At 41.2% G+C, this 72,089-nt stretch overlaps 1 protein-coding gene, 1 long non-coding RNA gene and 1 other non-coding gene across 6 annotated transcripts in view; 2 read left to right on the plus strand and 1 right to left on the minus strand.

Annotated features, from left to right (window-relative positions):
* Positions 1-5,244, plus strand: part of LOC134486636 (uncharacterized) — a 13,281-nt gene extending 8,037 nt beyond the window's left edge. Inside the window, exons 2-3 of the long non-coding RNA XR_010065921.1 lie at positions 3,613-3,717; positions 4,731-5,244. This is a non-coding gene — a long non-coding RNA (uncharacterized LOC134486636). The remainder of the gene's footprint in view (positions 1-3,612; positions 3,718-4,730) is intronic.
* A 13,310-nt stretch (positions 5,245-18,554) lies between these two features.
* On the minus strand, positions 18,555-18,682 carry LOC120102684 (small nucleolar RNA SNORA17). Its single transcript, XR_005504304.1, has one exon. It is a non-coding gene; the product is annotated as a small nucleolar RNA SNORA17 (small nucleolar RNA).
* Positions 18,683-18,868: 186 nt separating this feature from the next.
* Cd163 (CD163 molecule) lies at positions 18,869-52,264 on the plus strand. 4 transcript variants are annotated; one of them, XM_006237352.5, is made up of 17 exons: positions 18,869-19,034; positions 20,046-20,129; positions 21,260-21,580; positions 23,207-23,530; positions 25,617-25,937; positions 26,683-27,009; positions 30,553-30,867; positions 30,965-31,279; positions 31,922-32,017; positions 32,100-32,414; positions 33,817-34,137; positions 45,258-45,569; positions 46,138-46,167; positions 46,544-46,651; positions 47,732-47,821; positions 48,820-48,928; positions 51,464-51,672. In XM_006237352.5, exons 1-17 carry the CDS (start codon positions 18,989-18,991, stop codon positions 51,483-51,485), a joined length of 3,456 nt encoding a protein of 1,151 aa, XP_006237414.1. In that variant the 5' UTR covers positions 18,869-18,988; the 3' UTR covers positions 51,486-51,672.
* Positions 52,265-72,089: the final 19,825 nt, after the last annotated feature.

The raw sequence follows: 72,089 nt of genomic DNA on the forward strand, positions 1-72,089 counted from the left end.
TTTTTGACAAAGGAGCCAAAACCATCCAATGGAAAAAAGATAGCATTTTCAGCAAATGGTGCTGGTTCAACTGGAGGGCAACATGTAGAAGAATGCAGATCGATCCATCCTTATCACCCTGGACAAAGCTTAAGTCCAAGTGGATCAAGGACCTCCACATCAAACCAGACACACTCAAACTAATAGAAGGAAAACTAGGGAAGCATCTGGAACACATGGGCACTGGAAAAAATTTCCTGAACAAAACACCAATGGCTTATGCTCTAAGATCAAGAATCGACAAATGGGATCTCATAAAACTGCAAAGCTTCTGTAAGGCAAAGGACACTGTGGTTAGGACAAAACGGCAACCAACCGATTGGGAAAAGATCTTTACCAATCCTACAACAGATAGAGGCCTTTTATCCAAAATATACAAAGAACTCAAGAAGTTAGACCGCAGGGAAACAAATAACCCTATTAAAAAATGGGGTTCAGAGCTAAACAAAGAATTCTCAGCTGAAGAATGCCGAATGGCTGAGAAACACCTAAAGAAATGTTCAACATCTTTAGTCATAAGGGAAATGCAAATCAAAACAACCCTGAGATTTCACCTCACACCAGTGAGAATGGCTAAGATCAAAAACTCAGGTGACAGCAGATGCTGGCGAGGATGTGGAGAAAGAGGAACACTCCTCCATTGTTGGTGGGATTGCAAACTGGTACAACCATTCTGGAAATCAGTCTGGAGGTTCCTCAGAAAATTGGACATTGAACTGCCTGAGGATCCAGCTATACCTCTCTTGGGCATATACCCAAAAGATGCCTCAACATATAAAAGAGACACGTGCTCCACTATGTTCATTGCAGCCTTATTTATAATAGCCAGAAACTGGAAAGAACCCAGATGCCCTTCAACAGAGGAATGGATACAGAAAATGTGGTACATCTACACAATGGAATATTACTCAGCTATCAAAAACAACGAGTTTATGAAATTCATAGGCAAATGGTTGGAACTGGAAAATATCATCCTGAGTGAGCTAACCCAATCACAGAAAGACATACATGGTATGCACTCATTGATAAGTGGCTATTAGCCCAAATGCTTGAATTACCCTAGATCCCTAGAACAAACGAAACTCAAGACGGATGCTCAAAGGATGAATGCTTCACTCCTTCTTTAAATGACGAAAAAGAATACCCTTGGCAGGGAAGGGAGAGGCAAAGATTAAAACAGAGACTGAAGGAACACCCATTCAGAGCCTGCCCCACATGTGGCCCATACATATACAGCCACCCAATTAGACAAAATGGATGAAGCAAAGAAGTGCAGACCGACAGGAGCCGGATGTAGATGGCTCCTGAGAGACACAGCCAGAATACAGCAAATACAGAGGCGAATGCCAGCAGCAAACCACTGAACTGAGAATAGGACCCCCATTGAAGGAATCAGAGAAAGAACTGGAAGAGCTTGAAGGGGCTCGAGACCCCATATGTACAACAATGCCAAGCAACCAGAGCTTCCAGGGACTAAGCCACTACCTAAAGACTATACATGGACTGACCCTGGACTCTGACCCCATAGCAATGAATATCCTCGTAAGAGCACCAGTGGAAGGGGAAGCCCTGGGTCCTGCTAAGACTGAACCCCCAGTGAACTAGACTATGGGGGGAGGGGGGCAATGGGGGGAGGGTTGGGAGAGGAACACCCATAAGGAAGGGGAGGGGGGAGGGGGATGTTTGCCCAGAAACCGGGAAAGGGAATAACACTTGAAATGTATATAAGAAATACTCAAGTTAATAAAAAAAAAAAAGAAAGAAAGAAAGGAAGAGAGACAGAGTCAGAGACAGAGACAGACAGACAAGACTGAGAGACAGAGACAGACTGATAAAGAGACAGACAGAGAGACAGAAAGAAACAGACAGGGAGAAACAGAGAGAACAGAGAGACACAGAGCACGTCTGCTATTCTTTTTGTTTTGTTTTGTTTTTGTTTTTGCTTTTTTGTTTTGTTTTTTTAGATAAGTTATTTATTTACATTTCAAATATTATACCCTTTCCCAGGTTTTCCCTCTGAAAACCCCCTATATCGTCCTCCCTCTCCTTGCTTCTATGAGGGTGCTCCCCAACTCACCCACCCACTCCTGCCTCCCCACCCTGGCATTTCTCTACACTGGGGCATGGAACCTTTCCAGGACCAAGGGCCTCTCCTTCCATTGATGTCCAACAAGGTCATCCTCTGCTACATATGCAGCATATGTGTACTCTATGCTTGGTGGTTTAGTCCCTGGGAGCTCTGGGAGGTCTGGTTGGTTGGTATTGTTATTTTTCCTATGGGTTGCAAACTCCTTCAGCTCCTTCAGTCCTTTCTTTGATTCCTCCACTGGGGACCCCGTGCAAGCATCCACCTCTTTATTTGTCAGACTCTGGTAGAGCCTCTAAGGAGACAGATATATCAGGCTCCTGTCAGCGTGCACTTCTTGGCATCCACAATATTGTCTGGTTTTGGTGTCTGCCTATGGGATGTATCCCCAGGTGGGGCAGTCTCTGGATGGCCTTTCCTTCAGTCTCTGCTCCACATTTTGTCTCCATATCTCCTCCTATGAATATTTTAGTTCTCCCTTCTAAGAAGGACTGAAGCATCCACACTTTGAGCTTCATCCTTCTTCTTGAGCTTCATGTGGTCTGTGGCTTGTATCTTGTGGATAATTCGAGCTTTTGGGCTAATATCCACTTATCAGTGACTGTATAACATGTGTGTTCTTTTGTGACTGGGTTTCCTCACTCAGGATATTTTCTAGTTCCATCCAATTGCCTAAGAATTTCATGAAGTCATTGTTTTTGATAGCTGAATAGTACTCTGTTGTGTAAATGTACCACATTTTCTGTATCCATTCCTCTGTTGGAGGACATCTGGGTTCTTTCCAGTTTCTGGCTATAATAAATAAGACTGCTATGAACATAGTGGAGCATGTGTCCTTGTTATATGTTGGAGCATCTTTTGGGAATATACCCAGGAGTTGTATAGCTGGATCAAATTATCTGAGGAACCTCCAGACTGATTTCTAGAGTGGTTGTATTAGCTTGCAGTCCCACCAACAATGGAGGAACATTCCTATTTCTCTACATCCTTGCCAGCATCTGCTGTCACCTGAATTTTTTATATTAGTCATTCTGACTGGTGTGAGGTGGAATCTCAGGGTTATTTTGATTTGCATTTCCCTAATGACTAAGGATGTTGAACATTTCTTTAGGTTCTTCTCACCATATGGTATTCCTCAGCTGAGAATTCTTTGTTTAGCTCTGTACCCCACTTTTAATAAGGTTATTTGGCTCTCTGGAGTCTATAACTTCCTGAGCTCTTCGTATAGGTTGGATATTAGCCCTCTATCAGATATGGTATTAGTAAAGATCTTTTCCCAATCTGTTGGTTGTTGTTTTGTCCTATTGTCAGCTCTCTTCTTCTTTCAACTTAAATCTTCAGTTCCTAAATTTAAAATAGACTGAATAGAAATGGACCATTGGCATATATTGCAATCCCAGCATCCAGGGAGCTGGTGGAAGAGGGTGGTGAGTTGAGACCAGCCTGGATTGCCACAAATAAACAGATTGAAAATTGAGTGTTTCCAGTGTGCAGGTTGGACCAAGGGACGACATGCTAAAGCCAACATGTAGATCAGAAAACTCTTTAGAAAAGTGTTCCGAGTCCACCACTTCAGAGGACTGACTATCAGGGTAATTCAAAATATCTTTAGTTTAAACATTTCTAAGATTTTAAAAATTATATAACTTATTTGTTTCCGGAATTGTTTAAATGGGATTCTATAGCATTATTGATCTAGAATTGGTTTTGAATTCTGAGGAGAATATCAATATCATATATTATTTTGATCATCCAAGTTCCAGGTGAGACATTCAACCTTTGGGGTGCTGGGGTCCTACATTTTATGTTTCTCATAGATGTTAACATGAATTAGCTAACCCATCTGAACTAATCTGAGGGATGAATAGATGAAGATGTCTATAAAGGAATGTGGTCCTTTTGTACACATTTGGACACTATCTTAGAGCAAGATTCGAAGGAGAGAATAGACATAAAATACCTTTAAAATAAAGGTTTGGAAATTCACATGCAGTCTTTTCTTGAAAATTTATTCAGAACCTAGTGTTAATTATCAGCCTTAAAATGATTGCTACATTGAATGAGCAGTATTTTGTATGAATTTAATTTTCACAATTCTATAAAACTTCTGGGGTTTATATCTATATTTACCTGCTTATTTGTGTTGACATCGAGTGTGGTTCTCCTTAGGAATTTTCATGGCAGAGTCTTAGCTATATACTTTATCCCTTTTTCCTTTTTTAAAATATTCTGTGCCTTTTTGCTTAACTTCTGAATATTTCATGGACTTTACTTATTTAATAAATATCTGTCAATTATTAATATATTGATGATATTGCATGTTAGTGTCTATAAAATATTTATATCTTAACTTCAGAATTGGAATATTAGTTTTTTCTATAATATTTCATAATTCAAACAGTTCTAAATTTATAGAAAATTGTCATCTCAAGATATTTTATTCTTATATACAAAGGGTAATATTTGAAATATATTTAAAACGTCAACTACAGTGTAAGTATATTCAGATGTTAATATATTTTAATATTTTAAACTCAGCTTTAGGTGAAAGTTTGGGTACTTAAAAGTAATTCCACTCAAAATTATTAAAATTGTGTGTTCACAGAAATAAAGTAAGGTTCATGCCTAGAACCTCAGCATTTCAGTTTTGGAGGCAAGAGGATCTCAAGAATTCAAGGTCATCCTTGGCTCTACAGATAGTTCAAGGCCAGCCTGGACTATATGCCTGCCCTCAAAAAAAAAACCACAAAAGCAAGGCTTTGCTGATGGCTCAGCAGATAAGAGTGCACAAGCATGAGGATGGGAGTTCAAGTCCCCAGCACCCATAAACTTGCTGCTGCTATGATAACCTGCACAAGGTCAGGGTAGCATGCTTGATCAACATTCTAATAGAGGGTACTAGTTAGACTCAGTGGCATGGGGGGGGGAGAGAGAGAGAGAGAGAGAGAGAGAGAGAGAGAGAGAGAGAGAAGAAGGAGGAGGAGGAGGAGGAGAAGCAGCGGCAGCAGCAAGTGATAGGGGGGGTCTTGGCAACAATGGGAGGAGCTCAGGAGGAGATATGATTACATTTGTTGGTTACACTTATCAAAGAATAAATAAAAAGATGTTTTAAGAAACAATTATTTTTCTTTGCTTAAATGTCTAATTTGGAACAAGCTAATAGTTAACATTCTTTAAGACACATCCTTCTTCCTTCCTGGAAACATGGGCTTTCCCTTTATGTGGGCACTTCACTCTTTACTCAGGCTCTATTCCCAGAAATTGCAGTGGTGAGTACAACTTGCCATCTACAACATTCCTGTTATAGTATTTATGAAAGAATAAGACGCCTGCATATAGGAGCCACAGCTAAAAAGCGTATTGGTGGGGTAGAAAATAGGAACTAGCCATTTCTCGTCAAGATTGCGGTATAATTGGAATTAGTAAGAATGGTGAAGTGCTGTTCACTGAGGGGGAAGTTGTGTGTGTCTGAGAATCTTACAGGACTACTCTACCCTCCCCCTTGCTCCTCTTTCTTGGATAATGATCACTACTGGGGCAAAGGATGCAACTAAGCAGATAGAAATTTGTGAAAAGGCAAAAGCCACTTACCATAGTTAATGAAAACTCAGTTTTTCATTCTAAATTTTTGAATTCTCTCAGCTCTTCATCAATAATGATGAATGATGATAGATGCATTTATACTATCAAGATATATTTGAATTATCTACACATTCCATTCCTATACTTCAAGTACATATAATTGAGTCAGGTATAAGTTTGAGGTGTGACATATTGGTCATTACTGACATGTGCATATATTTTATTTATTTAATAATTTCTTTCCTATAATAATTAACATTGGTGAAACCATCAAGTATATACCCTCATCTCTAGCACATTTCATTCCTCACTAAACTCTATATGAGTTTATTGACATTGTTTTTCTTTATTGAGAAGTTTGTTATTTAAACAGTGGTATTATGTCTACTTTTGAACATTTGCACTTTACCATACTATAGCCACAGTCCCCTATTGAAAGAATTTTGAGCAGATCATGTTGTATTTATTTTCAGTATCCCCCTTGTCATTTTATGTTCTTTAGGTACAAGAAATTGTTGGAAGGAAGGGTCTGCAATCTGGAAGCAGGCATTAATACACAAAATCAATCAAGTCAGCAAGTGAAATGTAAGCAGATCATATGGTAGAACAATTCCTGGAACTGGTACTTGACAAAGACTTTGTCATAAGGCACATGAATAAAGCAGAACCACGTTACTAGAATAAGGCAAAATCTATCATCAAGTTCCGAAATCAAAGCCAGCTTTCTGTCAGGAAGCAAGCAATAACCAAAATTTTGTATGTAATAAGCATATATTTATATATGTCAGTGTTCACAGTTTATAGATTCTTGGTAAACAGCTAAATTTGCAAATACATAACCTAAACTTAAATTCAACATGCTAGAATAGTAAAGAGAAATAGCTTGAGATACAAGGTCAACATTAAATTAACCGGGGCTGAAGGCATTGTTCTGGGGTATTTTCTATGGAGAAATTAGATACAGGGATGAAGAAATTTTAAAATGATGAAGAAATAAGAATTGATAAAGTTGAAACAAAGGGCTCTCAGACCGCAAACTTAATGGCAGAGAGCTGGTCTGCCAATAGGGCTCTCCCTCCTAAGCCCACAGCTCACAGGAAGGACCCCATGTTCTCTCCACTGACTATAAAAAGAGAGACCTGCCAGAAGTACAGAAAGCTCAGGGACCATTGGGTGGCTGTGGACAGGATCCTTTTGGTCTGCATTTGTACCCAGAGCTACAGCTGTCCCACAGCCCCTGGAAACAAAAACTGCCTGCAGAGAGCTGGTCTGCCAGGAGCCTCTCACTCCTAAGATACCGAGCTCACAGGCACACTGGAGGGACAAGCTCCAGTTAGAGACATCAAGAACAACTAACATCAGAGATAACCAAATAATGAGAGGCAAGCTGCAAACCACTGAACTGAGAATAGGACCCCCGTTGAAGGAATCAGAGAAAGAACTGGAAGAGCTTGAAGGGGCTCGAGACCCCATATGTACAACAATGCCAAGCAACCAGAGCTTCCAGGGACTAAGCCACTACCTAAAGACTATACATGGACTGACCCTGGACTCTGACCCCATAGGTAGCAATGAATATCCTAGTAAGAGCACCAGTGGAAGGGGAAGCCCTGGGTCCTGCTAAGACTGAACCCCCAGTGAACTAGACTGTTGGGGGGAGGGCGGCAATGGGGGGAGGGTTGGGAGGGGAACGCCCATAAGGAAGGGGAGGGGGGAGGGGGATGTTTGCCCGGAAACCGGGAAAGGGAATAACACTCGAAATGTATATAAGAAATACTCAAGTTAATAAAAAAAAGAAAAGAAAAGAAATACAGGACAACACAGATAAACAAGTAGAAGACATTAAAAAGAAAATGCAAAAATCTCCTAAGGAATTATGGGAAAACACAACCAAACAGGTGAAGGAATTAATCAAAACCATCAATGAAATAAAAATGGAAATAGAAACAATAGAGGATTCACAAAGAGAGACAACCCTGGGGATAGAAATCCTAAAAAAGAAATCAGGAGTCATAGAGGCAAGTATCACCAACAGAATACAAGAGATTGAAGAGAGAATCCCAGGGGCAGAAGATACCATATAAAACATTGACATAATAATCAAAGAATATTCAAAAAGCAGAAAGCCCCTAACCCAAAACATCCAAAAACTCCATGATGCAATGAGAAGATCAAACCTAAGAATAATAGGTATAGAAGAGAACAAAGATTTCCAACTTAAAAGGCCAGTAAACATCTTCAACAAAATTATAGAAGAAAACTTCCCTAACCTAAAGATAGAGTTGCCCACGAACAAAGAAAAAGCCTACAATACTGCAATTAAATTGCACCAGAAAAGAAATGCATCCAGTCACATGGTAGTCAAAACACCAAATGCACAAAAATAGAAAGAATATTAAAATTAATAAGGGTTAAAGGTCAAGTAACATGTAAAGGCAGACCTATCAGAATTACACCAGACTTCTCAACAGAGACTATGAAAGCTAGAAGATCCTAGACAGATGTCATACAGACCCTAAGAGAACACAAATGCCAGCCCAGGCTACTATATCCAGCAAAACTCTCAATTAACATAGATGGAGAAACCAAGATATTCCATGACAAAACCAAATTTATACAATATCGTTCCACTAATCCAGCCCCACAGAGGATGTAAATAGAACACTCCAACACAAGGAGGAAAGCTACACCCAAGGAAAAGCAAGAAAGTAATCTTCCTGCAACAAACCCATAAGAAGAGACACACAAACATAATTTCATCTCTAACAACAAAAGTAACTGGAAACAACCACTATTACTTAATATCTCTTGACATCAATGGACTCAATTTCCCAATAAAAAGACATAAACTAAGAGACTGAATAGGTAAACAGGACCCAGCATTTTGCTGCATACAGGAAACACACCCCAGTGACAAAGACACTAGCTAAGAGTAAAAGGATGGGGAAATTTTTCCAAGCAAATGGTCCCAAGAAGCAAGCTGGAGTAGTCATTCTAATATCAAATAAAATTGGCATTCAACCAAAAGTTTTCAAAAATGATAAGGAAGGATATTCCATGCTCATTGAAGGAAAAATCCACCAAGATGAACTCTCAAATTCTGAACATCTATGCTCCAAATGCAAGGGCACCCACATTCACAAAAGAAACTACTAAAGCTAAAAGCACACATTGCAACACACACAATAATAGTGGGAGACCTCAGCACCTGCTCTCAGCAATGGACAGGTCATGGAAACAGAAATTAAACAGAGGCACAGTGACACTAACAGAAGTTATGAACAAAATGGATTTAACAGACATCTATAGAAGATTTCATCCTAAAACAAAAGAATATAACATCTTCTCAGCACCTCAAGGTACCTTCTCCAAAACTGACCATAGAATCAGTCACAAAATAGGCCTCAACAGATATAGGAAGATTGAAATTATTCCATGCATTCTATTAGATGACCACAGACTGGTCTTCAATAACAACAAAAACAGCAGAAAGCCCACATACATGTGAAAGTTGAACAATGCTCTACTCAATTATGACTTGGTCAAGGAAGAAATAAAGAAAAAAATTAAAAAGACTTTTTAGAATTTAATGAAAATGAAGGCACAACATACCCAAAATTATAAGAAATTGGATTATTTCAGCCCTGAGTTAAGTATTTCCTACCATGTGCTCCTCTTGTGTGTATTTGCTTCTTTTTGTTCTAGAACTTTTAGGTGTGCTATCAAGATGCTAATGTATGCTCTCACCGATTTCTTTTTGCAGGCACTCAGAGCTATGAGTATTACTCTTAGCACTGCCTTCATTGTGTCCCATAAGTTTGGGTATATTGTGCCTTCATTTTCTTTAAATTCCATTTCGTTCATAACTTCTGTTAGTTTCTCTGTGTCTCTGTTTAGTTTCTGTTTCCATGATCTGTCCATTGATGAGAGTGGATATTGGAATCTCCCACTATTATTGTGTGTGTTGCAATGTGTGCTCTGAGCTTTAGTAAGGTTTCTTTTATGAGTGTAGGTGCCCTTGCATTTGGAGCATAGATATTCAGGATTGAGAATTCTTCTTAGTAGACTTTTCCTCTGATGAATATGAAGTGTCTTATCTTTTTTGATAACCTGTGGTTGAAAGTCGATTTTATTTAATATTAGAATTGCTACTCCAGATTTTTTCTTGGGACCATTTGCTTGGAAAATTGTTTTCTAGCCTTTTACTCTGAGCTGGTGTCTGTCTTTGTCACTGAAGTGTGTTTCCTGTATGCAGCAAAATGCTAGGTCCTGTTTACGTATCCTATCTGTTACTCTATGTCTTTTTATTGGGCAATTGAGTCCACTGATGTTGACAGATATTAGGGACTAATGATTGTTGTTTCCTGTTACTTTTGCTGTTAGAGGTGGAATTATGTTTGTGTGGCTCTCTTCTTTTGGGTTTGTTGCATCAATATTACTGTCTTACTTTTCCCAGGGTGTAGTTTCCTTCCTTGTGTTGGAGTTTTCCATCTATTAGCCTTTGTAGGGCTGGATTAGTGGAAAGATATTGTATAAATTTGGTTTTGTCATGGAATTTCTTGTTTTCTCCATCTATGTTGAGATTTTTGCTGGGTATAGTAGCCTGGGCTGGCATTTTTGTTCTCTTAGGTTCTATATGACATCTGTCCAGGATCTTCTGGCTTCATAATCTCTGTTTGGAAGCCTGGTGTAATTCTGATATGTCTTTCTTTATATGTTGCTTGACCTTCTTCTCTTACTGCTTTTATTTATTTTGTGCATTTGGTGTTTTGATTTTTATGTGACAGGAAGAATTTTTTCTGCCCCAATCTATTTGGAATTCTGTAGGCTTCTTGTACGGTAATGGGCATCTCTTTCTTTAAGTTAGGGAAGTTATCTCCTACTATTTTGTTGAAGATATTTACTGGCCTGTTCTTCTCATTGTGTCCTGGATTTCCAGGATGTTTTGAGTTTGGAGCTTTTTGCATTTTGCATTTTCTTTGATGGTTATATCAATGTTTTCTATCATATCTTCTGCCCTGAGAATCTCTCTTCTATCTCTTCTATTCTGATGATAATGCTTGAGTCTATGACTCCTGATCTGTTTCCTATGTTTTCTAACTCCAAGGTTGTCTAGCTTTGTGATTTCTTTATTGTTTCTATTGCCATTTTTAGATTCTGGATGGTTTTGTTCAAATCTTTCACCTGTTTGGTTGTGTTTTCCTGTAATTCTTTGAGGGATTTTTGTGTTTCCCCTTTAAGGGCTTCTACCTGTTTACCTGTATTGTCCTGTATTTCTTGAAAGGAGTTATTTATGTCCTTCTTAAAGTCCTCTAACATTATCATGAGTTGTGATTTTAATCAAAATCTTGCTTTTCCAGCATGTTGGGGTTTCCAGGGCTTTCTGTGGTGGGGGAGCTGGGTTCTAATGATGCTAAGTGGCCTTGGTTTCTGTTGCTTAGGTTCTTGCCCTTGCCTTTAGCCATCTGCTTATCTCTGGTGTTAGCTGGTCTTGCTGTCTCTTAGTGGCTTGACCCTCCTTTAAGCCTTTGTGTCAGTACTCCTTGAAACTGGCTTTCTGCCAGCAGGATCTATGTAAAGAGAGCTGTGTCACAGGGTCAGCTCTGGGCACAGGCAGAAACCAGAATGATCGTGTCCCAGACTGCTTCTGGGTTCCTGTTCCAGGGGGCTCCAGGTGTGTTCCTCTTGGGCAAGAAATGTGAGCAGAAGTACTGATCTAACCTCTGCTCTCATGATTATCTGCACTTCTGAAAATCCAGCTCTCTAGCCACAGGATCTGGAAAAAATGATTTGTGTCACAGGGTCAACTCTGGGAACAGGCAGAAACTTCAAGGATCAAACTCAGAGCTGAAATCAATCAAGTAGAAACAAAAAGAACTATACAAAGAATCAACAAAACCAGGAGCTGGTTCTTTGAGAAAATCAACAAGATAAATAAACTAATGAGAGGGCACAGAGAGTACCCAAATAAACAAAGTCAGAAATGAAATAACAATATGAGGAAATTTAAAATTTTTTTCAGATCCTATTAGTAAAGAGTGTAAAATCTGGATGAAATGGAGAATTTTCTAGACAGATAGCAGGTACCAAAGTTAATTCAGGATCAGATAAACCATCTAAATAGTCCCATAACTCCTAAAGAAACAAATCAGTAGCCTTCATCTACTCAAAGGATAAACAGGCTAAGGAAGAAATTACATGAACAACACCTTTCACAATAGCCACAAATAATATAAAATACCTTGGTGTGACTCTAACCAAGCAAGTGAAAGATTTGTATGACAAGAACTTCAAGTCATTGAAGAAAGAAATTGAAGAAGAGCACAGAAGATGAAAGATCTCCAATGTTAATGGATTGGCAGGATTAATATAGTAAAAATGGCCATCTTGCTAAAAGCTTTCTACAGATTCAATGCAATTCCCATCAAAATTCCAACTCCATTCTTCATAGAGTTAGAAAGAGCAATTTGAAAATTCATTTGGAATAACAAAAAAAAACAGGATAGTAAAAACTATCCTCAATAATAAAAGAACTTCTGGGGGAATCAGTATCCCTGACCTTAAGCTGTATGACAGAGCAATAGTAATTAAAAACTGTGTGGTATTGGTGGGGAAAAGATAGCATTTTCAACAAATGATGCTGGTTCAACTGGAGGTCAGCATGTAGAAGAATGCAAATGTAGTAGAATTCTAAAATGTAGCAGAATTCTAAAATCAAAGGAAGGAAGAAAAAGATGTGTTCTATCCAACACATGTAACAGGAGAGTTTGTCCATGAGTGACGGCTTTAGTGTCTGAGTAAAGTCAACTCTGACATAGAAGGTGAAGCATTTTCAAGGACAAGGTCTTTGTCTGGGATGATGTTGCCTGAGGAGCTGTCATCACCCAGTAATGACATCTGATACCAGGGCAATGTCACCTACCATGCAGGTCTGGGGTATCATTTTCAATGGGGAACCAACTTAATATTATGTGGACCCCTAGATTATAAACCAATCAAAGTCACAAATCAGCTGTAATTGTCACCAGAATGTAGCACAGATGAACCTGACAGTTTGTTCAAATTGGATGCATATCAAACCAGAAGTTGGGGTGTTTGGAGCACAATCTGTGGTCCATTGGCCTCATAGGAGTGTGCCCTCAGTGTGGTCACCAGCTCTTAAGGAATATGGTGTAAGATTGAAAGTGTGTAAAGAGCAGGTTAGGGCTCAGAACAAGATAGAGTATTCTAGGGAGCTATTTGTTGTACTAGAATTTGAAAAGGAGTGGGAAGAGATGCCATCCAATTCGACCAGTCATGAAGGCACTATCATGAGATATAAATGTTTTACTGAAACCATCTTCTAAAAATCCAGCCTGGGCTATTCTCAGTAAAATGTGTGCCTTGGGGATATTTCCAATATCATAGTTCAGCAGGGAATAAGATGTCCTGGCAAGGCCTTTTGCTTTGGTTTTGCTATGTGTAGAAATTTGTACAGCTGCCACTCATGTTTTTAACATCTTTGACATAAAAGATTTTTGTAAAATCCTAGAAGATTTTACTGCGAAGGGAAACTTTTAGGCAATGTCTCAGTGATTTACAGTAATGGAGAAGTTAGGACAGACACCTTACTGGCCATGGTCTCCAGTACCAAGATAGTAACCTCAAGCATTGCAAAATGCACAACTTCTTTAGTCTTGTCCTTTACTAAAGAGATTTTAATAAAGAGGTGGCAGTCAACAGCTTCTACTCATTTAAATTTGTAAGCAAAATTTATCAATGTAAAGTTGAGCATGGTGACTTGTAACTGCAGTCTCAGCACTGGAGAAGCTGAGGCAGGAGAATCAACCTCAGTTCAAGTTCAGCCTAGAATACATAGTGAGTCCCAGGCCATTCTGAGGGCCTGTAAGTCCTTGGCTCTTCCTTTGTGGAGCCATTACTATTCCTGACCAATCTATCCATATACTGTATCCATTAGATAGAAATTACAAAGGCTGCCTGTGTGCTACATCACATGATCACTCAATAGATATGTCCAGCTCTGGAGGTAATGTCAAATAATGAAAAAACCAGGGAAAACACCAAACGCCATCTGGAACCCTGGTGCAAGAAGGCTCCCGGAAACAGCGGCGCAGATCTTCCTGGTTGCTGCCGCCGCTGAGAGCTCGTAGGCAGCACCCCACGAGCAAACTTGAGACTCAGGACCACAGGTAAGACCAACTTTTCTGCACTGGAAAAAAATTTCCTGAACAAAACACCAATGGCTTATGCTCTAAGATCAAGAATCGACAAATGGGATCTCATAAAACTGCAAGGCTTCGGTAAGGCAAAGGACACTGTGGTTAGGACAAAACGGCAACCAACAGATTGGGAAAAGATCTTTACCAATCCTACAACAGATAGAGGCCTTATATCCAAATTATACAAAGAACTCAAGAAGTTAGACCACAGGGAGACAAATAACCCTATTAAAAAATGGGGTTCAGAGCTAAACAAAGAATTCACAGCTGAGGAATGCCGAATGGCTGAGAAACACCTAAAGAAATGTTCAACATCTTTAGTCATAAGGGAAATGCAAATCAAAACAACCCTGAGATTTCACCTCACACCAGTGAGAATGGCTAACATCAAAAACTCAGGTGACAGCAGATGCTGGCGAGGATGCAGAGAAAGAGGAACACTCCTCCATTGTTGGTGGGATTGCAGACTGGTACAACCATTCTGGAAAGCAGTCTGGAGGTTCCTCAGAAAATTGGACATTGAACTGCCTGAGGATCCAGCTATACTTCTCTTGGGCATATACCCAAAAGATTCCCCAACATATAAAAAAGACACGTGCTCCACTATGTTCATCGCAGCCTTATTTATAATACCCAGAAGCTGGAAAGAACCCAGATGCCCTTCAACAGAGGAATGGATACAGAAAATGTGGTACATCTACACAATGGAATATTACTCAGCTATCAAAAACAATGACTTTATGAAATTCGTAGGCAAATGGTTGGAACTGGAAAATATCATCCTCAGTGAGGTAACCCAATCACAGAGAAACACACATGGTATGCACTCATTGATAAGTGGCTATTAGCCCAAATGCTTGAATTACCCTAGATGCCTAGAACAAATGAAACTCAAGACAGATGATCAAAATGTGGATGGTTCACTCCTTCTTTAAAAGGGGAACAAGAATACCCTTGGCAGGGAATAGAGAGGCAAAGATTAAAACAGACACAGAAGGAACAGCCATTCAGAGCCTGCCCCACATGTGGCCCATACATATACAGCCACCCAATTAGACAAGATGGATGAAGCAAAGAAGTGCAGGCTCCTGAGAGACACAGCCAGAATACAGCAAACACAGAGGTGAATGCCAGCAGCAAACCACTGAACTGAGAATAGGACCCCCGTTGAATGAATCAGAGAAAGAACTGAAAGAGCTTGAAGGGGCTCGAGACCCCATATGAACAACAATGCCAAGCAACCAGAGCTTCCAGGGACTAAGCCACTACCCAAAGACTATACACGGACTGACCCTGGACTCTGACCCCATAGGTAGCAATGAATATCCTAGTAAGAGCACCAGTGGAAGGGGAAGCCCTGGGTCCTGCTAAGACTGAACCCCCAGTGAACTAGACTGTTGGGGGGAGGGCGGCAATGGGGGGAGGGTTGGGAGGGGAACACCCATACGGAAGGGGAGGGGAGAGGGGGATGTTTGCCCGGAAACCGGGAAAGGGAATAACACTCGAAATGTATATAAGAAATACTCAAGTTAATAAAAAGAAAAAGAAAAAACCATCTTCTGTGTGTTTTAGTGTTTTCACTTAATTTAACTTGTCACTGTTTTTTTTTTCAAGTGTGTATTTAATATACTACGTAAACAAAACCTCAAGGTCTGAGGAGTCATTCATGGTAAACACTTTCCTGGCATCTACTTATAGATACTCCATGTTAGGTTCCCTGCATTGAACAAGGAAGCAAAAATAAGAAGCTAAACAAGAAGAAAGGCCCAAATGAGGATGCTTGAATCTCATCTACAAGGGGAAATAAAATAGTCACAGGAGGCAGATGAAGGGAGGGACCTACGTGGGAGAGGGGATAGGGGAATAGCAGAGGGGTGTTCAGGATCAGGTATGGGGAAGGACAGGAGAGATGGTCAAATGGCCATGAGAGTACATGGAAATCTGCAACTAATGGGGGTAAAGAGATGAGAGGCATCTCCAGGAAGAGACAGAGACTTGAGATAGGGGAGGTGTCCAAGAATCAGTGAGGGTGACCTTAGCTGTGGCCCACAGCACTGGGGATACGGAGCCTGAAGAGGCCACCTTCTGTAGCCAGGCAGGAATCCCAGAGAAGCATTAAAGACACCAACCCACCCAAAATTTATCCTGTCTACAAGGAATGCAGAGATGGGGGATGGAGTAGAGACTGAGGGAATGACCAAGCAATAACTGGCCCAACTTGAGACCCATCCCATGGGCAAGCACCAGTCCCTGACACCATTAATGATACTCTTAGTCTTGCAGACCAGAGTCTAGCATGGCTGTCCTCTGAGTGGCTCCACCCAGCAGCTGACTCAGATGAATGCAGACACCAACAGTCAACAGTGAATGGAACTTGGGAAGTCTTACGGAAGAGTTGGGGGTAGGGTTGCAGGCTCTTAAGGGGCTAAGACTCCAGAGGAAGACCAGTGGAGTCAGCTAACCTGGGGCTCTCAGAGACTGAACCACCAACCAAAGAGTATACACAAACTGGACCTAGCCACCCTGACACACACATATGTAACAAATGTGCAGCTTGGTCTTCATGTGAGTCACAAACAACTGGAGTCTCAGGGAGGGGAGCTATCTCAAAAGCTGTTCCTCTCTGAGGGATATGTTCTTGTAGCTGTACTGCCTGTCTGGCCTCAGTGGGAAAGTATGAGCCTAGCCCTACAGACACTTGATGTTCCTGGGTGAGAGGATACCTGGGGGGTGGGGGTTCCTCCCTCTCTGAGGAGAAAGGAAGGAGGGGGTAGAGGGAAGGATTGTGGGACAGAATGAGGGACAATGAGTAGGATGTAAAATGAATAAGTAAAATAGGATCTGGAGAGATGTCTTAGCCATGAAGAGCACTTGCCACCTTTGCAGAAGACCAAGTTCTGTTCCTTGCACCCAGATGGTGGTAAAAAAAACCTCCTGTAACTCCAGTTCCAAGGTCTCCAATGTCCTCTCCTGGTCTCTCTTGGTACCCACACACATGTGGTATATATTCATACAACCAGGCAAAAATATATAACATAAGTAAGACATAATCCATTAATTTTTTAAAACTTGTATTAGTTCTTTGTGAATTTCACATCAGCACCCCAATCCTACTCATCCAACACTACAGCCAGCAAGGGGCAGAGCAGGCTCTCCTGCTCCCATGCCATCAAGGTCAGCTCTATTGTGCTGCCCAGACAAGATACAGGACCCACTCTCCTGAGTGCTGCAGTAGGCAAGGGGCTAAGCTAACTGTCCTGCTCTCGTGTCCTTGACTCATTTACAACCTCCACAACCTCCACAACAAACCAAGCTCTACCTTACTTCCCAGGTGAGGTGCAGGGTCTGCTTTCCTGATTGGTGTGGCCAGTGAGGGACAGGGACAGTTCTCTCACTTTCATGATCCCGGAGCCATATATCCTGCCTGCCATGGGTAGTGAGGAATGGGAGGATGAGGAGGAGGACATCTCTCCCTCATCTGTGCTACCACAAAGCAGGCAAGACCCACAGCTGGCTCTCCCATACTCACACCCTCAGGACCAGCTCACTTACAACCTCAGGCCCAGGGGCAGTTCTACTGTGCTGTGCAGACAAGGTGCAGGACCTGCATACCCAAGAGCTACAGCAGATAAAGGTCAGAATCACCTCCCCAGTTCTCATGACCAGTTCTCTCACCTGCCATGGGTGATGAGAAACTCTTCCCTCACTGCCACCGCCACACAACAAGAGGTAAGGCTGGATCTCCCATGGTTTTTGTCCTTCTGGTTGACTTACCTGCAATTCCAACATCCAAGACCAGCCCTACTATACAACCCAGGCAAGCTACCAGGCCTGCTTTCCCGAGTACTGCAGTTAGGTAAGGATGGAGTTCACTCTCCTGCTTTCACAGACCCATGATCAGCTCTCCCAAGATGCCCAGGTGAATGATGGGGCCAATTCTGCACAGTCCTCAGACATCAACATGGCCCCAGGCAGCAGTCCAGATCAGAGATGTTTGTCCACCTAGCCTTTCATAGTAACAGACCCCTGCAGTTTCAGGCCCATTGACCCAGACATGGCCCATGGTGGTAGGTAGCACAGGCCAGTACCCCAGCATGTTCTCAAGTGGCATCACAGACTACTCACATCGGGCTGTTTGTTCCTCACTACCCTCAAGTCTCCAGTTCTGCCTCTCTTCACTGTACGGACATCCTTCTGTTTCTTTCTCTTCCATTTCTCCACCACTTGCTCCTTTTAGTGGTTCCAGGGTCTCTGAGCATGTGGGTTTGTTTCAAGAGTAGTCTCAGTGCATTATAACACTGGCTAGGAGTCATCTCGGGCATGGTCTGCCCCTCTAGACCTGCGCTGCAATGGACTGGTGGTCATCTCAGGCTAGATCCATGTTCAGGCCCCATGGAGCTAGACTGGTGGTCATAATGGGCCCGCTTCTTGCTCGGGACCTCCTGAGTGGCCACATGTAAGGGTCGACTGTCTTGGGCTCACTCCCTTCCCTCCCCACACCTGAACTCCTCACCCCTGAACCATGGTCCCAGGTGGGGTTCCTATGGACACTGGCTCACTCTATTCTCTGGGAGCTCATCCAGGCTTCCAAGGCACCAGACTGGTAGTTGTCTCGGGCTTTCTTTTTTCATGGGTACAAGTCATTCACATGTTCACAGGACAAAACCCTGAGCGAAGTCATAGCATCTCTCCTCCCTGCCACCAGCTAATGCAGGTGTGACCCAGTAGCTGCACCTGCAACATCTCTAGGGGCAGATTAATCAATCGATTCATTAAAATATCCAATCAAGAGCAGCAGCAAATGAATAAATGAATATACTCCCTAGCTTTCATAAACCATGAAAACTATTAAACTTTCATTTGGTTGCTTTGTGGGAGGGGAAAGAAGACAAAGGAAGCAAGGACTCTCCCTTTAAGGGTGGCTCCTCCCTCTTTCTGGAGCCTTTCTATTCTTAAGAGTGAGATGATTATCTCCCTCCGTGGTCGTCCACTTTCTTTGGAGAACACATCTATGAAATAGTAAAAGGAGACACACGAGCCATCGGAATCATCAGACTTTGGAATGGGCAAGAACAGAATGGTTCTTCTTGGAGGTGCTGGGTCTCCCGGTAAAAGTCTCTTATTTATACTTATCCTTTATTTGAGTTAAGAGATGTCTGACAGTGAATAGATGTGATTGGCATAGGAGAGCGAGGAATAGCAAGGGACATCCAGGTCCTGTAGAAGTGCTTTCCGTCAGCCATGGATCCCAAACTGTTATTGTAAAGTAGGAAGCCGTGTTTTCCTTAATTTTATAAAATTGCTGAAGTGAAATCAAGTCAGGACCTGAAATAAGCAGAACCGTCCTGGGTATGAAACAGGGGTTTGTCAGGAAAGATAAAGTGTAGGAACCAACACTGATTAAAAGTTGATATCCAATAGGAAGCTTGGAAAACCAACTCAGTGCAAAATTCTACTTCATGATGGGCATGGACAGGCTGGAAATCATTCTTCAGTTCCACATGAGTGCTGAATTGTGGTCACTGTGGAGCTCAGAGCTGTATGGCACTTTTTTAATGCTGTCTGTGGGGATGATAAGATTAACAGTTGGGTAGTTTTGGATGTGAAGTGGACTATTTGTCACGCAGTTGAGAACGATACTTAGCAGGTCCTATTGGTGGAACAGTCATGAACATAAGAAGTACCAGCCACTCTTCCACGAAGTTGTTAGGAAACTGTGTGGGGCAGAAAGACATGGAGCCTGTTTGATTGATGCCAAGAAGGTAGAGGGACAGAGAGCTCAGAACCCTGTCCTAGAGTGTGCAGAGAACATGCTCCATACCCGGTTTGGTTAATGTCTCTTTCAATAGTGCAAGCTTAAGACCTGCCTTTGAAATTTGCTTCTGTGCCCAGCATTTTCAAAACTCTTCAGTCCTGGGCTGCATGTAAGCAGCTGCATTTCCGAAACTATTCCACCAGCCCTGCTGTTCTTCGTCTGGGTCTTTCCCACTTGCCTTCCAGTTTGAAGGAAGGGTCTTTCTTTTTATTGGTTTAGTCTTTGTCATACCCCAAACTCTGAACCTTCTCTTATCCAAAATCTCCTGTTAGTAAACTTTTACTCCTGCCCCCTTGTTTCACAGGTTATAAAGGATTTGTCCACCTAGGTTTCTTTGTTGTGGCTGTGAGCTCACTTCTCAGCGTCTCTGCTGTCACTCAGGCTCCTGGTGAGTATTTTGTCAGGCTTACTTGTGGCCTTAGCCTGCCCTGATATGAACTGTCAAACAAAATCACAATTCCCCTGTATGGTAAAATAGCATCTAAAATTCCATCCTCTGCAGAGCTGAAGAACCAAATATCAAAACTATACAATTGTATTCTAACCAGACCCAAAATTGTTAGCATGATCTTCCCTCATATAAAACAACCCCATGTTACATAAAGACTGAAAGTGGTATATAGCAGGCTAAAAAGAAAAGAGAAGAAAGCTCAGAATTATTTGGACAAAAGGAAGTTCCGGAAACACTTCAATAAATTCAAAGCGTAAACGTGACATTTTAAAAAAAAAATGTATTGCAGGAAGCCTGGCTGATAGGCCCACCAGGTTCCTCGGTTAAGCCAAAATAATAGCAAAAAAGCAGGTGAAAGAGTCTGAGAATGGGAGTGAGAGAGATAATGTTGTGGTGGCGGCGAAGGCAGTCGTTTGTAATCGTAGCGAATAGGAAAATAACTCTCTAGATTTCAACTTTAAAAGAGCAGTTTCGGGGTTGGGGATTTAGCTCAGTGGTAGAGCGCTTGCCTAGAGAGCGCAAGGCCCTGGGTTCGGTCCCCAGCTCCGGAAAAAAAAAAAAAAGAAAAAAAAAAAAGAGCAGTTTCGTGAGATTTCAGCTACTATGTGTAAAAACCCACCCAAATGTACATAAATGTATGAAATGGTTACTTAATTCCTTTCAGCTATTTTCTCTATCCTCGCACAATGACTGTTAACTTGATTTCTATTGAGTTTGTGGTAGGAAGGAACACACATGGCTCATCCTGTAGAACTCTCCTTATTTCAGATGGTATGAATTGCCACTGCTCAGGACACCCAGTCATAGAATTAAAATCCCAGGTAGCGCCTTGCCCTTGGCCTTCCCAGCTTTGCCATTGCTCCGCTTGAAACTGTGGTCCTATCAGTTCCATCCGGACGCTAGACAATGTCGTTCTCCTATTGTACCAGGGTAGGGTCAGAATGGGTCCCAACTCGGACTCTAAGTTCTATGTAAGGAATCTAAAAACGGGTCATGTTCTCTGCATGCTTTCTGACCGTTTGCTGTGTTAACTTGTTACTTGTTTCCATGTTGACTTGTTGCTGCAGAAGGAAGGAAGAAGGAACTGAGACTGGCCGGCGGTGAAAACAACTGTAGTGGGAGAGTGGAGCTCAAGATCCACGAGAAGTGGGGCACAGTGTGCGGTAACGGCTGGAGCATGAACGAGGTGTCCGTGGTTTGCCAGCAGCTAGGATGCCCAACTTTGATTAAAGCCCCGGGATGGGCTAACGCCAGCGCGGGCTCTGGGGACATCTGGATGGACAAGGTTTCTTGCACAGGGAATGAGTCAGCTCTTTGGGACTGCAAACATGAGGGGTGGGGAAAGCACAACTGTACCCATGAACAAGATGCTGGAGTGACCTGCGCAGGTAAGGCTTGCCCATGTCAAAGCAAGCCCCAGGCACGTATTTCTAATTCAGTTCACAGTGTCTCTTGGATTCAACATTGCATTGAATTCCGGTGCAGTTATTCACTCATACTAAAACTTCCTGCAAATCATTTAATCTTTCTAAGCTGCTGATAACTCAATAATAAGACATATGCCAAGCTCTCTGCACACTGTGTGGTGTGCAACAATGGCTGAAAATATTAGTTTCTTCAAGGACTCCATCTTTCATTACCATGTGGACTCGGTCATCTTCTCTTCCTCCTCGTTTATTTTATTATTAATCTTTACGTTGACAAACATAGCACTTCTAACAAATTTCAAAACTATAAGAAATCTTTCCAGGCCTTCCCTGTAAATGGAGCTAACATTCAGCTGCAGCTTAGGTGTGGTACCCTGTGCTTTTATTTTCTTACATAATGAAGAGTGAAGTTAAACTTACTTTTTGAAGTTTATAAACCTGAAGGTCCAACCAAAAACTGATAAGAGAAGAGCCTATAGCTACTCAAGGACTTGCTAGTTTCATAGGGATCTGTTCTCTATATCTGTGGGATCCTTCACCCTAACTCCTACTTAGTCTTCAGAGAATCCGCTTCGTGGCACACTAGTCAACAGAAAACTGATGCCGGGCCACCCCACCTACCACTCCACCACTCAGGTCTTGGCTTTGCCATCTTTCTCAATGCTTTCTCAACGCTATGCCCAGTGACTGAGCCTCGGGTCATTGATCTGTGAAGTGGGCTAACAATGATAACATATAGTGTTCAAACTTGTAAGGATTGAATAATACAGCACGTGATGCACTTAAATGTACATTGATTGTGACCTCTTATAATTATCAGTTATTATTACTAATTGCCCATGATGAAAATAAGCCTTGCTAAGTTGTGGTCTTTGGTTGGAGTTTGGAGCTCATGAAATTTAATTTCTTGTTCAACAAAGTGCTTCTAAAATTTTATCCAAATCCACCTTCCCCAGTGTCCCCACATATCAACTAAAGTCTTCTCTTTTTTTCATGTATTTTACTCCTCACAGAACTCATAGCATGAGGAATAAATTTTGCTATAAAAAATGAGAAAATTAAAAAACTCCCTTTTTGCTGAAAATAGTGGTAAATTTCTTGGGAAGATTTTTAAGAACTTGATAGCACATAGTGTTTTAAAGACTGTTGTGTTTATTTAGTCATTTTAATCTTTTCTTATTTTCTAATTTCAAATTCAACATCAATTACTCATTCTTAGAACTCTTTTACTATGGATAGGTTAAAATACAGAATCTAAGCATCTGGTAAATGACTATTTTCTCATTTTCTACAACTTGATTAGAAGGCCAATTTACGTTTTCCTGCTTTTGTTTAACGAATAATGTGTCATATTGATCTTTTCTCTGGTAAAGTATTCTGATCTGTAATACAATTTGCTTGGAAAGCAAATGTAGAGGGAAATCCTTACTGCTCATTGGGCTTTAACATGTTAAAATTCTCTGATACATGGAGAAGGGCCATATCTGAAAGCCAAACACTAACTTTTAATGCCAAGTATCCAGAAAACCCTAAATGAATAGCTGCTTATGAATGACTTTCACTTCCTAACCTTGGTCGCTTCTCTAGATGGATCTAATTTGGAGATGAGACTGGTGAACAGCGGGGACAACCGATGCTCAGGAAGAGTAGAAATAAAGTTCCAGGGAAAGTGGGGGACAGTGTGTGACGACAACTTCAGCAAAGATCACGCTTCTGTGATTTGTAAACAACTTGGATGTGGAAGTGCCATCAGTTTCTCTGGCTCAGCTAAATTAGGAGCTGGTTCTGGACAAATCTGGCTTGATGATCTGGCATGCAATGGAAATGAGTCAGCTATCTGGGACTGCAAACACCGGGGATGGGGAAGGCACAACTGTGACCATGCTGAGGACGTCGGTGTGATCTGCTTAGGTAAGGACAGCTCCGGGTGTTTTGCTCTCTGTGACAGACAAAACGTAAAGGTACCAGAAGTGTAAGTCCAAGTCCTTGAGAACATAATGAAGTCAGCCTCTGTCATTTCATTATTGTCTCGTCTAGGGTCCCAGCTCTAATACCTTTGGGTTCACTAACTGAAATCAGAAGGTTGCAATAGTCATAGGGGGCAAGGAGGCACTGGAGCGGTGTCTCGTTAATTGATAGTCCTTAAAGCTCTTGCAGGAGACTGGGGTTCAGTTCTCAGCAGCCACCTGTCACTCCAATTCCACAAGATCGAATCCCTTCCCGATCTCCAAGGGCACTGCACATACATGCTGCATATACATTTGCTCAGGCACACACATATACATGTAAAAATGTTAAAATAATAAACAATTAAAACAGTATTAAAATAATGAAATTTACTTTCATCATAAAAAGGATGTTTTGGAAAAGCTTGATGGGGATTGAAGATGGGATGAAGGCGGGCAGGAGGGGACTGAGGTGGAGGGTGAAGAGAGGAGGGATGGGGTAAAGGGGTCAGTAGCAAATCTTTTAAAGCTTTTGTGTATGTGACTCTTGTATGTTGAGCACATTTCCCTCATAATATCTTATCCTTTCTTTATCTTTCTCCCTCCTGTTAGTACTCTATGTTCCTTTTAGATTGTCTTATTTCTTCTTTCAAGTCATTTATAAATAAGCAGATAAATAATAAGATGATAAATAAGTCAGTAGACAGATAGACAGATACATAGATACATAGATGATAGATAGGTATGTAAATAGATGATAATACATACGTACATACATACATACTTACATACATAGACAGTTGATAGGTAAGAAGATAGATAGATAGATAGATAGATAGATAGATAGATAGATAGATAGATAGATAAATGGATGATGGATAGATAGAGATACAAATATAGAAATATCACAAACATATAATTGTATATGTCTATGTAAAACTCTCAGAAATATTTGCTATTTGTCTTTCTGAGATTGTTTAAAACAAACCACTATCCTCATCATCCCCTGTAACCCTCCTTTTTAGTTACTTTGGCCCACTCCTTCCCAAACCATCAGCTCAAATCCATAGAATTAAAGAATAAAAGCAAAAGTGCCAATATATCAGCACTCCACAAAGGCTTAGGCTGTCCATGAGCAAGAACTGCTTCAGAGACTTTTAATTCTCACCAGGGTCCCAGGCTATCAGCTTGTGTTTATCACAGGATATTCTTCAGAACCGAGGAAGGACTTTTATGGGGTGTTGATTATAGACAGTGAGAGGAGTGGATTAGTCAGCTCCTTCTTCCTCTGCTCTGCCTTTAAACTGAGAGAGTATTCTGGTAGTTACTTTTCTATTGCCGTGGTAATACAACATGATCGTGACAACTTAAAGAAGGAATCGTTTATTCTGGCTTGAGGGTCTAAAAGGATAGGTGGGTGTCCATCACCATCACAGTGGGGAAGCATGACAGCAGGCCTGGTAAGTGGTGCAGCAAGCTGAGCACTCTTAAAATCAAAGAGCGAAGCAGAACAATGACCAGGAATGGTAAGATGCTTTTAAAGCCTTCCCCCAGAGGCACACTTCCTCCAGAAAGGCCACACCTCCTAAATCTCTCCAAACAGTGCCACCAACTGGGGACCAAGTGTTCAAACACCCAAGCCCATGAGGGAACATTCTCACTCAAACCACCACAGGTACTCGCAGAAGGGCCAGGGTCACAGCACAAACTGGGTAATGGAGACCGATCATGCCATTAACAATGAAAGCAAGTGGTGGGTATTTACCCAAACTGGAGATGAAACACCTAAACACAGGCAGACGTACTTTAACAAAATAGAGCAAGCAGTTCTAGCACCAGTTGTGGTGACCAAACAGGCACCAACACTGACTCTGGGCAAATCTCTGAGACATTTCCCAAAGTGAGAACTGCATGGTAATGGCTCACCATGGAGCTATAGAACGGCTGCCTCTAACCATCTCACCTCCCCTTCTTTAACTCTGCCAGGGCTTGTTTTCAAACACCTCATCCTTATTTCCCTTTTGCCGATGTATGATTTGTTTCTGTTGTAGACGGAGCGGATCTGAGCCTGAGACTGGTGGATGGGGTGTCCAAATGTTCAGGAAGATTGGAAGTGAGATTCCAAGGAGAGTGGGGGACCGTGTGTGACGACAGCTGGGATCGCCGTGACGCTTCTGTGGTGTGTAAGCAACTGGGATGTCCAACTGCCATCACTGCCATTGGCCGAGTTAATGCCAGTGAGGGATCCGGACCAATTTGGCTTGACAGTATCTCCTGCGAGGGACATGAGCCGGCTCTTTGGGAGTGTAAGCACCAGGAATGGGGGAAGCATTACTGTAACCACAAAGAAGACGCTGGCGTGACATGTTCTGGTAAGTTAGAACAAAAGGCAGGTCAAAGAGGTATGGCTAGTGTGACTAGTGGAAACGATCCTCATCGTTGGGAGTTCCTTCACAGCTGGGGAGGGTCAGGCACACCCTTCATAGAAGGGTTACTTGGCTCCTTTGTCTGTATTATTAGTACTCTTTGGAATCACACCTTAAATTCTAAATCTATATGGAGCTCAGAGTTAATATTTAGGAATGAAGTGTGTGTGTGTGTGTGTGTGTGTGTGTGTGTGTGTGTGTGTGTGTGTGTGTGTGTGTGTGTGTGTGAAAGAGAGAGAGAGAGAGAGAGAGAGAGAGAGAGAGAGAACACATGTGTGTGCACATGAGTAATTAATATTTTCAGTCCTTAAGAACTATGTACCATTTCTATGTGGAATCCACAGTCAGCATTTGTTTATTAAGGCCTCGGTAAACAGATAAACCAAGATAGGCCTGTAGTCCAAGCCACTTAAGAGAGATTAGGGCAGAGGGTGGCAAACTCAAATACAACTTACTGAGCCCCATCTCAGTAATATTTAAAACCAAATCATAAAGAGGTATCAGGCATACAATCCTCTAGCTTATAAAGGGGACTAGGTTCAAGCCACAGTATTACCAAGAAACAAGCAAACAGCAGGCGCTGGGTAGATCACAGGTTCCGGTGTCTCGGCAGCGTCTGCAAAGGAAGGGAGTAGGAGGTCTTTTGGGAGCTACGCTGCCCAGGTTCCCTCTGCTTGTGTTCCCTCTGCAGATGGAGCAGATCTGGAACTTCGACTCGTCGGTGGAGGCAGTCGCTGTGCTGGGATGGTGGAGGTGGAGATTCAGAAGCTGACTGGGAAGGTGTGCAGCCGAGGCTGGACACTGACAGATGCCGACGTGGTTTGCAGACAGCTTGGATGTGGCTCTGCACTTCAAACACAGTCTAAGATCTACTCTAAAACCAAAACTGAGGCAACAAATACGTGGCTCTTTCCTGGCTCTTGCAGTGGAAATGAAACTTCTCTTTGGCAATGTAAAAACTGGCAGTGGGGCGGCCTTTCCTGTGATCATTTCGAAGAAGCCCAAGTTACTTGCTCAGGTGATACTTTCAATCCATTCGTTAAGAAGCAACTTAGTTCCAAGGGTTCTGTAGATACTGTGGCCGTGGTTTGCTTTTTCTGCTCTTGTTTTAACCTTATAAATCAGGATATTCGGGCGCATTGTTTATGCTAATGATAGAATTAGGATTTTTTTTAACCTCTTCCTTTGAATTTTTTAAAGATTTATTTATTTAGTATATATACATATGCCTATATGTATGCCTGCACGCCATAAGAGGACACTAGAGCTCATTATAAGTGGTTGTGAACCCCCATGTGGTTGCTAAGAATTGAACTCAGGACCTCCAGAAAGTGCAGCCAGTGCTCTTAACCATGGAGTCATCTCTCCATCCCCTGGGGTTGGTTTTTAAAATAAATCTGATTGCACTATTTCTGTGAAAGCAGTAATTAATGTATGTGACGCATATCATTGTGCATCTGTATTATGCATATGTGACATACTGACAGACCAATGAATAATTATTCTTCAAATAACAACGTATTGGGGGTCTGGAGAGATGGCCCAATGGGTAAAGCACTTACCACACACTCCGAAAAGCCTGAGTTCAGACCGACAGCACCCATAAAGATCTGGATGCCCCAGTGTTCACTTGTAAGCTTAGCACTTGCATCTGACTACAGCTATTCTCAAAGTTAGCAAAAGAATGTTATCCAGCTACGAGGTCAAAGAGCAAATTTACAGATGCCAATACGTACAGATGTCAACCTCTGCCTGGCATTGTTCATCTCAGACATAAGGCCATTTGAAACCTAAGGCTAAGGGAAAGCCGAGACCAGAAGATTATTTTGCTGGCAAGCTTGACGCTTCGGTTGTGCAGCACCAATTTTATCTTCTGCTTTGGCTGCATTTTACCATCAACTCAGCCGAGAAGCAAGACACTCAGGGTGTTTCAAATGATGACGATTTATTCTTCTTTGTGCATCTCATATACTTTGTTACTGGACAAAAGGAGAAAGTCCTAACTAATTGTTCTTAAATTTCCTCTTCATTCAAGTTCTTAGGGAAAGAAAAAAATGTTGATTTAGTAACTTTGGCAGATTAAAACTTAACTTGTTAATTGAAAGAATTGATCTATGCACAAAATACTATTTAATGGCTCTTACACAAAAATCAATGAAGTCATATATTTGTTGGGAAGAAAGTCCCTTTAAAAAGCTCAGAGTCCATCATTCTGATATACATAGTGATCTAAAGGCATGAGTCAATGCGTGTTAACAGGATCACAAAATTAAAGCTGAAAAAAGGAAGGGCCAAAGTAACCTATTTGGATGGAAGATTTTGGATTTAGATTCAGATGTTTTAGCATTGGGGAACAGAAAGAATGTGTACAGAAAGTTTGCTTTCAAGCACATTACATGCTTTCACACAGGAAAAAAAAAGAGCACATTGGGTTTGGTTTTGCTAGTCTCTGATTCTATTTAATTTCATTTGAAATAGCTACACACGAACACTCTAGAAACCAAGGAACATAGTTTGGCCTGATCTCAGAAATTGCCTTGACTTAAAAATTAAGTCCAATGCCAACCCCACTCACAAAACTTTCAACCCAAAATGTGTCCTACCTGCAAGAAGTGGAGGGACAAAGACGGAGCGGAGGCTGAGGGAATGGCCAACCAATGACTGCCCCAAAATTGAGACCCATCCAACGGGCAAGAACCGATCCCTGACACTGTTAATGACACTATGTTATACTGGCAGACAATAGCAGAGCATAACTGTCCTCTGAGAGGCTCCACCTGAAACAGATGCAGAGACCCACAGCTAAACACTGGACAAGACATTGGGGAGTCTTGTGGAAGAGTTGGGGAAATGATTAAGGGACCCAAAATGAATAGGGACTTCACAGGAAGACCAACAGAGTCAACAAATCTGGTCCCTTGGAGGATCCCTGAGATTGAACCACTAACCAAAGAGCATATAGAGGCTGGACCTAGAGCCCACACACATACATAGCAGATATACAATTTGGTCTGCATGTGGCTCTCCAAACAACTGGAATGGAGTCTGTTCCTGACTCTGTTGCCTGCCTGTGGATCATGTTCTCCTAACTAAGTTGCCTTGTCAGGCCTCAGTGGGAGAGAAGGTGCCTTGTCTTGCAGTGACTTGATGTGCCAGAGTGGGTTGGTACCCAGGGGAATGTTCCCCCTTGTCAAAGGAGAAAGAGAAGAGGGGGAGAGGAGGGGCTATGGGGGGCTAGGAGGAAAGAGGGACTGCAATTGGGATATAAAGTGAATTGATTGATTAATTAATTAACTAACTAATTAATTAATGTATACGTAATAGCCAGTGACATCTTAGGCGTATTTTATGTTCACCCAATTCAAGTTAAGGACTTTCCAGTTCAACAATCACTGATTCTTTGTGTATAGAATTGTTTGCTCTCAGCTTGGTCTGCATTTAGAAATCATGGGTCCTTCATCTCATATTTGGATAGGAATTCACTTTAATGAGCAAAATTCCATCAAGCTGAGACATTATATTTGTATTTCTAATGCAGAAAGTAGTCATGTCTGGAACATTTTCAGAGTTACCTCGTGTAAGGTAAAAAGACACATGATCTGAAATATACACAGAGAGTACGAACACTGCAAGGGCTGAAGGGCTGAAGGGCTGTCCATCTGTACCTCAATGAAGGTAGCGTCAGAGGTTTGCACAGGCATCTGTGAAGGATGCTTGCTCTTTAGAAGGTCCAACTTCAGATGAACTTCTGCTTTTTTCTGAAAGAAGTAAATTTGAAGTGGTTCGCATTTTCAAGACACTCGCTGGTTTCTGGTGTTCAAGGAAGCCCTGCTTTCCTTGATGGTTAAGCCCTTTGGCCTGAGAAGGAGCACAACCCAATCTGAGTTCCATTTCTTGTTACCTGGCATCTCTTTCGTCTACATTTTAAAGACCAGCTACACTAAGTGACATACAGGTTTGTTTTCTCTCTCAGTCTAGGAGGCACAAGATCTAGTATCCTGTTGCAGCTCTGCCCTTCCTGCTGGCAGAGCAGATGGGGCACAGAACATGGTGTGGACAGGCAAGGCAGAGGATGCATAGGCCTGTTTGTCTATGAACCACTCTTTTAAAGCCCTGTCAGGAAGGAACAGGACAGGAAAGTCACAGATATCAAGGGTCGCACTTTTTAAAGTCTGGTGTCCATTCAATGTTCCAAACAAAACTATGTTGAAAACCTATATGCAGATGTTGATAAAACCGTCGTAGACTTCAGACTAAAGCAAGTGCTGGATTGGATGACAGAGCCCAAACTGTGAACAAACTGTGCTTCATGAATAAATGCAAGTGAAATACTAGAAGAAAAGAGAAGTTCTGATCTTGCTTTTCTTCAAAATTCAAAGCTCTAGAATTTTCTTAGGATAGGCCCAATGAATAATTTGAGAGCCACAATTTGCTATACTCAATCTAGACAGAAAATCCAGGAGGTGCAGGGTGAAACTGCAGAGAACCCTGGCTACTAGTCCCAGCAAGCGTGAAAACGTGGAAATTGTACCTCTCACAAAAATACTATTGTTTTTTTTAGGCCACAGGAAACCCAGACTGGTTGGAGGAGAAATCCCATGTTCCGGTCGTGTGGAAGTGAAACACGGAGACACGTGGGGTTCCGTCTGTGATTTCGACTTGTCTCTGGAAGCTGCCGGCGTGGTGTGCAGGGAATTACAATGTGGAACAGTCGTCTCTATCCTAGGGGGAGCACATTTTGGAGAAGGAAGCGGACAGATCTGGGGTGAAGAATTCCAGTGTAGTGGAGATGAGTCCCATCTTTCTCTGTGCTCGGTGGCGCCCCCACTGGACAGAACTTGTAGCCACAGCAGGGATGTCAGCATAGTCTGCTCACGTAAGACCCAAAAAGTATCTTCGGTTTGCTCATAGGGTGTGAAACAGAGCGGGTTAGGGAGTCACGGATGTCTTTTCTAATCCCAGTCTCCTTTCAGGATACATAGATATCCGTCTGGCAGATGGCAAGTCCTCCTGTGAGGGAAGAGTGGAGCTCAAGACACTCGGAGCCTGGGGTCCCCTCTGCAGCTCTCACTGGGACATAGAAGATGCTCATGTCTTATGTCAGCAGCTTAAGTGTGGAGTTGCCCTTTCTACTCCAGGAGGAGCACATTTTGGGAAAGGAGCCGGTCAGGTCTGGAGGCACAAGTTCCACTGCACTGGAACTGAGGAGCATATAGGGGATTGCCCTATGACTGCTCTGGGTACACCGATGTGTTCTGACGGACAGGTAGCCTCTGTAATTTGCTCAGGTGAGAGGATGAAGGGCAGAGCCAGTGATAAGCCTCTCCACAGTGGTGTGTTTTAGAATCAGATGGGCCTGAGTCCAGGGATGAAGCAAAAGAAAAATAAACAGTCTGTCTGGGAGATTCATGAGACCTGTGCTAGAATAGTAACTTCATTTGTTTTATTAGAGAGTATGTAAACTTAATTTTCACCAACCTTATTGCTCTCTAGTGCTTACTGCAGTGGTTCTCAACCTTCCTAATGCTGTGACCCTTTATTGCAGTCCCTCATATTTTGGTGACCCTTCCAACCATTAAATTACACTTGTTACTACTCTATAACTGTCATTTTGCTACAGCTATGAATCATAATATAAATATATGGTATGCAAGATATCTGATATTCCACCTCTGGTGGAAGTGTTTTCCTCCTCCCTGAAGGTCATGACTCACAGGTTTGAGAACTGCTGGCTTACTGTCATCTGTTTTCTCAAATCTGCCCACTTCCAGGTGGCCCATCCACCCATCCCCTTTCTCTGTGACCCCTCCAACCTCCTCCTTCCTCTTTCTCTAGCTCTGTTTGTCCTCAATGCGCCTACAGAACTCTCCGTCTGATCCTCATTCTTCACCCTTCGTATCTAATATTCCTGAAATTTTGGGTGTTTTCAGGAAACCAATCGCATACACTGTTGCCATGTAGTTCATCATCTTCGGTCCAAACAACAAGTTCTACCATTGCAAAGGACAGTGACGTTCCCTGCATAGGTGAGAATCTGTGATCAACCTGTAAAAATGACCTCAAACCTTCGAAAGTGCACTTTTTCTTTATCTTCATTTCTCTTTCCAGCAAGTGGTCAACTCCGCTTGGTAGGTGGAGGTGGTCGCTGCGCTGGGAGAGTAGAGGTCTACCATGAGGGCTCTTGGGGCACCATCTGTGATGACAGCTGGGATCTGACGGATGCCAATGTGGTGTGCAAGCAGCTGGACTGTGGCGTGGCTATTAATGCCACTGGTTCTGCCTACTTTGGGGAAGGGACAGGAGATATCTGGCTAGACGAAATTGACTGCAGTGGAAAAGAGTCTCATATCTGGCAGTGCCATTCACATGGCTGGGGACGCCATAACTGCAGGCACAAGGAAGATGCAGGTGTTGTCTGCTCGGGTAAGTTCTGCACATAACTCCTGGTCACAATTGCATTTAAAATAACTAAGGAGCAAATGGTAGTGAATATCAACCTGAAATATTCCCCCAATACTCTGTTCAATCATTTCCAGAGTCAGGAACCCCAAAGAATGTGTTCAACATGTTGGTACAACCTCATGTGTTGGTAGTGTACTGTAAAGAGAAAAATACAAAAACAGGCCTAGATATCATAAATTGTTAACATCAAGGTGCTTTTATAAATATGTGTACAACTGGATATTGGATTCTGTGGCACACTTGATAGTTACAATACAGATATGGTATATTAAGAAGAACAAAAGGAAATAAATCTATATAATATTTACAAAGGAGATAATCACAATATTAAAATAAATCTGAGTTGGGGATTTAGCTCAGTGGTAGAGCGCTTGCCTAGTGAGCACAAGGCCCTGGGTTTGGTCCCCAGCTCTGAAAAAAAGAAAAAAAAATAAAAATAAAAATAAATCTGAACAGCAGATAAATGACTTCTACTTGCCAACTGACCAAAGTTTACCATAAAGAGTCCATTCGTTACCCTTGCTTTGCACATAAAACAAGCTTGGAGACTTTCAGGAACCACAAAAATGTCCCTGGGATTGGGGATTTAGCTCAGTGGTAGAGCACTTGCCTAGCAAGCGCAAGGCCCTGGGTTTGGTCCCCAGCTCCGAAAAAAAGAAAAAAAGAAAAAAAAAGAAAAGAAAAAATGTCCCCAATTGCAGTGTGTTGGAGAAAACAGTAGTATGAGTCACTAGAGGAGTAAAATGGAGCAATTCTATATCAGAAGCAATCGATCATTATTTAATGACCTAAATCTGCTAGCATCTGTGGCAAAGTGGTGTGTCAAACAAGGAAATATTTCATTTAAATGTACATAAAGCATTGGTTTTAGCATCTGTGTCTCATTAAATGTTAAGTATCAAAGACATTGCTCCAAAACCCACATCAACACTCGGTGTACAAGAGGACGCATCCACCTAAGACCTGACTTGACCATAGAATGGAATGTATAGGCACTGAGACGTCACTCCCATATTCCTGAAATACATAGTTTGCATGTCAATTAAGACCAAGCAAGAACAGAATAATACTCCTTGGGTTAAAATTAGTTTAGGAAGAATTGCAGCACTGAAAGGAGTTCAGAGGCTTTGATTGAATCTCATAAGCATCTTCAAGTACTTCAGACGAGATCGATGGGTACAACACTTCAGATTAGAAAGCGGGGTGGTATGTAAAAACTAATACTACATTTCACTAAGATCTAGAACTCTGTTTAAAAGTTACTAACAAATTACTAGGAGTTGACACATTGAATTTGTTACAACCATTTCTAAGTTAGAGAAAAAGGAAATGTTTTCTTCAGAGAAGTTGTTCTTTTCCCCAGAGTTCATGTCTCTGAGGCTGACCAATGAAGCCCACAGAGTGAACTGTACAGGCCGTCTGGAAGTGTTTTACAATGGTACATGGGGCAGTATTGGCAGCAGCAATATGTCTCCAACCACTGTGGGGGTGGTGTGCCGTCAGCTGGGCTGTGCAGACAATGGAACAGTGAAACCTACATCTTCAGACAAGACACCAACCAGGCCCATGTGGACAGATAGTGTGCAGTGTCCAAAAGGAGTTGACACTTTGTGGCAGTGCCCCTCATCACCTTGGAAACAGAGACAAGCCAGCCCCTCCCAGGAGTCCTGGATTGTCTGTGACGGTGAGTATCCATTTTCAACATGAAATTTCCATTCTACCACCCCCCTCTGGCTGGTTTTTACTGGTAAGCACTCCGGTGCTTAGTTGTGGCCCTAATTTTTAACCTTTTATTTATCTATTCAGCAAGATCATATATTAATAGTGACATTACAATAAAATACCTGGTACACTTTGAAATGTTCCATAGCTTTCAAAATTAAAATTTTTTAAAGTTGTTTTGAAAACGTCAGGGTTTTTTTTTTTTAATTATCTGTAAAGCTTTCTTTAAAGAAGCTTAAAATCTCTCAATCGTCTGTATTTGCAATATCAAAATAAAGCATCTTTATTAAGAGTGAAGACAGAGAGTGTAACCATAATTTTTACAAGGCAAAACCAAATTCTAACAGTGTAAACTATTTAGTTTCCACAATCAATACAAAGTTTAGCTTCCCAGAAGAAAAGTTCTTATATATGAATACATGTAGGTACAACTATAATACCTCTTATTTATTAAAAAAAAACTAGTTTTTAAGACAGGGTAGAAATTATATAAAATGTTATCCCAATTTGAAAGTATCTTTGGACACCTGTTTCCTTGGTTGCCTCTTGCCATGTGTTACTGCCCAGAATGGCTCCAACCCTAAGTTAAGAGTTTTCAGTTAACTTTTTGTTACAAATGTTACAGATTTTTAACCATACCCAATATACATAACATAGTAATCTCATACATTTCAGAGCAGGCAAAAACAAACACATAGTGACAACGTACACTATACAGTCAAAACAGTCAGACAAAACTTTTCTTACTTTCTCCAGCTGTAATTTCAAGAGAAGAGGCTACCTACTGAATCCAATTCCCATGGACCCCGTGGTTCTGTAGCGAGAGTAGCCACCGGCTTCCTGACCGGACAAAGCTGACGAGCTGTTCATGCAGCTTGAACAGCAGCCTGTACAAACGCCAACCACCCTTCCACCCCACTCCCAGCTTCGCTGTCAGCTTGATCCAGGGGAAGAGGGTGGGGCTATGCCTGTAGCGCTCAGCTCCTAATTGCGGGTGCGGGGCTCTAAGAGCAGTACCAGTTTAATCAGTTTTTGTTGTCCCAATTCAGCCTCTTTTTTTTCTGAAAATACTTGAGATGGCTTAAGACTAAGTCAAGGGGTGAATGCTCAGCAGATGAAGTATGGCCCTTTTTTTTTTTCAGAATATGAAACAGAGCAACAATCAAGCTAAACGAAACTATAAACACAAATTGACAGACCTGGACAGTCTGGCATGCCCAAAACCAAGTGCTATCCCAATGGGAACCAATATAGGGCAGGATGTCTTAGGTCCATTTCTGATCGTATGTCCAATTTCTCCTTTCCTGGGTCCCAGACATGTTCCAACCAGAAATCAGAATACAGATATAAGCTTACTTCTGATTGGTGTTTGGTTCCCAGCCAGTGCATCAAATGTAAGGGTTCAAAAATCCAAAATGCAAGCAGGAGCAAGAGTTCACACAAAGCCAGATCCTTATTTGAATTAGGCAGCAAAAACTGACGGGCACAACAGACTCAGGAGCTGACTGAATCTTCAAACGTTTATCCTAGTGAGTATTTACGCAGACGATAAAAGTTTATCATAAGCAGGCCACTACTGATTGATCAGAGCTGCAGAACAAATTAGAGGGCTGAACTGCGGCCTTCCCCGTCCCCCTCCCAGAGCCAGACCCTCCCTCCCCTCCCCTTCTCCCTCCCTCTCCCAGAGCCGGAATGTTAATTTTTTTTTAAAGCTCCAAACCACAAACATCTGCGCCAAGTTTTCCCACCAGTAATGATTTAGGGGTAGAGGACGTCCTTAGGAACATGTCTTTGTGGTACACTTATACGGTTCCGTTGATTATTCAACTGTGGCAACTTGCCTAAGATTCTTGTCTCAGCTTGTCAACCATAATGTCAGTTACCCATATGCATGTCTCTTTCTGCCAAGCAGGATGTCAGTTACCCAGGGAGGTTTTAGGAACTTAAACTTTATTTGGCCCCTATTCAAAATGGAGATTTGATTCAAAATGGATTCAGTTTGGTTTCTTCTTGCATCCACCTCCTGAGAAAACATGAGATTTTATTTCCCTGTTCAAAACCTGGCTTGACTTGTTAGGTCTCATTAAGCAGAGATGGGTAACTTCCAGGTACTACTTAGAATTGAAATGGTTGGTTTTATGTGATTGTTATCTGTATATATGCACATACAAGGTCAGAGTGGTCATTATTCCAGATCTTCATGTGCATGTACTTGAAAGTTCTATTCAATCGTTTTCTCTAAGAAAACCAAGAAACAGAGAATGCCTGATTGATAAATAGATCATTAAAAGGCCTACTTTCCTTTCCCTGCATTAATTTCCAAATAGTTAACCTTGCTACACTGATGATCAGGCAAAACTCAGAATGGTCAGTCCTGAACTATCTTTTCACTATGCATCTGCTTAAGCTAGGAGCCTGATGTTTCTGTCCACATCACTTTTGCCCATGCGAGGAAGTTTAACTTTCCACGTGATTCACGTTAACTTCGTTCACCGGCAGTTTCTTGGGTCACACTATGATTCTTTCAAAATAACATCTTCCACAGTTCTTTGGAAATTCCATGCTGTGTATTTCGATCAGATCTGCTCCTCTGGACTCCTCCCAGACCCACCCCCACCCCTCTATGTACCCAACCTTGCTGTCTCTTGTATTTTTATAACCCATTAAAAAATCCGAATACTCATGGGTGTGGGTGTCTTCCCAGGGTTTACACCCTTTAAGAAAATGATCATCCCTCTCCCAGGACCTATGGGTTACTGACAGATTCTCAGCTGCAGGGAGACTTCACACCCACCTCTCTTCTCCATGCTGGAATTGTTGTCTAGCTTGAACTTGCACAGGTCTGGTGCATGTGGTCATGAATGCTATGAACTCACATGTGCAGGTATCCTGTTGTATCCAGAATATCCTGTCTCCCTGTAGTCACTCACCATGTTTGGATCTTACCATCTTTCCATCCCATCTTTGGCAAAAACCCCTGAGCCTTGAGGAAGGGGCTATAATATAGACGTTCTATTTAAATCTTAGAAGCGTGGTATCTCTTACTCTATGCTTATTGACAAGTTATATGTCTCAGTTACCCTCCCCATACTCTTTCCTCTACCCTGCCCTCCCATTCCACACCCGATTTAACCCTTCCTTTTCCCCTATTCCTGTTTGCCCTTCTGTATCGCTGCATTCTATCTCCCCGCCAATGAAATAGCCCCCTCCTCAAGGTCCCATTCTAGTTTTCCGACATCGATGGGTCTCTCAAATGAAGTACACATAGCTAAAGACTCAAAGCAGGTGGTGTTTGTCTGTGTGGGTTGTTAACTCACACAGGACGATTGTTTCTAGCTACTTCTATTTACCTGAAATGATTATAATTTCATTTTTCTCACAAGCCAAAGAATATCCCATTGTGTAAATGTACCACCTTTTCATTTTTCTATTCATCCAGTGGTACACAAATAAGTTGGCTCTATTTCCCTGGTTATTATGATTAGAGTAGCAATAACTATGGATGACCAAGTATCATTATAAGATATAGGGGGCCTTTGTGTATATGCCCAAAAGTGCTATCACGATATCACCTGGTAAATCTATTTCCAGCCTTTTGGGAATGTTCACATTGATTTTCATAGTGTCTGCACGAGGTTACTCTCTTACCATCATTGAAAAAATGCCCCCCTTTCCCTAAACCCACACCAGGATCCACTGTCATCTGCTTTGTTTTGTTTTATTTTTAATTTTAGCTGTTCTGAGTGAGGTAAGAGGAAATCTTAATGTAGTTCATATTTACATGTCCCTAGTAACTTGGGATGCTAAATCTTTTCAAATTATTTCCCAGCTATTTTCACCTCATGTTTTGAGAATTCTGTTTCATCCCTCTCCCTGGATTTTTTAACTTTTTATTGGATATATTTCTTTAATTACATTCCAAAGGTTATTCTCCTGCATGGTTTCCTGTCCATTAACCCCGTTTCCCTCTCCTGCCCCTCCCCCATACAGGTATTCCCCCTATACAGCCCCCTTATTGCCCCCATATTCCCCTGCACTGGGGGTACAACCTTGGCAAGACCAAGGGCTTCCCCTTCCCCTGGTGTCCCAACAAGGCTATTCTCTGCTACATATGCAGTTGGAGCCCTGGGTCAGTCCATGTATAGTCTTTCTGTTGTGGTTTAATCCCTGGAAGCTCTGGTTGTTTGGCATTGTTGCTTTTATGGGGTTGCAAGCTCCTTCAACTCTTTCAATCCTTCCTCTAATTCCTCCCAAGGGGGTCCTATTCTCAGTTCGATGGTTTGCTGCTAGTGTTGACCTCTGTATTAGACATGCTGTGGATGTGTCCCTCAGGAGAGATCTATATGCAGTCCCTTTCAGCATGTATTTTCTAGCGTCATCAATCTTATTTAGTTTTGGTGGCTGTATATATATGGCCCACATGTGGGTCAGGCTCTGAATGGCCATTCCTTGAGTCGCTGCTCTAAACTTTGCTTCCATATCCCCTCCTATAGATATTTATTTCCCCTTTTAAGAAGGAGCGTGAGCATCCACATTTTGGTCATCCTTCTTCTTGAGCTTTGTGTAGTCTGTGGATTGCATCGTGGTTAATTCGAGCTTTATGGCTAATATCCACTTATCAATGAGTGCATACCAAGTGTATTTTTCTGTGATTATGTAACCTCACTCAGGATGATAGTTTCTTGTTCATTCCATTTGCTTATGAATTGCATGAAGTCGTTGTTTTTGATAGCTGAGTAGTACTCCATCGTGTAGATGTACCATATTTTTTAATCCATTCCTCTGTTGAAGGGCATCTGGGTTCTTTCCAGCTTCTGGCTAATATAAATAAGGCTGCTATGAACATAGTGGAGCATGTGCCTTTGTTGTATGTTGGAGCATCATTTGGGTATATGCCCAAGAGAGGTTTAGCTGGGTCCTCAGGTAGTGAAATGTCCAATTTTCTGAGGAACCTCCAGACTGATTTCCTGAGTTATTATACCAGTCTGCAATCTCACCAACAATGGAGGAGTATTCCTCTTTCCCCACATCCTGGCCAGCATCTGCTGTCACCTGAGTTTTTTATCTTCACCATTCTGACTGGTGTGATGTGGAATCTCAGGGTTGTTTTGATTTGCATTTCCCTGATGACTAAGGATGTTGAACATTTCTTTAGGTGCTTTTTGGCCATTCGATAATCCTCAGCTGAGAATGTTGTGTTTAGCTCTGGACCCCATTTCCTAAGAGGGTTATTTGTCTCTCTGGAGTCTAACTTCTTGAGTTCTTTGTATATTTTGGATATTAGCTCTCTATCGGATGTAGGATTGGTAAAGATCTTTTCCTAATCTGTTGGTTGCCGTTTTGTCCTAATGACAGTGTCTTTTGCTTTACAAAAGCTTTGCAGTTTTGTGAGGTACCACTTGTCAATTCTTGATCTTAGAGCATTAGCCATTGGTGTTTTGCTCAGGAAATTTTCCCAAGTGTCCAAGTGTTCGAACTCTTCCCAAATTTTTCTTCTATTAGTTCGAGTGTATCTGGTTTGATGTGGAGGTCCTTGATCCACAAGGACTTAAGCTTTGTACATGGTGATAAGAATAGATTGATTTGCATTCTTCTACATGCTGACCTCCAGTTGAACCAGCACCATTTGTTGAAAAAGCTATCTTTCTTCCCTTCGTGGTTTTAGCTCCTTTGTCAAAGACCAAGTAACCAAGGGTGTGTGGGTTCATTTCCTGGTCTTCAATTCTGTTCCACTGGTCTATCTGCCTGTCTCTATACCAATACCATACAGTTTTTATGACTGTTGCTCTGTAATACTGCTTGAAGTCAGGGATGGTGATTCGCCCAGAACTTCTTTTATTGTTGAATATACTTTTCCCTATCCTGGTTTTTTTGTTATTCCAAATGAATTTGCAAATTGCTCTTTCTATCTCTATAAAGAATTAGTAAGGATTTTGATGAGAATTGCATTGAATCTGTAGATCGCTTTTGGCGAAATGGCCATCTTTACTATATTAATGCTCCCAATCCATGAGCATGGAAGATCTTTACATCTTATGAGATCTTCCTCAATTTCTTTCTTCAGAGACTTGAAGTTATAGTCAGACAGATCTTTCACTTGCTTGGTTAAAGTCACACCAAGATATCTTATGTTATTTGGGACTATTGTGAAGGGCGTCATTTCCTTGATTTCTTTCTCAGCCTGTTTATCCTTTGAGTAGAGGAAGGCTACTGATTTGTTTGAGTTAATTTTATACCCAGCCACTTTGCTGAAGTTGTTTATCAGCTTTAGTAGAACTTTTGGGATCAGTTAAATATACTATCATATCATCTGCAAATAGTGATATTTTGACTTCTTCTTTTCCAATCTGTATCCCCTTGATCTCCTTTTGTTGTCTGATTGCTCTGGCTAGAACTTCAAGAACTATACTGAATAAGTAGGGAGAGAGTGGGCAGCCTTGTTTAGTCCCTGATTTTAGTGGGATTGCTTCAAGTTTCTCATCATTTAGTTTGATGTTAGATACTGGTTTGCTGTATATTGCTTTTACTATATTTAGATATGGGCCTTGAACTCCTAATCTTTCCAGGACTTTAATCATGAAGGGGTGTTGAATTTTGACAAATGCTTTCTCAGCATCTGATGAAATGACCATGAGATTCTTATCTTTGATTTTGTTTATGTAGTGGATTACATTGATGGATTTCTGTATATGGAACCATCCCTGCATGCCTGGGATGAAGCCTACTTGATCATGATGGATGATTGTTTTGGTGTGCTCTTGGATTCGGTTTGCAAGAACTTTATTGAGTATCTTTGTGTCAATATTCATAAGGGAAATTGGTCTGAAGTTCTCTTTCTTTGTTGGGTCTTTGTGTGGTTTAGGTATAAGAGTAATTCGGTAGTGCTCTGTCTGTTTCAATTTTGTGGAATAGATTGGATAGTATTAGTATGAGGTCTTCTATGAAGGTCTGATAGAATTCTGCAGTGAACCCATCTGGACCTGGGCTCTTTTTGGTTGGGAGACTTTTAATAACTGCTTCTAATTCTTTAGGAGTTATGGGGTTGTTTAACTGGTTTATCTGTTCCTGATTTAACTTTGGTACCTGGTATCTGTCTAGGAAATTATTCATTTCCTGCAGATTTTCCAGTTTTGTTGAAAATAGACTTTTGTAATAGGATCTGATGATATTTTTAATTTCCTCTGATTCTGTTGTTATGTCTCCCTTTTCATTTCTGATTTTGTTAATTTGGACAGACTCTCTGTGACCTCTGGTTAGTCTGCCTCAGGATTTATCTATCTTGTTGATTTTCTCAAAGAACCAATTCCTGTTTTTGTTGATTCTTTCTATGGTCCTTTTTGTTTCATTGCTTGATTTCAGCTCTGAGTTTGATTATTTCCTGCCGTCATTCCTCTTGGGTTTATTTATTTATTTATTTTTGTTCTAGAGCTCTTAGGTGTGCTGTCAACCTGCTGACATATTCTCTCTCCTGTTTCCTTTTGCAGGCACTCAGAGCTATGAGTTTTCCTCTTGGTACCGCTTTCATTGTGTCCCATAAGTTTGGGAATGTTGTATCTTCATTTTCATAAAATTCTAAGAAGTCTTTAATTTCTTTCTTTATTTCTTCCTTGACCAGGTTGTCCTTGAGTAGACCACTGTTCAACTTCCATGTATAGGTGGGCTTTCTGTCATTATTGTTGTTTTTGAAAACCAGTCTTTTTTTTTCTTTTTTTCGGAGCTGGGGATCGAACCCAGGGCCTTGCGCTTGCTAGGCAAGTGCTCTACCGCTGAGCTAAATCCCCAACCCCTGAAAACCAGTCTTAGTGCATGGTGATCTGATAGGATGCATGGGATTATTTCTATCTTCCTGTATCTGTTGAGGCCTGTTTTATAGATTATAAAACAGATTGACGTACAGATTATACGGTCAACTTTAGAGAAGGTTCCATGAGGTGCTGAGAAGTTATATCCTTTTGTTTTAGGATGGAATGTTCTATAAATATCTGTTAAATCCATTTGGTTCATAATTTCTGTTAGTTTCTCTATGTCCCTGTTTCTATGATCTGTCCATTGATGAAAATGGGGTGTTGAAATCTCCTACTCTTATTGTGTGAGGTGCAATGTGTGTTTTGAGCTTTAGTAAGGTTTCTTTTATGAATGTAGGTGCCTTTGCATTTGGAGCCTAGATATTTATGATTGAAAGTTCTTCTTGCTGGATTTTTCCTTTGATGAATATGAAGTGTCCTTCCTTGTCCTTTTTAATGACTTTAGGTTGAAAGTCAATTTTATTTGATATTACAATGGCAACTCCAACTTGTTTCTTCAGGCCATTGTGCTTGGAAAGTTGTTTTCCAGCCATTTACTCTGAGGTAGTGTCTGTCTTTTTCTCTGAGGTGTGTTTCCTGCATGTATCAAAATGCTGGGTCCTCTTTACATATTCAGTCTCTTTACATATCTATGTCTTTTTCTTGGGGAGTTGAGCCCATTGATGTTGAGAGATATTAAGGAATAGTGATTGTCACTTCCTGTTATTTTCATTGTTAGAGGTTTAGTTATGTTTGTTTGACTGTCTTTTGGTTTCATTTCGAGGAAGTTATATTCTTGCTTTCTGTACGGTGTAGTTCTCTCCTTGTGTTGGAGTTTTCCATCCATTATCCTTTGTAGGGTTGGATTTTTAGAAAGATAGTGCATAAATTTTGTTTTGTCGTGGAATATCTTGGTTTCTCCATCTATGTTAATTGAAAGTTTTGCTGGATACAGTAACTTGGGCTGGCATTTGTGTTCTCTTAGGGTATATATGACATCTGTCCAGGATGTTCTGGCTTTTATAGTCTCTGTTGAGAAGTCTGATGAAATTCTTATAGGTCTGCCTTTATATGTCACTTGACCTTTTTCCCTTGCTGCTTTTAATATTCTTTCTTTGTTCTGGGCATTTGGTGTTTTAACTATTATGTGATGGGAGGAATTTCTCTTCTGGTCCAATCTATTTGGAGTTCTGTAGGCTTCTTGTATGTTTATGGGAATCTCTTTCTTTAGGTTAGGGAAGTTTTCTTCTATGATTTTGTTGAATATATTTACTGGTCCTTTGAGTTGGGAGTCTTCACTCTCTTCTATAACTATTATCCTTAGGTTTGATCTTCTCATTGTGCCCTGGATTTCCTGTATGTTTTGGGCTAGGAGCTTTTTGCATTTTACATTATCTTTGACCGTTGTTTCAGTGTTTTCTATGGTATCTTCTGCCCCTTAGATTCTCTCTTCTATCGCTTGTATTGTGTTGGTGATGCTTGTCTCTATGGCTCCTTGTCTCTTCCTTTGGTTTTCTTTATCCAGGGTTGTCGCCCTTTGTGCTTTCTTTATTGTTTCTATTTCCATTTTCAATTCCTTCACCTGTTTGATTGTGTTTTCCTGTAATTCTTTTAGGGACTTTTGTGTTTCCTCTCTAAGGACTTCTACTTGTTTATTTGTGTTTTCCTACATTTCTCTAAGGGAGTTCTTTATGTCTTTCTTCAAGTCCTCCATCACTATCAAAAAATGTGATTTTAAATCTAAATTTTGATTTTCTGGTGTGTTTGGATATCCAGTATCCAAACCAGTATCTGGTGGGAGTACTGGGCTCTGATGATATCAAGTAGTCTTGGTTTCTGTTGCTTGGGTTCCTGCACTTGCCTCTAGTCATTGGGTTGTCTCTGGTGTTTGCTTGTCTTGCTGTTTCTGGGAGTGACTTGACCCTGCTGTACGCCTCTGTGTCAGCACTCCAGTAGAACTGCTTTCCTGTTTCTTTCAGCCTTTTCTGAGAACAGGTGCTCTGATTTCAGGTGTGTAGGTGCTCCTGGAGACTGTCTTCCAGCTCTAGGCACGGGCAGGAATCAAAGGGTCCTGCCCCTGATTGCTCGTGTAGGTCCTTGCACCCAGCAGGCACAGTTGGCACTATACGGTTCCCTCTTGGGTCTGGACTATGGGGAGAGGGTATTCTCCTCTGTCTTCTCAGGAGTATCCACACTTCTGAGGGTCCAGCTCTCTCCCCCAGGGGATTTGGGTGCAGGGAGCTGTTTGGCAAGATCAGTTCTGTCCTGGGCACAGACCAGAACCACTCGTACCCACGGTTGTCTGTTGCTATATCCCTGTGTCAGGTCCCCTTGGACCAGGAAAGTGGGTCGAGGTGTGCAGAGGTGGCAGTCTGTCCTTGCCCTGGTTTTTTAATTGGGTCATTTGTTTTATTGGCATTAGTTTTCTGAGCTCTTTGTGTATTCCAGATACTAGCTCCTTGTCAGGCTTATAGCCGGTAAAGATTGTTTCTTATGCTGTAGACTTCATTTTCACCAGGATAATGGTGTACTTTGTTGAATCGTTTTCTGTTCCATGTGGTCCCATTTGTCATCTGCTTGAATGAAAGGGCACATACTTTTATAAAAGAGAAATTTTATGAACAGTGTAGTATTTTAAAGCCTGCTTTAGTTTTTATATAATTTATTAATTCTTGGAGAGTTTCATACATGCATACAGTATATTTGGGTTATATTAACCCCTTGCACTCCTCCTCCAATGCCTCACAGATCCAGGTCCGTAACTCCCCTTCCAACTTCATGTCCTCTTTATTGTTTTGCTTCACAACCCACTCAGACCAGTCTGCTGCCCACGTACTCATGGATATAGGTTCATCTACTGAAACAAGGTCAACCTACCAGGGATCACATCCCCAAAGAAAACCGACTCACCAGCCTCCAAGAGCTGTCAGCTGCCAATACTTCCTCAGTCAGAGCGGGCACTTCCTCCCATCCCTGCTCCACCCTGAAATGTTGACTGGCTTGATTTTCTGCAGGTTACCAAAGCTGCTGTGAATGCAGTGGTCCTGTCATGTCCAGAAAAGATTGCTTTGCCTCCGTGTTTCTCAACCTCTGGACTTTACAATCTTCCCACGTCTTCTCCCAAGATGGTCCCTGAGCCTCAGAAGAGAGGAGTGTAATATCTCTCATTTATGGCTGTCACTTTCTGCACTGTGACCACTGCACATTGAATAGTTTTTAAAGCAATCAAACCTCCCTGTTTTGTAGCCTTTCAGCACCTCAGGAATAAGCCAGATGTCTCTGATTTCTTTTTTTCCAGACAAAATAAGACTACAGGAAGGGCATACAGACTGTTCTGGACGTGTGGAGATCTGGCATAGAGGTTCCTGGGGAACAGTGTGTGATGACTCCTGGGATCTTAATGATGCTGAGGTTGCATGTAAGCAGCTGGGCTGTGGTCAAGCTGTGGAGGCACTAAAAGAAGCAGCATTTGGTCCAGGAACTGGGCCCATATGGCTGAATGAAATGAAGTGTAGAGGGAATGAGTCTTCCCTGTGGGATTGTCCTGCCAGACCATGGAGTCACAGCGACTGCGGGCACAAAGAAGATGCTTCTGTGAAGTGCCTCCCAAGTGAGTGTCACCAACATGGATTGAGCTGGACTCTTTGGTATCAAAGATAAGCCAGGCTTTAAAGTGTGATGTGTGAAGGGTTGATCTGGCAACGAGGGGGTCTGATGGGAGAACAACTGCGATGTTTCTATCTAAAGCAGTGGTTCCTAACTTTCCTATGCTGCAACCCTTTAAATGCAGTTCTTCTTGTTGTGACGACCACCCCCACAACCATAAAAATCATTTTGTTGCTGCTTCATAACTGTAGCTTGCTACTGTTGTGTGTTATAACATAAATATCTGATATGTGGGATATCTGATATGTGACTCACACCCCCCCCCAAATTGTGAAGCACTGATCTAAAGGAATGGTGAGAAAAACATTTACTGTTACACAGTGGCTGTTACAGAAGATAGGCATATAACCTATGTATCTGTGTGCAGAAGAAATACTGGGAGCTGCAAGCTTTAGGTGGGAAGGTGAGGTTCACTTGTTTAAGCAGCAGTGGAGGCTCACACAAAGATATTGATATTTGCTTCATTCATGGCCCATAAGATTAAGGGGTTTTTTCCCTCTTTTCTCCTGCAGGAATGACTTTAGAATCACAGCATGGCACAGGTATGTCATGAAATTTATAAATGTGAGGTTGATTTATAAGCTATGTTATTTAGGATCCCTCTTGTAACTTGATATGCCAGGGTGGGGGATACCCAGGAGGGGCCCCAACTGCTCAGAGAAGAAAGGGAAGGGAAGAGGGAATGTTTGTGGAAGGGTATGACCTGGAGGGGGCAGTGAGCAGGATGTAAGGTGAAGTAGTAGTAGTAGTAGTAGTAGTAGTAGTAGTAGTAGTAGTAGTAATAGTAGTAATTAAAAATAGAATCCCTCCTGTTTAGAAGACTTTGGGTCAGAAGGAGCCCTGAGGATTAGAACTTTACTTCAGGGCCAAAGAAAGAGAAGCTGAGATTTTATCATCTTTCTATTTACCCTTGCTTAGGTCATTCAACCCTCACTGCACTCCTGGTTTGTGGAGCCATTCTATTGGTCCTTCTCATTGCCTTCCTCTTGTGGACTCTGAAGCGACGACAGACCCAACGGCTTACAGGTCTGAGCAAATGACGATCTCTCTAACATATTCATGGGATAAAGGCATTCTTGGTACAATTAAAATCTAAATAAGCAAATTACTCAAGTATGCAATGACTAGAAAGCAGGGGTCTATAAAAGGTTTGAAGAGTTTCTTGGAATATAAGGAGCAGGGAGAGAAGTTCTGGTTATAATAATGTACTCTGCATTCTATAGGTTTAATTGGCAAAGTTAATTAACATAACTGGTAGTTTAGAATGAATATACAATTTACGTTTTAAGATGAAGGTTTGCCCATACTTAATTTTCTCCAACCTTAATAACCTTAACATAGAATTGAATTATTCTATGAAACAACGTGCTAGGATCTGAAGGTGAGAAGGGGGATAATAAAATATTTTTGGTTTATGGAATTTTGGGTTTAGGAGAATACTGATAATGCAGTGCTCTATTAATAAGAATGAGAAATAAAGTGACAAAAAAAGAGATTATCTAAAGTAAAAGGGAGGATGGAGGGCTTCTGGGACACCTTTTGAGACAGATTTTAAAGAGAGTTCAGATAATTGAGCAAGAGAAAGAGGACACGAGCAAGTGCAAGAAAGTATAAAGGATGGCACAGTTGTCTGCATCAAGTGAAATGAGGGTCAAATAGAGAAGCTGCCTGCCAAGCAAGGAACGAACAAGTTGTGAAACGCTTGTATATGAAAGTCCAAGATTGCCTGGTCGTTAGAATAGAATGTGAGGGAAGCAAGGGGATCAAGTTGTCCTTTCGAAAGAACTTTAAGCAAGCGCATGCGTGAAAGGTTTGAGTAGAGCCTCGGGGTGGACAGGAGCACCCCTGTGGAACAGGAAAAGGCTTTAGAGTGAGAATGGAGGGAAGACGACGCACTTTCAGTCAGTCACAGAGCATTGTTGGCTTCCTTGGTAGGAGAGTAGGTCATTACATCATGACGTAGAGACGATTTCCTGTCTCCTAGAGTAGGCTATTTGAAAACAACAGCGTAGGTAATGACTGGGTATGTTTAAATTGCTGATGAAAGGCTAGGATGAAGGGGAGACAGTTTTATGGGTGCCCGCTGATCCCTAACTCTGTTGTCAGTTTCCTCAAGAGGAGAGGTCTTGATACATCAAGTTCAGTACCAAGAGATGGATTCGAAGACGGATGATCTGGACTTGCTGAAATCCTCGGGTCAGTGAACTGTATAAAAATCTAAACCTTGGAATTTTAACAAGTGCCTGCAATTGACTCTGAGCATTCTACTTCGATTAATAGTTGAGAAAGTTCTGGAACTCTGTAATGGGAAGTTTGTGGTGCACAGGAAGAAAAAAAAAGGAGGGGCGGGATAAATGTCTCACAGCGAAAACATCAAGAAAGGCAGCTGTGAGCTGAAAATTATTCTTAGAGAACGCTTTGCAGCCACAAAGAAGTCTATGTAGCCTAAGAGGCTGATCACTGAAAGGGGTGCACCAACCCAACCACATACTATGGCTTGGACCTCGTTTTGCTGAAACAGAAATCGATTTTCTAAAAGACTGTTATGATGACTGTTTAAATTTTCTTTTCCTTCTCTTCTTAAAAATGATTTGGCTGTGTAAAATTGAGGTCTGCAACATGTTACAGAGAACACAGAGGCGCTATAAACATTACTAAACTAAAGCATGGGAGCATTTCCATAGTCTCACAGGAATCCTGCACGCAGCACAATGTTATCACTACTGCGCATGTGCTGCACAAAAGTGCGGCCATCCAGTCGCCTGTGCTCACCTTCTTCTTTGCATCCTCCCACCTGTGCCTTTTCCTTCAGAAGTCCACTCCCAGTCGCTATCCTTGAATTTTATTTTTATTATATTTTTTCTATAAGTCTAAAAGGTCAAGCTTCCTATACTCCATCTAATAAGACACCATAGAGCATTGCCCCCCAGGACCAGCCTTAGCTTTCATTCTAGAAGAAATGGCCTAGTACTCATTGTCCTCACTCCTCAGGAACCTTCTGAGAGGGACTTGCCTTGGTTCTTCAGTCTGTTGCTGCTGCTACGTCAGATGTGTATTTAAGGAATGGTGCTGGGCTTCTCAGCTCCCACCTTTTGGCTGCCAATTGGCGCCAGATTTTATAGGTTTAAAGAGCTTCTCAGACACTTGAGGCCAGGGCTGGCATATATTCCCAGTAATTACCTTCTTCCTTCCAGAAAATTCCAATGATTCGTATGATTTTAATGCTGATGGACTAACATCTTTGTCTAAATATCTTCCTATTTCTGGAATAAAAAGGGGGCCGATAATTCATAACCCACTGAGGTGAGTGAGAATTTACTCATCATGATTCAAAACAGGCACCCTCCTCTTAAGATAGGCAACCCCTTATATTAGAAAGAAAAGAATGCATATACATGTATGTTTCCAGATGGATGTACATATTTATAAATATGTATCTGTGTTCAAATATAGATCAACTATTTGTAAATATGACTCAACCATTGCTAAGATGTGTGTGCACATGCACTTGCGTGTGTGTGTGTGTGTGTGTGTGTGTGTGTGTGTGTATTTGTGTATCTGCTTATCAAGAACATCCACAAGGCTAAGGAGAAGCAGGATAAGTAAATACTTTGAAATGTTACAGGGATCCTGTCAGGCAGTTAAAAACCTATGTATAATTTATGCTATGACAGAGATTATACAAGACACTACAAATGACAGAAAATCCATCTAAAAGATTTAGGAAGCATATAAGAAGATGTGGTATTTAAGTTAAACTTTAATTACGGTTGAAACATAAACCACTTCAGGGAAAGGGTATCATACATACAGACCATGGAGACAGAGATGACAGGTACACCTTGAGGAAACAGGCTTCCACTCGAATGAACACATCATACAGATTTATACTATGCTTCAGCAGACATGTTTGGAGTCACATTTTACAAACTGTCTTCCATGAAAAAAGTTCAACCAAAATTATAAAAACTTAGTAGGTGAAAAGGCTAGAAAAAAAATTATTAAGTTTTACATTTTTTAAAGATGGTAAGATGAGTTTGTAGGTACACTTTTCTGCTTTTTTTATTTAAGTAATTAAGGAATATAGTTTTACATAAGTTTTAATGAGACAAAGAGCAAAAATAGAACTCTTGGAAAGTTTATAAAGTATAAAGTGTTGGGCTGGGTGTCGCTTGCGGGCAGAGCGTTTGTTTAGTTTGTACCAGGTTCTGAGTTTAACACCAACTCTATAATGAAAAGAAAGACAAATACTCACACTGTGAAGTGTTAATATCCACAAAATATATGGAATTATATGTGTGTGCACATATGCATGAAGTTCTTAAAGTTTCTACAGTGCACAAACAGTGATTAGTGTTAATGCATATCTATGTACATTCTACATACATGCACATGTGTGTACAGTCTCTAAGGAACAGTTGAGCAAAGCTACATAAAGGCTTTTTTCACAAAATAAATTGAAATAAAAATCTGAAAGCACTGGAGAGATGACTCAATAGATAATGTGCCTGCCACACAGCGAGAGGACATCCTTAAATTCATATACCAGAACCATGTTAAAAAGCCATGAGACCAGCACTGGTGGAGACAGGCCTGTCCCTGAGACTCATTAGTGTCCAGCCCTAGCCAAATCAATAAGCTTCAGAATCAGTGCCTCAAAACACTTTGTGATGGAGAGAGTCGCAGGGAAGACACTTGGGTTTCCACACACATGTGCACCCACATGCACACACCCACACTAGCAAGTACTGACACAACTAATAAAAATAAACCAATAAATAGAATGAATGGAAAACTACTTCGTAATGAGATCTTGCTTCATATAAACCAGACTAGCAAACATTTAAAACAGCACCAGGACACATTACCAATGAGAACTGAAAGCGGCCATTTAAACCACTGCTGCTAGAAGACACACAACAGCCTCGAGAGAACAACCTACTGACCCCCGTTAGAGTGACACTGAAGTGACAGAGAGCTTTATAAATCCTCTCACTCCACCTGTGAACCTGTGCACATCCTGCCCATACAAGTAAAAATATTAAGACCTTTGTCAGACGGTGTCATTCCACACTGTTACTCGGGGCCAAAAAGTAGATAAATAAAAATAAAGCTAATGTCAACTGACAGCCCAATGGCTGGCAAACCTCTGGTGTAACTCTAAAGAGAGCAATCGTCCACAAATGTTAGCATGATCCTGCTCAAATAAAATGTTTGTATCAATGACTGAATACACTTCTGTATAGGTAGAAATACAATCTGAACTACATTATAGACAGGGATTCTGCAAACAAAAACTGACCCATAGCCTCAAAGTACATTAACATTCCTGATGTGACAGAGCCTTCTTACCCAGCAACCACCGTGAGACTGCTGCTGCAGGATCACAGGGGTGTGGCCTTTTGGAATGGCATCATTTTCTTTTCTTGGTTTGTTTTGTTTTGGTTTGGTTTGGTTTTTTTTTTTTTTTTTTTTTTTTTGCTTTGTTTTGTTTGAGGCAGAGTGTTACACTGTAGTCTAGGCTAGCTTCACACTCACAATGTAGACCAGGCTGGTTTCACACTCAGAGCAATCCTCCTGTCCCAGCCTCATGAACTCTAGGCTCACAGGTGGCTCCACTATGTCTGACCTTTTTAAATGCCGTTCCTTGATATCACTGTCCCACCACGGAACAAAGTGATTTCCACGTACACCAAGGCTCAAATTTCTTTGCACTTAATTCTCTGCTCAGCGAAGGTAGTCTGTATTGTTATACAAATGAGTTTGGACATGCATGGTATAATATGATGCATGCTTCTGTGTGAAGACAGAAATGACCTTTTTGTACTTATGGGTTAGGTTGGCATTTAAGAAACCTTGACATGACAGCCAGCTAAATGGACAAGAGCCCAGTCCGTGCACGGATGACCACAGCTACATCTTCACGCTGTCCTTTGTTTGCTGGCACTCTACTGAACCTGCAGAAGCCATGTTTGTGAATGTGACCACTGAATAGATATGGGAGACTTTCAAGGGTATTAAATAAACGATATTGTTATTGATTTGACGTTGCTTCTTTGGTTCTTTGTTTTGTCTGCTTGTTTGGGACAGGGTCTCATTATTTAGCCCTAGTTGCCCTGGAGATGGCTATAGAAGGAAGGCAAGTCTAGAATTCACAGAGGTCTGCTTGTCTCTGATTCCCAAGTGCTGGGATTAAATATATGTGCCACTACATGTGGTTTAACCATTTTATCTCGATTTTATAAACTTCCGGTTGAAGTTTTGTGACCTTTTTAAGGTCTTTATGAAAAAAAATGATGTCTTTTCATTTGGCATGCTAATATTCAAATATTATACACTTCCTTTTAGTTGAGTTTAAGAATAATTTTCTTATAGCCAAGTCAAGTAAGCTCATTTTCACTTGGATTTTTTAATAAAGAAATACGGTCATCGGGACCACACGGCAGTTGTGACTGGCTGCATGAGGCCTTCAAAAAAATGCTTTAAAAAGAAAATAAAGGAGGGGGGCATGAGACGAGGAGAGGGGACTGGCTGAGAGGAGGTTTGGAGCAAGTGGAGGGAGATGAAACTCTAGTAGGGGAACTTATGTGATCATAGTGCATTGTGTTCAAATATGACATGACCTAAAGTGGAAAGCAAGCTGTACCATGACCAATCCTTTTTGTTGCTATAATTCTGCTCACTGACATGAAATGCATAAAAGTACTTGATAAGGAAAAAGACTCAGTCGTGTAGTTCTCTGGTCCTCAGGAACATATATCATAAAAACTAAACCCATGCGTAAACCATGAGGATCCTATATAAATATAACTAATATAAATAAGCTCAAATACTATGAAAAATCATAACAACATAAATATGACAACCACTAACATAAAGACAATGATATTTAATTCAATTCAATACTAAGCTGAACATCTACAAACTTACTGAATATTGCAGTCTTTTACACAATTTATTTTTTAATTAAGTATATTTATAATTACAAACATTTATCATGAAAAAATGATATTTTCAACGTCATATGTAGTGAGATGGCTAGATCAAGCTAATTAGTACACATTCCTTTGTGTCTGTTTTTCTGTCCTGAGAACGTGTTAGCACCTACTTCCCAGCTATTTTCTTTTATTTATTGGTTATTTTATTTATTTACATTTCAAATGCTGTACCCCTTCATGGTTTTACCTCTGCAAACTCCCCATCCCATTGCCCCTCTTTCCCCTCCCCTTTGCCTCTATGAGTGTGCTCCTCTACCCACTCACCCACTCCCACCTCACAACTCTAGTGTCCTCCTACACTGGGGCATCAAACCTCCACAGAACCAAGTGCCTCACCCCCTTCTCCCCACCGGTGCAGGATAAGGAAGTCCTCTGCTGCATATATAACTAGAGCCATGGGCCAGATCATGTAAATGCTTTGGTTGGTAGCTTAGTCCCTGGGAGCTCTGAGGGATCAGGCTAGTTGAAACTGTTGTTCTTTCTATAGGGTTATAATTCCATTCAGCTCCTTCAATCCTTCCCCCAAGTCTTCCATTGGGGTCCCCTGCTCGGTCCAATGTTTGGCTGTGAGCATCTGCATCTGTATTGGTCAGGTACTGGCAGAGCTTCTCAAGGGACATCCATATCAGGCTCCTGTCAGCAAGCACTTCTTGTCATCAGCAATAGTGTCAGGGTTTGGCATCTGCAGAAGGGCTGGATCCCTAGGTAGGGCAGTGTCTGGATGACCTTTCCTTCAGTCTCTGCTCAATTTTCTCTCCTTGCATTTCCTTTAGACAGAAACAATTCTGTGTTAAAAAATTTTGAGATGGGTGAGTGAGCCCATCACTCAACTGCTGAACATCCCAATCTACTGGAGGTTGTCTCTACAAGTTCTCTCTCCCCTTTGTTGTAAATTTTGGCTAATGCCATCCCCCACTGGGTCCTGGGAGCTGTTTGCTTCACTGGTGACTGGGACTTTATAGTGGCCACACCCATTTCCACATCACCCATTGCTACATATTTCTATTCAAATTCCTGACCCTCTATATTCCTCTCCCATCCTTTCCCATACCTCATCACCCCCTTTTTTCCCCTCCCTCTCCTCTTTCTCCCCCAGGTGCGTCCCTCCCTCTACCTCCTGTGATTATTTTGTTCCCCCTTCTAAGTAGGATTGATGCTTCCACACTTCAGTCTGCTTTCCTCTTAAGCTTCATATGGCATGTGGGTTGTATGATAGGTATTCTGACCATTTAGGGCTAATAACCACTTATCAGTGAGTACACATCATGTGTGTTCTTTTTGTGACAGGGTCACCTCACTCAGAATAATATGTTCTAGTTTCATCCATTTACCCGTGATTTTCATGAAATCATTTTTTTTTAATTGCTGGGTAGTATTCCGTTGTGTAAATGTAGATTTTCTGTATCCATTCCTCCATTGAGGGATATCTGGGTTATTTAGAGGAGCATGTGTCCTTGTTATATGTTGGAGCATATTTTGGGTATATGCCCAGGAGTGGTATAGGTAGGTCATCAGGTAGAACTATTTTCAATTTTCTGAGGAACTGCCAGATTGTTTTCCAAATGGTTTTACCAGCTCACAAAGCTATAGCAATGAAGTTCCTCCTTCTCCACATCCTCACCAACATCTGCTGTCACATGAGGTTTTTTATCTTAGCCATTCTGATTGGCATAGGGTGGAATCTCAGGGTCATTTTGATTTGAATTTCCCTGTTAAGGACTTTGAAGATTTCTTTAGGTGTTTCACAGCCATTTGAGATTCCTCATTTGGCAATTCTTTGTTTAGTTCTATACCCCATTTTTAATAGGGTTATTTGGTTCTCTGGAATCTAACATCTTGAGTTCTTGGTATATTTTTGATATTAACCCACTATCAGAGGTAGGGTTGGTAAAGATCTTTCCCCAATCTGTAGAGTGCAGTTTGTCCTGCTGACAATGTCCTTTGCCTTACAGAAGCTTTTCAATTTTATGAGGTCCCACTCAGCAGTTCCTGATGAGTCATTGCTGTTCTGTTCAGGCAATTTCCCCCTATGCCCATGTATTCAAGGCTCTTCCCCACTTTTTCTTGTATTAGTTTGAGGGTATATGGTTTTATGTGGAGGTCCTTGATCCACTTCGACTTGAGCTCTGTACAGGGCAATAAGAATGGGTCAATTTGCATTCTTCTACATGCTGACTGTCAGTTGAATCAGCACCATTTCTTGAAAATGCTGTCTTTTTTCCACTGGATGGTTTTGGCTTCTTTGTCAAAGAGCAAGTGATCATAGGTATGTGTGTTCATTTCTGGGTCTTCAATTCTATTCCATTGATCTACCTTCCTGTCTCCGCACAAATACCATACAGTTTTTATCACTATTGCTCTGTAATATAGCTTGAAGTCAGGGATGGTGATTCCCCCAAAAGTTTTTTATTGTTGAAAATAGTTTCTACTACCCTCAGTTTATTATTATTCCAAAAGAATTTGAAAATTACTCTGTCTATCTCTGTGAAGAATTGAGTTGGAATTTTGATGGTGATTCCACTGAATCTGTAGATTGCTTTTGGCAATATGGCCATTTTTACTAAATCAACCCTGCCAATTTATAAGCCTGGGAGATCTTTCCATCTTTTGAGGTCTTCTTCAGTTTCTTTCTTCAGAGACTTGAAGTTCTTGTCATACAGATCCTTCACTTGCTTAGTTGGAGTCACACCAAGATATTTTATATTATTTGTGACTGTTGTGAAGGGTGTCATTTCCCTAATTTCTTTCTCAGCCTGTTTATCCTTTGAGTAGAAGAAGGCTACTCATTTGTTTGAGTTAATCATATATCGAGCCACTTTGCTGAAGTTGTTTATTAGCTATAAGAGTTCTCTGGTAGAATTTTTAGTGTCGCTTACATATACTGTAACATTATCAGCAAATAGTGATATTTTTGGCTTATTCCTTTCCAATTTATATCACTTTGGCATTCCTTTGTTGTCTAATTGCTCTATCTAGAACTTTTAGTGTCATATTGAATAAATAGGGAGGGGGCAGCCTTGTATTTCCCCTGATTTTAATAGTGTTGTTTCAAGTTTCCATTTAGTTTGGTGGTAGCTATTGGTTTGCTGTATATTTCTTTGATTATGTTTAGTTATGTGTCTTGAATTCCTGATCTTTGTCAAACGGTTTTTTTAGCATCTAATGAGATGATGATGTGCTTTTTTCTTTGAGTTTGATTATATAGTGGATTATGTTGCTGGACTTCAGTATATTGAATCATCCCTGCATCCCTGGGATAAAGCCTATTTGATCATATTGAATGATCATTTTGATGTGTTCTTGGATTCAGATTGCGAGAATTTTATTGAGTATTATTGCATCGATATTTATAAGGCAAATTGGCCTGAAGTTTTCTTTCTCTGTTGGGTCTTTGGTGCTTTAGGTATCAGTGTAACTTCATAGAACAAATTAGGTAGTCTTCCTTATGTTTCTATTTTATGAAATAATTTGAGAAGTACTGGTATTAGGTCTTCTTCGAAGGTCTGATAGGATTCTGCACTGAAACTATCTGGTCCTGGGCTTTATTTGGTTGGGAGATAGTTAATGATTCTATTTCCTTAAGGATTATTGAACTGTTTAGATGCTTTATCTAATCCTGATTTAACTTTAGTAACTGGTATCTGTCTAGAAAATCAACCACTTCATATAGAGTTTCCAGTTTTGTTGAATATAGGCTTTTGTAGTAGGATCTGTTGATTTTTGGAATTTCCTCAGTTTTTGTTATGCCTCCCTTTTTCATATCTGATTTTGTTAATTTTGATACTGTCTCTGTACTCTCTAGTTAGTTTGGCTGAGGGTATATCTTGTTGATTTTCTCAAAGAACCAGCTCCTAGTTTTGTTGATTCTTTGTATAGTTCTTTTTGTTTCTACTTCGTTAATTTCAGTCCTGAGTCTTATTATTTCTTGCTGTTTACTCCTCCTGGGTGTATTTGCTTATTTTGCTCTAGAGCTTTCAGATGGGTTGTAAAGCTGCTAGTGTATGATCTCTTCAATTTATCTATAAAGGCATTCAGTGCTATGAATTTCCCTCTTAGCACTGCTTTCATTGTTTCCTATAAGTTTGGGTATGCTATGCCTTCATTTTCTTTAAGTTCTAAAAAGTCTTTATTTTTTTCTTTATTTCTTCCTTTGCCAAGTTATCACTGAGTAGAGAGTTGTTCAGTTTCCATGTGTATGTGGGCTTTCTGTTGTTTTTGTTGTGACTGAAGACCATTCTTAGTCCATGGTGGTCTGATAGAATGCATGAGATTAATTCAATCTTCTTGTATCTGTTGAGACCAGTTTTGTGAACAATTATATGGTCAATTTTAGAGAAGGTACCATGAGATGCTGAAAAGAAGGCATATTCTTTTGTTTTAGGAAGAAATAGTCTATAGATATATATTAAATCTATTTGGTTCATAACTTCTGTTAGTTTCACTTTGTCTCTGTTTAGTTTCTGTTTCCATGATCTGTCCATTAGTGAGAGTGAGGTGTTGAAGTCTCCCACTATTGTCATGTGAGGTTCAATGTGTGCTCTGAGTTTTAGTAGAGTTTCTTTTCCAAATGTGGATGCTGTTGCATTTGGTGCACAGATGTTCAGAACTGAGAGTTCATCTTGCTCAATTTTTCCTTTAATAAATATGAACTGTCCTTCTGTACTGGCTTGTTTTGTGTGTCAACTTGACACAAGCCGGAGTTATCACAGAAAAGGAGCTTCAGTTGTGGAAATGCCCTCATGAGACCCAGCTGTAAGGCATTTTCCCAACTAGTGATCAAGTGGGGAGAACCCAGCCCATTGTGGGTGGTGCCATCCCTGGACTGGTGGTCTTGGGGTCTATAAGAGAGCATGCTGAGCATGCCTGGGGAATCAAGCCAGTAAGTAACATCCCTCCATGGCCTCTGCATCAGCTCCTGCTTCCTGACTTGCTTGAGTTCCAGTCCTGACTTCCTTTGGTGATGAAACAGCAATGTGGAAGTAAGCTGAATAAACCCTTTCCTCCCTAATTTGCTTCTTGGTCATGATGTTTGTGCAGGAATAGAAACCCTGACTGAGACACCTTCCCCATATTTTTTGATAACTTTTGGTTGAACGTCTATTTTATTGGATATTAGCATGGCTAATCCAGCTTGTTTCTCGGGACCATTTGCTTGGAACTTTTTTCTACCCTTTTACTCTGAGGTAGTGTCTATCTTTGTCACTGGGGTGTGTTTCCTGTATGCAGCAAAATGCTGAGCCTGTTCACATATCCAGTCTGTTAGCCTATGTCTTTTTAATGGGGAATTGAGTCCATTGTTTTGAGAGTTATTGAGGATCAATGATTGTTGTTTCCTGTTATTTTTGTTTTTTAGAGGTGGACTTATGTTTGTATGGTTCTCTTCTTTTAGGTTTGTTATGAGAAGATTAAACTCTTGCTTTTTCAAGGGTGAAGTTTCCCTCCTTGTGTTGGAGTTTTCCTTCTATTATCCTTTGTAGGGCAGGATTAGTAAAACGGTATTATTTAAATTTGGTTTTGTGATGGAATGTCTTGGTTTCTCGATCTATGGTAATTGAGAGTTGTCCCTCGAGACCTCGCCAGCAAGAAAACACGCGGGGACATACGAATCCTTGCTGCAGCTAAACGTTTTATTGAATCTTAAGGAGAGGCCCCGCGCGCCGGCATGGCGCGGCTTATATACACCCTAGCGCAGCGCATCCACACCTGATTGGTTGCTTACCCATGATCTCATTAGGCACGCTCCGGAGTGGGCAAAGACCTGGCACGAAGGCACTCTTGCACATGCGCACACAGTTAACTTCCTGAAAGGAAGTCGGCTGGCATGGCAGAGGCCAGCGCCATCTTGTAATGGCGAAAGCTATCCTGGCCTTCCACGTGGGGCGCAGTGGAAGCCAGTGCCATCTTGTGGTGGTGAATGTTATTGCGGCCCTCTACATTTCCCCCTTATTATTTTATTAATTAATAATAATAAATTATTGTCTAGGCTGGTCTAGGTCCCTGCAGTTACGTCCATCTGCTGTGGCTCCTGTCTTAGGTCGTTCCTCTATGTCACAGCCTTATCGAAGGGTAACCCTATCACCACTGGGCCCCGTGTACTGTGCATGAGGAAAGTTGACCGTCTCTGGATACCACAGTGCTGTGTGACAGTAACTGTTAATGACCTAGGGCGAACTCTAAAAAGAGGCCAGTCAGAAGATGAGTTAGTGGGGGAATCATGATCACCCTATCGCATGCAATGAGGAAACCTCAGCGATGTGGAAGGGCTGATCAAAGAAATCATTGCGTCTCTCTCATCCCAGTGCAATGGATCCACAGATCCATGGGGTGCAAGAGCAGAGAACTCAGATACCGACTAATTTTTGAGGAAAGATAACCAAATTTTAGGGGAGGCCCCTTGTTCAATGGCCACAAGTGCTTGAGTGATAACGGCCTTGTCACGTTTCTGTTGAGATCTGAGTTTGCAAACCAACCATAGCATGAACACTAATCCACAGCATAGGGCTGCACCAAACAGAGCCACTCCCGATAAGTAGTGGGCACCTCATTTGGTTCACCTCAGCTGTTACCACCAAGGGCTGTAGTCAAGCCGCTCCTATAATAAAATTTTAGAATTCCCAATTGTTAGTAACTACTCCAGAAAGTTCACCCACTGTGCTTATCTAACAATAGATTGGGGGAGGATAACTCCAGACACTGCAGACACAATGTCTGCAGCAGTAATGGCTGCTACAATAGCAGCGAAAGTGTCAAGGTCTTTTCCAGGACAGTTCAGGATCTCTGGAACAACCAGCAGGCAATGGAACCTTGTCTGAGATCTGTACAACCAGGACAGAGTTCCCCAGTCCACAGCAGCTTCACGTAGGTGGCATTCCTATGAAGCTACAGTCTGCAAAATGACAACACCAGTTAAGGCAGCAAGAGTCACCAGGGAAATGAGGGGGGCAGCAACAGCTGCAGTTTTCTCCAGCAAGCAGCAGTGCACAGAGGGTCAGAGAGCAGGCCACAGTGGGACGGGACACACGCAGCGGTAACACTGACTGCAGCAACGGCAAAATCTCTGTGATGACAAAAGATGAGGGGGAATCTTCCATCTTCCTCTTAAGGGCACAGGAATGACTTCAGGGACCCGAACCAGGAGAGCTGAATCTTCATGCTCCCAGGATCAGCAAGTCTCACCCGCCACTCAGGCAGCTGGCACACTCTTGTAGCATCCTGTAGAAAAAACACAAAGATTCCCTCTTCCCCATATAAAATATCTGAACAGAATCATGTCAATACGTGGATCTTTCTATTTCACCTAGGCAGAAGTATGCCTAGTTATAGGGTGCCATAAACTTTGGCATCCAAATTTTAAAATTGAAATAAGAGGAGCATTATTTAGCATACAGGGATAACTCCCCCTTTTTATTTATTAGTATATAGTAAAGATATTATTTATTAAGGTAAGTCCTCGAGGATTAAATTGAGGACACTGAGCACTTGTATTTATAAATTGATTTGTATACCAAATTATTGTCTCCAGCATTATTGTTTTGGATATATAAAGAATGAGATATTTTGACTAATTGTTCCTATGTAAGGCCTATAATCTGTCTGGTATCATTGCCCTCCCTTGTTAAGGAGCCCAGGCAATCCAGTTTGAGTTCTTAAATGGCCTATAAAGGAACAGTATTTAATGTTCTTAACAACTAAGCCATCTCTCCAGCACCTCACAAACTTTATTTACCTAAACATAAGCATTAATTAGAAATGTCAAATCCTGTAAATATTGTCCAGATTCAGTCTTACTAGAAATCCCTGAGCTGGCAGGGTGAGGCTGGGAATTGAAAGTAAGCAAATGGAGTCTTCCTCTTTTCATATTAACTCCATTACCATTTTCAAAGTTAGGTATGAGTCTAAGGTTTAATTTAGTTGTCTGAGCCAGAGCACTGAAAGGACAGTGAGTTGTCAGACAATTTACACTGAAATCACTCACTGATTTTAAGTAGAAAACCTGTCTCTAATAAAGCATTAAGTAATTGAAATCAATTGTAAACCACAAGCCACACATTGGCTATCAGTATGTGAATTGAAAGTTTGATTTAAAAACAGTGGCTAAACCACAGAATTTAATAATCTGTGTTGAAGCAACAGAAACTCAAGAGAATAAACAAGTGATCCAATCATATATGTAGCCTTTTCATTAGATGAACCACCTATAAATACACTAAGCGCATTTCCTATGGGTTGCATGCACAAATATACAGGAAGTACAAAAGCATGCAAAGAGTAAAATTATCAATTTTGCCTGAAAAATTTGTATATGTAATAGGCCAAATATCAGTATTTTGTAATAACCAATTTACTGTTGTTTGGAATAAGGTATGTTTTACCAGGTTTCTTTTTAAAATACTTCCATGACTCTAGCCTACAATTCTGTATTAACACAACTGAAGCTTTATCTCCAATGTGGATAACAAAGACCTAAGTCCTCTGGCAAGGTGAGGTACTTAGCCAATTAACATATCCTTAGAAGCTTAAAATTAGTTTTAAATATTCTTTTCTGGAGTAGTGCAACAGCTACTCCCCAAATATAAAAGCTCATTTTGAGAGCAAAAGTTTGTAGTAAAAATTTCCATATACACTGAAAGATTAAAGTTCTAACTTCTTACATTGAAGAAGCAACAAAATTACATAATATAAGGCTGTTAGCCATTCTTAATGATATCGCTTTATGGGCTCTCTAAAATTATAAGCAAGCTCACGAAATGAAAATTCACAATTGCTATGACGTAAACAAATTGCATAAAACCAGTCCTCTAAATCTGTCTTGAAATGGCAGTTGGAGTAAGGAAACTGGCTATAATGATCTCACAAGTTCTAAAACCTCATCTATCCTTTGTAAATCCTGTAACAATCTCTACCTGTTTGATTTTTCTTAATTACAAATTAAGTTTGAGTTAGTCAATGTAACACTGGCAATCCTTAATCACAATCTTTAAGTTCTCCTTGTAACACCAGAGCACAGCCACAATTTTGGAAAGTCACCTGAGTTCTGAGTACTGAGTAGGCAGCTGTTCTTGGGGCAGTGGAATTAGCATCAAAATACAGATAGCTTCAGGGCAAACCACAATTTTGGAAAGCAAAACTCGACCTCCAACAATCTAGTACAAAGTTTGACTGCCAATTCCTATATATGAACACACGATGGTGTAGTCTCCAGTACCTCAACAAAGAGACATTGTCCTAAATTCTTTTAGAAGCCTGGTTTCTAGGATAAGAATTCCATAAAAATATTATCTCAATTTAGACCTGTTTCCCTAGGTTGGTTCATGCCACATGTTGTAATTTGACTTCATCCAAATTACCAGCTTTATGTCAACTTTCTGTTACCAATATTATACCCTTTAAAACATATCCAATAACTTAAAAGCCAATAGTCCATAACCAAGGCATGTAGAGCATATTTATACATTTAAAACCAATCAGAAACAAATTGAAGTGGCTACACATATCTTTAATATTTAGACCAAACACCATTTTTACCTTTTTAGCTATGATTTTAAGAGAAGCACCTTGTCACCTGTTGAGTCCAATAATCACAGTCAAAGATTTTCTAAGATTGACAGCCATCAGTTTTATTACCATAGAAGCTGTGAAGCTCCTGGTGCCTTTAGGATCGGCTAGTATAAACATTTAGCCACCCCCTGGGGAGCTTGCCCAGAGGACTTAGGCTTCTAGCTACAGATGTAGGCTCTAAAACCCAATTGAAACTGCTTTTTATTTATTGTTCCCTTCTTGAAGCAAGTTAAAACCAAGTCAAAGTGTGAACAACCAGCAGATAAAGTTTTTACCATTTTTTTCTTTTGAACATGAAACATAAAACATTTAAACAACGAGAAGCAAGAACCACAGACATAAACTGACAGACATGGAGACATCTTGGTGCACCAAGGACAGACAATAGACAAAGAGGGAAAAAACCAGATGGTGTCAGCAGAGAGGTAGGATTTTCTCTTTCCCACCACTTTCACGGTGACTATCCACTCAAGTGGAGTTGATATGGACGATGGATTGTCTCAATTCCTGGACTAGTCCATCAACGTGCTGAAACCCATTCCTGTAAGATACTGAGATATATTACGGGATATCTGAGCAGCACAACTGACATTCACAAATGGTATGGAAGTGAAACACAGTCCTGAATATTCCCACTCACAACCCAATTACATTAACTCCATCAAGCTGTGCATGGACATTGAGATGTCCTTTTGTTTGATTCTCCTGAATAAATTTTCAGGCGGTCTACCTCTATCAAGTCTGATCAGTATGACTCTGCGAAGCTTCCAGAGCCTAATCACACCTTTTACAAGCACAAAGACAAAATTTTTCTCCCAAAATACTGTGTTCCTTTTATCTCCTCCCTTTTTCTCTCCCGGAGCGTTTTTCCCCAATCTCTCACCTCCGCAGAGGGGACTGTCTACTTATTATCTTTTTTCCCTGAGCTCTTTTTTTATCCCACCCTGTTTCTGACATGCCGCCTTGCCCCTCCTCCAGCGCTCTCTGTTTTGCTATTACAGCTGGGCGGCTCCCATGCAACCTCTGACGCTGTCTGGCGGTAGCTAGAAACTCAAAGGCCAATAGAGAAAGCCCGAGGGTTGCCAAAATGATAATAAAAACTTCCGCCGCATCTAGCAGGGGAGTGAAGTGGAACAGATCAAGGCTAAACATTGTCTCTCAGGGCCTACCCGCATCCTGCAGCTTCTGGACCCTTTCCGTGAATGGAGGCTCTCCTCGGCGCCGGCGATGGTGAGGCGTTTGTCCCGGGTTCTCGGCACCAAATGTCCCGCGCAACCTCTCGCCAGCAAGAAAACACGCAGGGACATACGAATCCTTGCTGCAGCTAAACGTTTTATTGAATCTTAAGGAGAGGCCCCGCGCGCCGGCATGGCGGGGCTTATATACACCCTAGCGTGGCACATCCACACCTGATTGGTTGCTTACCCATGATCTCATTAGGCACGCTCCGGAGTGGGCAAAGACCTGGCACGAAGGCACTCTTGCACATGCGCACACAGTTAACTTCCTGAAAGGAAGTCGGCTGGCATGGCGGAGGCCAGCGCCATCTTGTAATGGCGAAAGCTATCCTGGCCTTCCACGTGGGGCGCAGTGGAAGCCAGTGCCATCTTGTGGTGGCAAATGTTATTGCGGCCCTCTACAGAGAGTTTTGCTGGATATAGTAGCCTGGGCTGGCAATCGTGTTCTCTTAGGGTCTGTATGACCTCTGCCCAAGAAGATCTCTATTGAGAAGTCTGGTGTCATTCTGATAAGTTTGCCTTTATATGTGATTTGACATTTTCCCCTTACTGCTTTTAAATTTTTTTCTTTTCTCTGAGCATTTTGTTTATTATGTGACAGAAGGAATTTCTTTTCTATGCCAATCTGTTTGGTGTTCTGTAGGTTTCTTGTATATTTATGGGCATCACTTTCTTTAGATTAGGGAGGTTTTCTATAATTTTGTTGAAGATGTTTACTGGGCCTTTGAGTTGGGAATCTTTGCTCACTGCTATACCTATTATTCTGAGGTTTGGTCTTTTCACTGTCATTGTGTCCTGGATTTCGTGGATGTTTTGGGTTAGGAGATTTTTGTTTTTTGTATTTTCTTTGACTGTTGAGTCAATGTCTTCTATGGTATCTTGTACACCTGAAATTCTCTCCCATCTCTTGATTTTGTTGATGAGGCTTGCATCTGTGACTCCTGCTCTCTTTTCTAGGTTTTCCATTTCCAGGGTTATCTCCCTTTGTGATTTCTTATTTCTATTTCCATTTTTAGATCCTGGAGAGTTTTTAATCAATTCCTTCACCTGTTTGGTTGTGTTTTCCTGTATGTCTTTTAAGAGATTTATGTGTTTCCTCTTTAAGAGTTGTTACTTGTTTGCCTGTGTTCTCCTGTATTTCTTTAAGGGGGTTATTTATGTCTTCCTAACATCCTCCATCATCTTCATAAGATAGGATTTTAGATCATAATCTTGCTTTTCTGGTGTGTTGTGGTTTTCAGGGCTTGCTGTGGTGGGAGAACCGGGTTTTGATGTTACCATGTAGTATTGGTTACTTTTGCTTATGTTCTTGAGCTTTCCTCTTGCAATCTGGTTATATCTGGTGTTAATTGGCCTTGCTGTCTCTGACTGGAGCCTATCTCTCCTGTGAGCCTGGTTATGTTGAAGTTCCTTGGTGTCAAGTTGTCTCTGGGTATGGTGTTGGGGGTTGGAGCACAGGATCCACTTCTGAGCACAGGTGCAAACTGGAAGGAACATGTCTCTCTGGCTGGACAAAAGTTCCTGAATCCCCTAAGGGAGGTCCCAGTTAGGTCAAGTATTGAAGCAGTAGTGGTAGACTCACCTGTGAGCCTGAGGATGTCAAAACTCCTAAGGGTCAGGCTTTCTCTGAGTTACTTCTCAGCGATTTTCAAGGCTCTATAAATTATTATGAACTATAGCCACATGTTAATATGTTTCTCGAATGTATTCCTCTTTTATTACTGAAATTTGTAACTTTTTACTGGCATGTTCTTAAGGAATGGATGTGTATAGGGTTTTGTATGTTTAGGTGGACAATTATATCTTATCAATTGGATCAGAGGTTATTGTGGTGCATGTTCTTTATAGTGGCGAATTAAGTTTAAGAGAGTATGTGGCAGCTGGGACACTAAGCCACCACAGAATTGAGATGTATATTTCTGGGAACTGAGTGGGTAGAGAGATTGTTGCCAGGCTCAGAGAGAGGCCATCAGCAGTGTGTTATGGGATGGGGCAAAGCTGGTGAGAGGCTTTGCTGATTGAAATGAAGATATCTACCAGATATCTTGGGGCACTGTGGTGCTGGATATAGTAGGGGGAAAAGATAGCACTTTTTATAATTTTACAGCAACAGAGAACTCTAACACAACTACACTCTAGAAAAACAAGAAAGTAAACTTCTTACTACAAGCCCAAAAGAAGATAGCCACACAAACATAATTCCACCTTTAACAAAAGATAACAGGAAACAATCACTATTCCTTAATATCTCTTAACATCAAAGGACTCAATTCCCCAATAAAAAAACACAGACTAACAGGCTGGATATGTAAACAGGACCCAGCATTTTGCTGAGTAGAGGAAACACATCTCAGTGACAAAGACAACACTTCCTCAGAGTAAAAGGCTGAAAAATAATTTTCCAAGCAAATGGTCCCTAGAAACAAGCTGGAGTAGCCATTCAAATGTGGAATAAAATCGACTTTCAACCAAAAGTTATCAAAAAAAAAAAAAGATAAGGCAAGACACTTCATACTAGACAAAGGAAAAAATCCACCAAAATGAACTCTCAATTCTGATTATCTATGTTCCTAATGCAAGGGCACCCTCAGAAAAGAAACTTTAATAAAACTCAAAGCACACATTGTACCTCACACAGTAATGGTGGGAGGCTTCAACACCCCACTCTCATCAATGGACAGATCTTGAAATCAGAAACTAAACACAGACACAGTGAAACTAACAGAAGTTATAAACCAAATAAATTTAACAAGTATCTATAGAACATTTCATCCTAAAAGAATATACTTTCTCAGAACTTCGAGGTACCTTCTCCAAAATTAACTATATAATTGGTCACAAAAAAGGCCTCAACAGATACAAGAAAATTGAAATAATCCCTTGAATTCTATCAGATCACCATGGACTAAGGCTGCTCTTCAATAACAACAAAAACAACAGAAATCCCACATGTACATGGAGACTGAACAACGCTCTACTCAATGATAAATTGGTCAAGAAAGAAATTAAAGACTTTTTAGAATTTAATGAAAATGAAGGAACAACATACCCAAACGTATGGGACACAATGAAGTGCTAAGAGGTAAATTCATAGCTGAGTGCCTCCAAAAAGAAACAGGAGAAAGCATACACTAGCAGCTTGTCAGAACATCTGAAAACTCTAGAGCAAAAAGAAGCAAATACACCCAAGAGGAGTAGACAACAGGAAATGATCAAACTCAGGGCTGAGATCAACTGAGTAGAAACAAAAGAACTATACAAAGAATCAACAAACCCAGGAGCTTTGAGAAAATCAACAAGATAGATAAACCCTTAGCTACATTAACCAGAGGGCAGGTGTAGTTTGATGTCATTAGGCAGGTGAAGGCAGGTACAGGATAGAATGAGGCCTATTGTTGGATGAGAAGGAAAGATGGACAGGAGAAAAGATGTTGAGAGGCAGAGGAGGTCAGAGCAAGGGGGAGAGAAGAGAGAGAACATGGTGGCGGATGATAAGATTCCTCAATGCACATATTACAGGTTGTTATGACTATACTTATTTTTGGGTATTTTTTATTTACATTTCAAATGTTATCTATTTCTCCTACCCAACACCCCCGTTCCCACCTCCCCACCCTGACATTCCCCTACACTGGGGGGCGGGGGTCCAGCCTTGACAGGACCAAGGGCTTCACCTCCCTTTGGTGCCTAACAAGGCCATCCTCTGCTACATATCCAGTTGGAGGCATTGTTCTGCTCATGTGTATTATTTGGGTAGTGGTTTAGTCCCTGGGAGTTCTGATTGGTTGGTATTGTTGTTCTTATATGGTTGCAAACCCCTCCAGCTCCTTTTTTTAAAATCTTTATTAACTTGGGTGTTTCTTATTTACATTTCGATTGTTATTCCCTTTCCTGGTTTCCGGGCCAACATCCTCCTAACCCTTCCTCCTACCCTTCTCTATGGGTGTTCCCCTCCCCATCCTCCCCCCATTACCGCCCTCCCCCAAACAATCACATTCACTGGGGGTTCAATCTTGGCAGGACCAAGGGCTTCCCCTTCCACTGGTGCTCTTACTAGGCTATTCATTGCTACCTATGTGGTTGGAACCCAGGGTCAGTCCATGTATAGTCTTTGGGTAGTGGCTTAGTCCCTGGAAGCTCTGGTTGGTTGGCACTATTGTTCATATGGGGTCTCAAGCCCCTTCAAGCTCTTTCAATCCTTTCTAAGATTCCTTCAACAGGGGTCCCGTTCTCAGTTCAGTGGTTTAGTGATGGAATTTGCCTATGTATTGGCTGTATTCTGGCTGTGTCTCTCAGGAGAGATCTCCATCCAGTTCCTGTCGGCCTGCACTTCTTTGCTTCATCCATCTTATCTAGTTTAGTGGCTGTATATGTATGTGGGGCAGGCTCTGAATGGGTGTTCCTTCTGCCTCTGTTCTAAACTTTGCTTCCCTATTCCCTCCAAGGGTATTCTTGTTCCCCTTTTAAAGAAGGGGTGAAGCATTCACATTTTGGTCATCTTTCTTGAGTTTCCTGTGTTCTGTGCATCTAGAGTAATTCGAGCATTTGGGCTAATATCCACTTATCAATGAGTGCATACCATGTGTGTTTTTCTGTGATTGGGTTACCTCACTCAGGATGATATTTTCCAGTTCCCTCCATTTGCCTATGAATTTCATAAAGTCATTGTTTTTTATAGCTGAGTAGTATTCCATTGTGTAGATGTACCACATTTTCTGTATCCATTCCTCTGTTGAAGGTCATCTGGGTTCTTTCCAGCTTCTTCCAATGGGAACCCCATTGTCAGTTCAATGTTTGCTTGCTAGTATTCACCTCTGTATTTGACACGCTCTGACAGAGCCTCTCAGAAGACAGCTATATCAGGCTCCGGTCAGCATGTACTTTTTGGCATCAGCAATATTGTCTGAGTTTGGTGGCTGTATGTATAGGGATGGATGTATACAGTATTTTGTGTTGTCTAGATGGGCAAATTATATCTTAGCAATTGGGTCAGAGAATATTGTGTGTATTATTGTGAACTGAGCATTTAACACATAAATCTGATTGTAGAGTTACAGTTTGTTGAGTATTGATTTTACCAGGTAGTTGGGAGTTTGTTCTTTAATTACGAGAGGGAAGTTTCTGGGAATGTGGGCAGAGTGTGTGGCGGGAAGCCATGATAGGCCAGCTGCTGCTGGACTTTTAGAACTATGATTTAATTGGGTAGCTGAAACCAGAGAGTTCATGGCTAGTAGAGAGCCATGGGGAGAGATGTCAATCAGAGATAAATTAGCGTTGGTACCAATGGCCCCATTGGAGCCGGAATTAGTAGAAGGGTACTCTCGGGAAATGGTTCCACCACTTTTTTATTTTTACCACAACAAGAACAGAAAGAGTATCCAAATTAACAAAATGTGAAGTGAAAGAGAGACATAACAGGAGAAATTAAGGAAATCCAAAAATTATCAGATCCTACAACAAAAGCCTATACTCAACAAAACTGGAAAATCTGGAGGATATGGACAATTTTCTAGACAGATACCAGGTACCAAAAGTCAATCAGGATCAGATAAACCATCTAAACAGCCCCATAGCTCCTAAAAAATAGAAACTGTTATTAAAAGTCTCCCAACCAAAAACAGCCCAGGACCAGAAAGGTTTAGGCAGAATTCTACCAGACATTCATAGAAGATCTCATATCAATACTGTCCAAACTATTCCACAAAATAGAAACAGAAGGGACACTACCCAATTCCTACTATGAAGCCAAAATTACACTTATATCTAAGCCACACAAAGACCCTACAAAGAAAGAGAACTTCAGACCAAGTTCCCTTATGAATATGGATGCAAAAATACTCAATAACATTCTTCCAAACCAGATCCAAGAACAGATCAAAACAATCATCCATCATGATCAAGTAGGCTTCATCCCATGGATGCAGGGATGGTGCAATATACAGAAATCCATCAATGTATCCACTATATAAACAAACTCAAAGAAAAAAACACATCATCTCATTAGATGCTGAGAACTCATTTGACAAAATTCAACACCCCTTCCTGATAAAAAGTTTTGGAAAGATCAGGAACTCAAAGCCCACACAAAATATACTAAAAGCAATATACAGCAAACCATTAGCCAATGCCAAACTTAATGGAGAGAAACTTGAAGCAATCCCTGTAAAATCAGGTATTAGACAAGGGTGCCTACTCTCTCCCTACCTATTCAATATAGTACACAAAGTCCTACCCAGAGGAATTAGAAAACAAAGGGAGGTCAAAGGGATACAAACTAGAAAGGAAGACATCAAAATATAACTGTTTGCAGTTGATATGATAGTATATTTAAGTGACCCAAAAACTTCCACCAGAGAACTCCTAATCCTGATAAACATCTTCAGCACACTGACAGGGTATAATATTAACTCAAACAATTCAGTAGCCTTCCTCTACTTAAAGGATAAACAGGTTGGGAAAGAAATTAGGGAAATGACACCCTTCACAATAGTCACAAATAATATAAAATACCTTGGTTTGACATTAACATAGCAAGTGAAATATCTGTATGACAAAAACTTCAAGTCTCTGAGGAAAGAAATTGAAGATCTCAGAAGATGGAAAGATCTCCCATGCTCTTGGATTAATATAGTAATAGTGGCCATTTTGCCAAAAGCAATCTACAGATTCAATGCAATCCCCAACAAAATTCCAACTCAATTCTTCATAGAGTTAGAAAGAGTAATTTGCAAATTCATTTGGAATAACAAAAAACAAGAATAATAAAAACTATCCTCAACAATAAAAGAACTTCTGGAAAAAAAAACCTTCTGGGGGAATCACCATCCCTGACCTCAAGCTGTATTACAGACCAATAGTGATAAACACTTTATGGTATTTGTACAGAGACAGGCAGGTAGATCAATGGAATGATCCAGAAATGAACACAAACAACTATGGTCACCTGATCTTTGACAAAGGAGCTAAAACCATCCAGTGGAAAAAGATAGCATTTTCAAAAAATGGTGCTGGTTCAACTGGAGGTCAGCATGTAGAAGAATACAAATTTACCCATTCTTTTCTTTTTCTTTTTTTTTAAATTTATTTAATACTTAATAATAATTCTTTGGTTTCCGGGCAAACATACACCTCCCCCCTCCCCTTCCTTATGGGTGTTCCCCTCCTAAACCTCCCCCCGTTGCCACCCTCCCCCCAACAGTCTAGTTCACTGGGGGTTCAGTCTTAGCAGGACCCAGGGCTTCCCCTTCCACTGGTGCTCTTACTAGGATATTCATTGCTACCTATGTGGTTGGAACCCAGGGTCAGTCCATGTATAGTCTTTGGGTAGTGGCTTAGTCCCTGGAAGCTCTGGTTGCTTGGCATTGTTGTACATATGAGGTCTCGAGCCCCTTCAAGCTCTTCCAGTTCTTTCTCTGATTCCTTCAACGGGGGTCCTATTCTCAGTTCAGTGGTTTGCTGCTGCCATTCGCCTCTGTATTTGCTGTATTCTGGCTGTGTCTCTCAAGAGCGATCTACATCCGGCTCCTGTCAGTCTGCACTTCTTTGCTTCATCCATCTTGTCTAATTGGATGGCTGTATATGTATGGGCCACATGTGGAGCAGGCTCTGAATGGGTGTTCCTTCAGTCTCTGTTTTAATCTTTGCCTCTCTCTTCCCTGCCAAGGGTATTCTTGTTCCCCTTTTAGAGAAGGAGTGAAGCATTCACATTTGGATCATCCGTCTTGAGGTTCATTTGTTCTAGGCATCTAGGGTAATTCAAGCATTTGGGCTAATAGCCACTTATCAGTGAGTGCATACCATGTATGTCTTTCTGTGATTGGGTTAGCTCAGCAGGATGATATTTTCCAGTTCCAACCATTTGCCTACGAATTTCATAAAGCCATTGTTTTTGATAGCTGAGTAGTATTCCATTGTGTAGATGTACCACATTTTCTGTATCCATTCCTCTGGTGAAGGGCATCTGGGTTCTTTCCAGCTTCTGGCTATTATAAATAAGGCTGTGATGAACATAGTGGAGCACGTGTCTTTTTTATATGCTGGGGCATCTTTTGGGTATATGCCCAAGAGAGGTATAGCTGGATCCTCGGGCAGTTCAATGTCCAATTTTCTGAGGAACCTCCAGACTGATTTCCAGAATGGTTGTAACAGTCTGCAATCCCACCAACAATGGAGGAGTGTTCCTCTTTCTCCGCATCCTCGCCAGCATCTGCTGTCACCTGAGTTTTTGATCTTAGCCATTCTCACTGGTGTGAGGTGAAATCTCAGGGTTGTTTTGATTTGCATTTCCCTTATGACTAAAGATGTTCAACATTTCTTTAGGTGTTTCTGAGCCATTCGGCATTCCTCAGCTGTGAATTCTTTGTTTAGCTCTGAACCCCATTTTTTAATAGGGTTATTTGTCTCCCTGCGGTCTAACTTCTTGAGTTCTTTGTATATTTTGGAAATAAGGCCTCTATCTGTTGTAGGATTGGTAAAGATCTTTTCCCAATCTGTTGGTTGCCGTTTTGTCCTAACCACACTGTCCTTTGCCTTACAGAAGCTTTGCAGTTTTATGAGATCCCATTTGTCGATTCTTGATCTTAGAGCATAAGCCATTGGTGTTTTGTTCAGGAAATTTTTTCCAGTGCCCATGTGTTCCAGATGCTTCCCTAGTTTTTCTTCTATTAGTTT

This window comes from Rattus norvegicus, chromosome 4, assembly GCF_036323735.1.
Source record: "Rattus norvegicus strain BN/NHsdMcwi chromosome 4, GRCr8, whole genome shotgun sequence".
Taxonomy (NCBI): domain Eukaryota; kingdom Metazoa; phylum Chordata; class Mammalia; order Rodentia; family Muridae; genus Rattus; species Rattus norvegicus.

Bases quoted from the DNA above. Each gene is read 5' to 3' on its own strand.
- Cd163 (XM_006237352.5), top strand. From the start codon at position 18,989: ATGGGCAAGAACAGAATGGTTCTTCTTGGAGGTGCTGGGTCTCCCG. The intron at 32,018-32,099 runs GTGAGAATCTGT...TTCTCTTTCCAG, and splicing joins CAGTGACGTTCCCTGCATAG to CAAGTGGTCAACTCCGCTTG. The intron at 47,822-48,819 runs GTCAGTGAACTG...TCTTCCTTCCAG, and splicing joins GGACTTGCTGAAATCCTCGG to AAAATTCCAATGATTCGTAT.